The sequence below is a fragment of the Rhinolophus ferrumequinum genome, chromosome 10, assembly GCF_004115265.2.
Source record: "Rhinolophus ferrumequinum isolate MPI-CBG mRhiFer1 chromosome 10, mRhiFer1_v1.p, whole genome shotgun sequence".
Taxonomy (NCBI): Eukaryota; Metazoa; Chordata; class Mammalia; order Chiroptera; family Rhinolophidae; genus Rhinolophus; species Rhinolophus ferrumequinum.
The window spans coordinates 50,703,933-50,774,979 of record NC_046293.1 but is presented as its reverse complement, the minus strand read 5'-3'; the positions used below and the strand labels follow the sequence as shown (position 1 = coordinate 50,774,979).

The following is a 71,047-nucleotide window of genomic DNA, read 5'->3' as shown; positions in this document are numbered from 1 at the left end:
AAGCTCTGAGGACAGGAACTGTATTGAATTCACCTTTGTAGTCCCAACACTTAACATGTGATTGACCTGGAGTAGATGCTCAAAAAAAATGTTTGTAGAATGAACTGTTTGCCCAAGTTGCTAAGAAGTAACAAAGCCATAATTCAAACTCAGATCTTCCTGGATCCCAGCCCAGCACCACACCCTTCACCTTCCTCCAGGAAGCCTTCTCTGACTTACTCAGATTCCTGGGTGTTTGGGTGTGTTCCTATCCCCCACCCTCTCCCCGCCATTCTCCCTGAAGGCAGGTCCTGGGACAGTGTCTCAGCCTGACTGTGATTCCCCCTGATCCCCCCAGCTCTGTTCGCAGAACCCAGGAGGAGTTCTGTGAATGTGAGATGCCCAGGAAGGGGAGGCCTCAACCAAACCAATAGTGTCTTCCTCCCTGTGGGCCCAGCCATGGCCTTATGACTCCTGCTCATCCAATAACAATTCAGCGTGGGGCTGGGCCTGCCAGCTTCTCACGAGAGCCGAGAGCCGGCCGAGGCCTTGGTATTCTCCGGGGTGGGTCCAGGTGGGGCACCTGATCCTCTGCTCATTTTGCTGCAATTCAATATCAGCTTCCAATTTGCACGCTCTGCTGCCATCCTCTCCTCCTCCTTCCTCCAGCCTCTGCTGGGGGAAGGGAGAAGCGAGCTTCTGAGGGCGCCAGGGAATCCCTTGGGCTGACTGCACATCCAGGCCTTGGGATGGAGGGACTGCTGTGCCTACCAAGGGAACAAGGCCTGGACATCCCGCAGGCTAGGGGTAGACTCCCATGCCACCCCTCATGCTGCCTGGCTATGGAATCCAAAGCCACTCAGGCTCTTCAAGCTTCAGGGTGAACAAACACACGAGGAAAAGGACATGCACATGGCGAGTGTTCAAAAATATGAGTGAAGGCTTCTCCAAGGGCTGAGGGCCCTAGGTCTGGGAAATCCTTGTCTTATCTAAACACCCAACTTCTGGCTACAATGGTGGCCCATTCTCTCTGGTTCTAGCTGTTGTTTCCTTGGGATTTTAGGGCACTTGAAACAGTTCATTGTATTTATTTATTCATGCAACAAATAGTTATTGAGTACCAGCTGTGTGCCAAACACTGTTCCAGGTTTTTAGATATATCAGGGATCCCTGGCAGGGTGGGGCTGACAGTATGGGGAGGTTTATTCAGTCTGTGAGGCAGTTTATTAGAGGACCCTTCTCAGCCGGTTCTCCTCCGCTGTAAACAACATGAGTGAAAAGAGATGAAAATAAATTTTAAATTTTAGAAAATAATATTTACTCTCAGATGTCAGCTTTACCCCTGTCTTATCACACCACAGCTTGAATTTAAGTTATTTATGTCAAATGAGTGCAATGAAAAATGTGTGCTGTTCCTCAAAAAGGTAAACACAGGGTTACCGCATAACCCTGCAATTCCACTCCTAGGTATATATCGAAAAGGATTGAAATCAGGTGTTCAAACAAAAACTTGTACACACATATTCATAGCAGCACTACTCACAATAGACAAAAGGTGGAGACAACCCAAGTGTCCATCAACAGATGACTGGATAAACAAAACGCGCTATGTCCATACAATGGAATATGATTCAAACATAAAAAGAATGAAGTACCCATACATGCTACAACATGGATGAACCTTGAAAACATGCTGAGTGAAAGAAGCCAGTCACAAAAGGTGACAAATTGTGTGATGCCATTTATATGAAATGTCCGAAATAGGCAAATCCATAGAGGCAGAAAGTAGATGAGTGGTTGCCAGGGGCTGGGGAAAGAGAGGAATGGGGAGTAACTACTTAATGGGTACAGAGTTTCCTTTTGGGATGACGAAATGTTCTGGAACCATATAGTGGTAGTGGTTGCACAACATTGTGAGTTTACTAAACACCACTGAGTTACCTGCTTTGAGGTGGTTGAATTAGTGAATTTTATGTTATTTTACAATTTAAAAAAAGTGTGTGCTATGCTGTCCTTACCTGCACTTGACTTCTTGTCCTGTATATTGCCTCTGCTGCCCCCAGGGCCTTTGCACATGCTGGTCCTTCTAGCTGGGATGCTCGTCTCTTCTCTTAACACATCTTCATCCTTTGGATCCCAGCTGAACCATCAGGGAGTGGATCATTTGGCTGCTCAGTGAGGACCAAGCCCCCCTATTACATACTCAAGCACCATGTACCACTGCAGTGGAGCACTTGTCTTGGTCATAACCATGTTTATATTTGTATGACAAATGTCTCCCCCATTGAACTGTGAGCTCGGGAGAGAAAGGGGAACCTGTGTATTTTGTGGTCCCTGGAGTATCCTCAGTGCCTGACACATTGTAGCATTCAGTAAATATTTATTGAGTATATAAATTAATAAATGTCCCTACAGGAATTCTAATAGAGTCACTCCCCCCACCAACCCCTCCGATGGTTTCCCTGTCACTTCATCAAGGCTTCATAGCTACCACGACTTTTCATTGTAATTGCCACCAACAGGTCAGGATGAAGGCAACAGAAGCCAGAGATGGCCAAGAGGAGGAGCAGCCAAACTCCCAGGCAGCTTAGGTGGCGGGACAGAGTTGGACAAGAAGGGTGAATTTCAGGTCAATTATTGGTATTGGGATGAGAGAAGTCACGTGCCAGGTGGGGCAACAGTCTGAGTTGAAATTGTGAACGTGAGTCGAGTCGCGGCTGCACAGGACGGGCTTTCCAAGGAATGCTTGTTGAATGAACACCCAAGAGAATAACTTGCCAAGAACTTGCAGGGTACGTGCCTGGCACATAACAAACCTAATGATAGATTCTCGGGGTATTACAGAGAAGCCTTCAGGACACTTGGTGGGTGGTGGGATGGAGGGAGGGGGGAGCACAGAAGGACTCTGGTGTGTCATTGGGCCCTGCTGCACTTTACTGAGGTGGGGAGCCCTGGAGGAAGAGCAGGTTGGGGGAGAAATGAGGAGATGATGTTGAAGTGCTTCTGGGATGCGTAAGACCAGGTTCTGGGGATTTGCAGAAACCAGGGAGTGAATGGGAGGTGAGGCAGAAGGGGAGGCCAGACGGGGTTTTAATGATTCTGGGAGGAACTGGGGAAGAATAAGTTGGAGAGAGGGGCAGGAGTGGGGAGAAGAGATGCTGTTCCATGTCCAAGGAGGGGGGAGGAGCGGGGGTCCAGACCCCAGGCGGCCCCAGCCAAGAGGAGGGCAGGCCATGTTTCAGAAGGAAGAAAAGTGGGGTATGGATGATGTCGCCATGTGGCTGGAACTTGAGGGAATTACCAGCGTAGGGCTCCTGCCTTCTTTGTGAATGAGGAGGAATGTGAGATACTCAGACAGCCTGGGAGAGGTGGGGGCCCGAGGGCACTCAAGAGGGTTTGAAAGAGCTGCAGTGAAGAACAGAGAGAGGGCCGGCAGGAGCGGTAGAAAGGGCCTGCGAAGGGAAGAGGCCAGGATCTGTGATGTGGCTTGTTGCTCTCTACGGGGCACAGCAGCCCAGGGTGGAAACCGGCTCCATTGGCCCAGGGGTGCTGGATGGGTGCAATGGGCAACTGGGCAGGGGGTGGCAGGCAGGGAAGGGCATGAAGGCCAGAGGGTGTTGGGGTGTGGGGAGAAGGTAGAGGTGTGGGAGGAGCTGGAGGTCTCGGTGAGTAAGAGTCTGGGACAGGCAAACGGGAATGAGGGAGTCAGAATCAGAAGCCGAGAGAGATGAGTCCCACGAGTAGAATGTTTCATGTAAGCTTTGAGAAGAGCGGGTATTTTAGGAAAGACAAGCCCCAGGGTGTGGCTATGGAAGGGAGACTGAAATGGAGATGGCGGGGGCGGGCGGGGTGGGGGGGCCTTTGCACTTGAGAAGGTTAATGAACAGAACAGATGTGAACCATCACCACTCAGGAGGAGAGCTGGGCTTCCAGGGCAGCGAAGAGGTGGAGAGGAGGTTTCAGAGGATGCTGAGGAAATAGGAAGGCTGTCGGAGGACGCTGGAAAGACTGAGAAGGGAGAGAGGGAAGAGGAAGCAGAGGACAAAGAATGGGGAAAAGCTGGATGGCTGCAGGGACTCACAGCTTGGATGGTGAAAGCTGGACACAAGTTTTCCCAGACTATGCCCCCTGCAGGCCCCTGTGGGGTGGGGCTGGCCGGCCTCTCAGGAGGGACCAGCCATACTGGGGTTGTGTTTCTGAGGAATCCAGCCCTGTGAAGCTTCATTTAGGCGTGCAGCATCTCTTGCTGCAATTCCTGGAGCAGCCACTGATGCTCTCTCCCTTACCCCACGGACCTCTCTCTCTAGGACCACCTGTTCCCCAGAACCTTCCCCTGCCTCCCCACTGCTCATCAGATGGACTTTGACCCCCTGGTCTCTCCAGCCTCCTCTCTCAGCACACTTGGGATTACTTGTACTTCCCTGAACTGTCTTGTTCTCTCTCTCTCTCTCTCTCTCTCTCTCTCTCTCTCTCTCTCTCTCTCTCTCTCGCCCTCGCCTCCAGGCTGTGCACAGGTGGCTTCTTCCTCAAAGGTCTTCACCCTTGTGGCTGGCTCCTGTCCCAGGCCTGTTCTTCCCCCAGGAAGCCTTCCCTGATGACCCAAAACTGCCCTTCCTGGGCGTTCCTAGAGTACTCTGGACTTTCCTTATGACAGAGCTGTCACAGCATTATCGTTCCTCGGCTCTGGCCTTCCTTCTTTGCTATGATGGTGCAAGAGCTGGGTCTTGGGTCTCCAACGCCTGGCCCAGAGCCTGACCCACTGTGGAAACTCATTCAAAATGAGGTCAATGAATGGGCTAGTTGGTTTAATTGAGCTGGGCTGAGTTTCCAGTGGTCTAATTTGTTCAGAGGAACAGTGTCTTGTGACCTTTCTGGGCAGTTGTTCTGGGGAAGAAAGACGAAGTGTCCGGGATCACTCAGAATTACCTTGAGGGCTTTTCATAATGCAACCACCCACCTCCCTGGAGGCCATATTGTCTGAGTTATGCAGGGATGAGGACGGGGAAGGGTGGCACATATACTCTGAGAAAGCTCCCTGGGGAATGCTGACCCTCCCTATCCTCCAGCCCCCAGAAACCACTGTTGAAGGCTGAGTTCTGGGCCACCTAGAAGGGCATAACGACAATCCCTGGGGCTAAAACCAAGGTCTACTAGACTCTGAAACCGCTGCACTTGACCTCCACACGGTGCTGCCCTCTCATGACCACCACTGCCACCCCCACCTGCATGATCTGAAGCACTACTCACTACCACCTCAGGTGTTCACCACGTTTCGCTCCTCACCAGGTCTCACCCCATAGCCACCTCGGCCACACCCTCGGCACAGCTCAGTTTCAGGGAAGCAGCTCCTGCTGCAGCACATCTCCCCTCCACGACAGGTCTGGCCGTTCTCCGGCGTGCTTTTGCAAGCACTACCCACGAGCAGGCTGTGTCCTGACTGGAGTCGTTGTCCTTGAGATTCATCTTTGTCCCAGAGCTCAATGTCTTTGATCACTGCCATGCCCTAAGGGATTCCCACTCTAAGGTCCATGATGTGTCTGTGTGTGTGTGTGTGTGTGTGTGAGAGAGAGAGAGAGTTTCTGAGAGAGGGTCCATAGCTTTCATCAAATTCTCACAGGATGTTTGAGCCTCTGCTTATGTGCCCAATTCACCCCTTGGAGAACTGTTCATCTGTCAAAATGCAATTCAGACACTGTTGACTCTAGACAATTCCCCCCACCCCCACCCCATCACAGCCTTTCTCAAGCTCTATATCTTTACTAGGTGTGTTTTCCGTGATCTGCCTTCTCCATTACATTGTCAGCTCCCTGAGGACAGGGGTCACAATTCTTCACCCTTATTTTCTAGAGCTGCACCAGCCATAGCACACGGTCATGCGATGTTTCGTATAACCAGAATGTCTGTCTCCTCTGTTACGCTGGTCCACAAATTAATTCTTTCAAGATGCCTACCCAAGTGGACTAAAAGACACGCACTTTCTTACCCCAAGGTGACACCTCAGGCCTCACCCCTCAGATAACCTAGGCACTCCACTGTACAAAGGCCCAGCATCTTGCCTTGATGACAGTAGGGATGGGTCATCTCCTGGACTGATGGGTCGTGCTCCTTTGGCCATCCAGCTGTCTGCTCCAGGCATGCCCAAATGTCCAACCAAGGCTTCTAGATGTCTTCATATCGAGTTCCACGTTTTCAGTGGACTCACTGCCCACCGCCCTTCACCCCACCTAACTCCCTCTCCCCTCCCCAATCCATCACCCTAGAGAATTTCCAGGTACTTTATTCCTCTAGAGTGGGTGCCTTGCTCTCCCTCATACTACCCGGAATACCACATGGGTACTGTCCCAACTGCAACGCCCCCGTCCCAGAACACCTCGTTCCATGTAGCTCTGCCTACCCTCCTTCCAAGTTCATGCATGAGTCCCCTTTGCCAAGAAGCTCTCTTTAACCAAATTCATCCCTACCACGCCCAGGTTCCCTCTCTCCCTGCCCCCAGCTTTAAACCGATTCTGGCTTATTCTGGATGTGGGCCTGCTCCCCATCAGCGAACACAATTCCGTCCTCAGGCAGATTTCATCTCATCCTTGGGTCATGGACAGAAATGGGGCTGGGGCTGGACAGTAGAGAGCTCATGGGGGTGCACAGAGGGGAGTGAGGTCCCAGAGTCTGAGCTCTGGCAGCCAGCCCTGCAGGAGGGTGCGGGCCACCTTCCAGAAGAGAACACTGAAGCTCTCTCCCGGAATGGTGGGGCTGCCTGGAGCCACAGACGGCAATTATCACAGTGCTCCGGGAGTTCAAGTGCCATCAGCAGTTTCCAAATAGTCCCCTGGGGCAACAGAACACAGCCCTGGGCCCCCAGGACTTGTCTAGCAGTAGGCCAAGCAGTTCCCCCCACCCACCCCCATAAAGGGCACAGAGTGGGGTTGGGGGCTGAGGTCAGGTTGAACATGGAGGGGTCCATATTCCACAACTCTGCAGTCAATTTCAGGGGGAGCGGGGCAATCCCCAGGCTCTTGGCGTATCAGAGCTAGAAGGAAAGTTAGTGATTGCCTGTCTCCTTGTGGTTCCTGGCCCGGGGCTGCACAAAGGCTGGGGTGGGGGTTCTCAAGCTATTCGTTATAATTCATCTGGTGCAACAGGCTCTGAACGTTTCCCTGACATGAGGCTGCAGTCAAGTAACTCGGCCATAAAGAGCCTCTGCTTTTTCCTGGGATTTTATCAACTGGGGTGGCACTGCTCGCTATCTACTGCAGATCCGGGTCTGCTCCATACATCTTCTGTTAACAAGAAATGGGGAAACAAATTAATCATTACTTACATGCAGTCTGCTCAGTCGGCAACATTTTTCAAAGCATGACCTCCATGGCAGTGGTGGGGATGGGGATAGATAACAGAAGGTGTCTTTGGTGGTGAAAAGGTAGGAAACTATTAACCGCTCTAAGCCTGCAGAGGATTCATCTGAGGTCCAGAGAGGGAAAGAGATTTTTCTAAGCTTGCACAGCAAACTGGACGGATATCAAATTTGAATGCCAAGTGTCCGACTCCTAGACCAGAGCCCTTTGCACCAGGCCACCTGCCCTCCTCACCTTCCCAGGGACCACAAAGACTCTCATATACACGATTTATTCCTTTGACATTTGTGAGCCCTATTCCTCATGAGAGCCAGTATTTCAAACACTCTCTTGCTTCCCCTCTTCAGAGCCTTTGACCAGCCTATGAGTATTTGTTCAAGAGTAAGTGCCAAGAGAGTCCATACTGTATGATTCCATTTATATAAAGTACAAAACCAGATAAAAGAGATATATGCTGTCACCAGCCAGTGATTACCCTTGGGGGAGGTGTGACTGGGGAGGGGATGAAAAGAGTTCTAGGGTGCTGGTCACGCTCTGTCTCTTGATCCGGGTTCCGGTTGCCTAAGTGTGTTTAGTTGGTGAAAATGTCTCAGACTGTGTATACTAATGACACATGCATTTCAATGTATGTTTGTAATAGGCCAATTAAAAAATGTTAAAGGTATGTGATCAATAAGTACTTGTCATTGATTGATGGAAGGGAGCACATTGGGGATGTTCCTAAGCAATGCTTTAAATATTGAACAAAGCTACTCCCTGGTCAGTGGTCCGCAGTTCTGTGGACGCCCTTCCTGCCCCCACCTTTTAGCTGGTTAGCCAAAGGCCTCAGCAGGGGCAGGAGCTTCATCAGGACCAATAACCCCTGGCCCAGTTCATGCCCAGCTTCCTGGGATTAGTGCCTGTTTGTAGTGAGCGAGGACCCTGAGGGGAAGGCCCAGCCTGGCGACAAAGAGAGGGCCTGCCTGCATCGATGGGAAGGAAGGCAGGGGATGGTAGACATTAAATGTCCTCTTGAGAAAAGGTCAGTTGGAACTCAGAGGCTGCTAGGACTTTGAGCTGTGAGCTGACTCAGGTGGACACAATGACGTCACCTTACAGATAGCTTCCAACCGGCCCAGTTCTTGAGAGAAGGATGCATCTGAGCCTATGAGAATCTGGGGGTTTCTTGGTGCAAGTGTGTGTCTGGAAACAGGCCTTTGCTCTAGCCAGTCCATCTGCCTGGAACACCTTGCCCACCTGCTTGAAACCTGCCAGTCTTTGTTTCTACCTGGCAACATCCTAGGCAGGCTTCCAGGCTCAGTTCAAAGTTCTCATGTGGCCTGATACCTCCCTGCCTGCCAGGCGGAATTACTCCTGCCCTCCTGCTCTGGGCCCACTGCATGACTCTACACTTGGCCCGAGAGTCAGAAGAGTGATGTGTGTGCTATCTCCATGGACTGAGGGCAGGAACTCAAACCCTAACTCTCCCTGGATTGTTTAAGGGACAAATATGTGCTTGGAGCTCTGGGATTAGGGTTAATCCCTTTAATCAATGAAAATCATTAGCAGATTAATTAAGAGCCCTGTTTGGAGTGCTAATTCAAAGGCTAATAAGCTTTTAGTTTAAGCAAGATCTGATGCTTTGATAAGACCTGCCAGTCATTGTTTATACTATTGATTGAAGCTGAGCTCTGGCTGAGGAATGCCTGAGCATGCAATTCACATATAATTCCTCCAAGTAATTTAGGCACACTTTTCTTGTATTGACAAGCATTATAATGACTATAATAAACTAAGGAAACCTCAGGTGAAACAACACATGACTACACTTGTCAATAGAGGTATAGCCATGAATTTCATGAATGCATTTCCTAAGCCCTTTTTTGTTAAGGATTTTTGTCCAGGTTCTGATCAGAATATGAACTATATGAGCGACTCAGTAGCATTCATTTATTGATCCACTCATTCATGCATTTATTCAGCCCTACCATAGTCCTAGGCTTCATGCCAAAAGCCATGGGGAATACTTTTAAGTAAATAAGATGTGATTCCTGCCCTCAAAGAGCTCATCTCCCAGTGACATTGGTGATCCCAACAACCCCATGAGAATACAAAAATACTATAAGAGAAGTACTAATAAGACATCCAGAGGAAGCTAGATCCTGCATGGAGAGACTGGGAAAAGTTCCCTGGAGGAGGTAGCATTTAGATTGGAATGAGTTGAATATGTAGGATTTTGTTCATAGCAGTATATTCTTTTCCTTCTACAAAAGTAATTCATGCTTCAGAATGGCCAAAACAAATCTTGAAAAAGAAAAAAAAAGTTGGAAGAGTCACACTTCCTGGTTTACACTTACTGCAAAGCTGCAGTGGCACTCTGTATCAGGTATCAAGACTCTGTGTGATAGCATAAGAATAGATATAATAGATCAATGGGATAGAATTTATAGTCCAGAAATAAATCCATATATTTATGGATAACTGATTTTCAGCACAGGTGCCAGGACAATTCAATGAGTAAATAATAATCTTTCAACAAGTGATGCTGGGATAACTGGATATCCACATACAACAGAATGAATTTGGACCCCTATACTAAAATTAAGTCAAAATGATCAAAGAACTAAATGTAAGAACCACAAAGAACCACAAAACTCTCAGACGAAAACGTAGGAGTCTTTTTGACCTTGGATTAAGTGATGGTTTCTTAGATATGACATCTAAAGCACAAGCAGCCAAAAAAAAAAAATCGGAAGGTATCAAAATTAAAAATTTTTGTGCTTCAAAGGACACCATCCAGAAAACAAAAAAACAGAAGAGTTCTAAGATGGCGGAGTAGATAAACACTGTGCTTACCTCTTTCTGTGAATACATTAAAATTACAACTGAATTATAGACAATCAACCTGGAGAACCATCTGAAGTCTGGCTGAACAGAAGTTTTATAACTGAGGATATAAAGAAGAAGTCACGTCAAGACTGGCAGGAGGGGAGGGGGCATGGGACAGGTGGCCCCAAACCTCCGTGTGATGGTTGAGAACCAGGAGGGATATCTCAGCCACAGAGGCTCCCCGCGGAGGAGCGGGGGACCCCAGCCACACACCAACTGCTCCAGCCCACAGTACTGGTGCTGGGAAGGGGAGCCCCCACAACATCTGTCTGTGAAAAACAGTGGGAATTCCAACCATCTGACCATCTGGGTAGGATGAAAGGCTGTGGGAAACTCAGATGTCCTCTTAAAGGGCCTACACAGAGACTCACCCATTCACAGGCACTCACCTTGGGCTCCAGCAGTGGGACAGTGACTCAGGAGGCATTGGAAACATACAGGGAAAAACTGAGTTGTATGGTTTTGAGACGAGGATTGGAGGGACGGTTGCCATTTTCCCTGTGTGGGTCCTTCCCCTGTGTAGCCAGCAGGCGGGCTCCATCTTTCCTGTATAGAGACCATGGCCAAATCTGAATCTGAATTGATCTGGTAAGCTCTGCTTGCTCCACCAAGGTGACTCCTTGAGACTCTGCCTCATCCAACTCGCATACCACACAAGGTTCTATCAGCAGCTGAAACTTGTGGGAGCCGGCAGGTAGCAGCAGGCCTTGGGGTGTCCTGGATTTTTGCACACTGAATCTGAATTGATCTGGTAAGCTCTGCTTGCTCCACCAAGGTGACTCCTTGAGACTCTGCCTCATCCAACTCGCATACCACACAAGGTTCTATCAGCAGCTGAAACTTGTGGGAGCCGGCAGGTAGCAGCAGGCCTTGGGGTGTCCTGGATTTTTGCACAGTTACCCCAGGTCTGGTACTGGTGACAGCCATTCTCGGTTCACAGCGTGGTCTCTGCCACTCACCTCCAGGGTTAGCACTGGCAGCAACCAACCATGCATTGCTTTGTAGCTCCTACCAGGTAATCCCAGTCACAGGGAGAGGCTGACCTGGACCTACACAGGAGCCCCTCCCAAGAGGCCCCAGAACCAGTATATCGAGAGGTCAGCTTCAGACCACAGCAGAGCACCACCTAATTAACCCCACAAGTGGCACAATCAAAAGGCGATCTCAGCCAGCACCAGAGTCCACTGGGGCAAATCCTGCTCAGTAGGGTAAGCCTATGGCACAGTAGCATGTAAGCTGTGGACATGGGCAAACCCCACAGCCAGTCAGCCTAAGGGTCAATTCTACCTAATGATGTGTCAGTAGCAATTAAGGCTCAACTCTAACAGGGGGACACACACAACCTACACAAGGGACACTCCTGAAGCACCTGGCACAGGTGACTAGGGAGACTGTGCCACTGGGCCCCACAAGGCACCTTCTACATAAGGCCAACCGGCCAAGACTGGGAGATGTAGCAGATCTACCAAATACATAGAAACAAACACAGAGAGGCAGCCAAAATGAGAAACAAAGAAATACATCCCAAATGAAAGAACAGGAGAAAACTCCAGAAAAAGAACTAAACCAAATGGAGGCAAGCAACCTACCTGATATAGAGTTCAAAACAATTGTTATAAGGATGCTCAAGGAACTTTGTGAGAACTTCAACACAGAAATAAAAAAGGACATAGAAACCATAAAAAGAACCGGTCAGAAGAGAACAATACCATAACTGAAATGAAGAATGCACTAGAAGGAATTACCAGCAGGCTAGATGAAGCAGAAAATTGAATCAGCAATTTGGAAGACAAGGTAATAGAAAACACCCAATCAGAACAGCAAAAAGAAGAAAGATTTTTTTTTTTTAAATGACAGTTTAAAAGACGTCTGGGACAACATCAAGCATAACAACATTCGCATCATAGGGGAAGGAGAAGAGAGAAAGCAAGGGATTGAGAACCTATTTGAAGAAATAATGATTGAAAACTTTCTTAACCTGGTGAAGGAAATAGACATACAAGTCCAGGAAGCACAGAGAGTCCCAAACAAGATGAATCCAAACAGGCCCACACTAAGACACAATATAATTCAAATGGTAAAGGTTAAAGACAAAGAGAGTATCCTAAAAGCAGCAAGAGAAAGGCAACTAGTTACTTATAAAGGAGCCCCCATAAGATTGTCAGCTGATTTCTCAACAGAAACTTTGCAGGCCAGAGGGATTGGCACAAAATATTCAAAGTGATGAAAAGCAAAGATGTACAACCAAGACTACTCTACCCAGCAAGGCTATCATTTAAAATAAAAGGATAGATAAAGAATTTCCCAGACAAGAAAAAGCTAAAGGAGTTTATCACCACCAAACTAACATTACATGGAATGTTAGAGGGACTTCTTTAAGCCAAAAAAAAAAAAAAAAAAAAAAGAAAAAAATGGCAATAAGTACATATCTATCAACAATTACTTTCAAAGCAAAGTAAATGGATTAAATTCTCCAATCAGAAAATAGGAGGCTAAATGGATAAGAAAATAAGCCCTTTACATATGCTGCCTACAAGGCTCACTTCATATTGAAAGACACACACAGACTGAAAGTCAAAGGATGGAAAAAGTTATTTCATGAAAATTGAAACAAATAAACAAAAATGCTGGGGTAGTAAAACTTATACCAGACAAAATAGATTTTAAAAACAAAGGCTATGAAGTCTGAAAATTAAGTTCGCTAACTTGTTGCAACAATGTTGCTAACCTTTTTTGATATCAGAGGGGATTATTCCTCATGAATTTGTACCAACTGGACAAACACTTAACCAAGTTTACTATTTGGAAGTGCTGAAAAGGCTGCGTGAAAAAGTTAGACGAAAACGACCTGAACTTTTCACCAACAATTCATGGCTCTTGCATCACTACAGTGCACCAGCTCACATGGCATATCTATGAGGGAGTTTTTAGCCAGTAAACAAATAACTGTGTTGGAACACCCTCCCTCCTCACCGGATCTGGTCCCCAATGACTTCTTTCTTCACCCAAAGATAAAGGAAATATTGAAAGGAAGACATTTTGATAATGTTCAGGACATCAAGGGTAATATGATGACAGTTTTGATGGCCATTCCAAAAAAAAAAGAGTTCCAAAATTGCTTTGAAGGGTGGACTAGGCACTGGTGTCACTGCATAGCTTTCCAAGGGGAGTACTTCCCAGGTGACTGTAGTGATATTCAGCAATGAGGTATGTAGCACTTTTCCTAGGATGAGTTCACAAACTTAATTGTCCAACCTCGTATATACAAATGGCCAACAAGCACTTGAAAATATGCTTAACATCATTTGTCATTAGGAAAATGCAACTCAAAACCACAATGGGATACCGCTTCATACCTACTAGGTTGACTATAATCGGAAACACAGACAAAAACAAGAGTTGATAAGGATGTGAAGAAATCAGAACCCTCATACATTGCTGGTTACAATGTAAAATGGTGCAGCTGCTGCACCATACTGTAGAAAACAAAAAGTAAACATAGAATTACCGTATAATCCAACAATCCCACTCCTATTCCATTCCATACCCAAAAGAATTGAAAATGTGGACTCAAACAGATAATTGTTTGCTACCATTCATAGCAGCATTATTCACATAGTCAAAAGGTGGAAACAACCCAAGTGTCAATCAACAGGTGAGTGGATAAACGTAGTGTGACCCATCCATACAAGGAAATATTACTTAGTCTCAAAAAGGAAGGAATTTCTGACACATGCTAACAACATGGATGAACCTTGAAGACATTATGCAAAGTGAAATAAGCCAATCATGAAAGGACATATTTTATTATTCCATTGATGTGAAATATCCTGAATAGGCAAATCCACAGAGATAATAAGTAGACTGGTGGTTGCCACGGGCCAGTGAGAGGGGGAATGGCGGGAGACTGCTAATGGGTGTGGGGTTTCTTTTTGAGGTGATGAAAATGTTCTGGAATTAGGTACTGGTGATGGTAGCACAAACGGTACTAAAACCCATTGAATTGTTTAGTTTAACAGGGTGAATTTTATGTTATGTGAATTATATCTCAATAAAAATGGTAATTCATACTTATCATAGTAACTTTGGAAACAAACGAAAAAGAAGCATTGCCACATTCTTACCTGGAGGATGTCTCAGGTGAGAGGACCCACCAGCAAAGAAGACAAAGGAAGGAGTGGGTGTAACCAGTGTCGGGTGCCTGGCTGGCTCCAGTGAGGGGGTCATGTGAGAACGTAGGCAAGAAGTAGTCTCCTGTAATGATCACCATCCCACTGAGTACTGAACATGTGTTCTATTGATTTGTTGGAAACCAGTACATGTTCACAATATGTATGAACAGCAAACAGCAAGTGAGGAGAGCTGCGTTATTTACAATGGAGAGAAAATGGAAACACACAAAAGAATAGGGTCCCTGCAGCTGTGTCAGAGAATGTCATGTGGAAAGATGTCCAAGATACAAGTGACAAAAAGCCTCCTCAATAAGAACTTGATTTTGCAAAACAAAATAAAACAAACAAAAAACCCCATCTTTACATATGAGTGGAAACAGATATGCTACAATGTTACTGATGGGTCTCTGCTTGTGTATTTAGCTTGATTTTCTTTGTCTTGTGTTTTCTGTTTAAAAATTATTTTTCTATAACGAACGTGTATTACTTATGTAATTAAAAGAATAAAGATAAATGTTAATTTAGATTAAATGGTAGAGAGAAAATCCTATTTTGCCAATTTTCTGGTAATTCATGGGAGAATCCTGTGAATCTAGGGATGGTGGGAGGCAATATCAACGGATCAACTAATAATTTGAAAGCAACTTGCTTTTTACCTTCAGCAACAGGGCAGAGCCGGGAGCTCAGAGGATGAAGGCAAGAACACGATTCTCAATATTTGATACCTGATGAAGCCGGCAGAAGGTAAAACATTTTAATTGACCATAAGAAAGGCCTCTTATCCATGTATGCGTTCATTCATTCATTCATTCACTCACCTGTTTGGTGGGCACCTGCTCTGTGTCAGGCATGGAGCTTGGTTCTAGTGTTCACTTGTATGTGAGACATAGTCCTTGCCCTCGGCAAGCCAGAAGTTGATTTATAATCAAGCTATCTGCCCCATAATGAAATCACGTGCCTAGTTAATATTCATCAGTGTTTTCTATGTGCCATGTACTAAGTGCTTTACATAGATCATGCTATTCACTCCTCTAGACAACCCTACGAGGTACTTACTAGTGTTATTGCTCCCTTTTAAAGATGATGAAACAGAGTCCTTATCCAGGTTTCTTAGTTTGGAAGGTCCACCTTCCACCCTAGGACAAAAGCCCTCTGGGCTCACATTACTGAGCTGCCTGCCTCCACAGGGCAACAACAGCCTTTGTTAACACAGCCAGGAGACCTGTGCTCACCTCCATGACATTCACAAGCTCTGACTTTGGGCCAAGCGCCTGCTGGGAGCTGGGGACATGATGACTAAGGCAGGGTCCACCCTCAAGCGGCGTACAATACCAAGGTGGGAAGTATAGATGGACGCTGTCTGTCCTCATTCCACAGAAGAAAAACCTGAAGGTCTGAGAGGCATTTCTGAGTTTCACAAGCGACAAAGCTCGGGAAGGGTATAGACAGTACCTGACACATAGTGAAGCTCAAGAAACATTAGCTGTTATTATTTCTAAGGTCACACAGCTAGTCTGCAGCAAGGCTAGGGCTCAAATCTGGGTCCTCTAGCTCAAAATCCAACGTTTCTTAGAGAGAAGTACCTGGGTAGAGAAGTGTGTCACTGTGCAGAGGTGGGTGCAGGTTGTGTGGTATGAACTTTATACAATTTGGGAGGAGCTCTTTAAGAAAAAGAATAAAACTTACAAAATATATGGCCATGTGAACACATGGTCTCTTTCAAGGTCCTAGAAGGTCCTAGAAGGGCCCATGCAGGTAAGGGGCCCACATGTGGAAGATTTGCTACCTGAGTGGTGGGCTGGGCTGGCTGGTCGCCAAGTCCCTTCTAAAACTAAGATTTTGTGATTCTGTGTTCTACGGTCTATGCAGCAGAACTGCTCTTAGACCCAGGAGGGTCCTGCTCTGGCCCCGTGCTTTAGAGGGCCCAGCATTTCACATATACTCACAAAATAGATTTATTAAGAATCACACGGGCACCTCCTATACTCAGGATACAGCATGGCCGGGAACCTCAGCATCCACTCCCATGACTAATGCCCGTCAGGCCCTAGCAAAATGCTTCTCCACATCACTCACTTTGTGCCCTTGAAGCAAAAAGCTACCGAATCCTAATGCTGGGAAGAGGTGTGAGAGACAGACTGTTTTTGGAAAGGAGAGAAGGAAGAATTTGAGAGCAAAAGTGCTTACAAAAAGGTGAATAAACTCACCCAATCCTTCCTCTCTGGTAACAGGAATGTAACAGACTCCTACCTAACAGTCTCGCTTCCCAGAAATGCCAAGTGTCTCTTTTCTTGCTTCTCTTCATGTTCCAATTAGTGGTCCCAGATGTACGAATGAATTAGAGCAGTTGTCACAAGGTGCATGTGGCAGTTGAGGGATGTTTTGTATAATTCTTGTATTTGTGTATTTATAGGTCTAGACATAACATGTAGGAAGCATGATACCAATTCTTTACACTCCTCTATAGCACTGGTTCTCAAAGTACTGTAGTCTGAGGATTCCTGGACACCCCAGAACCTGTCCAGAGGGTCCGTGAGGTCAAAACTATTTTCATAATACTACTAACACGTTATTTGCCCTTTCACACTAATTCTCTCATGAATGTACAGTGTTTTCCAGAGGCTGTTTGGTGTTTGATGTCATCATTGCTCTGACATCTAATGAAATGTGTGCTTGTGTTTTAAAAGTTACCAGTTTTAATTTCTAATATGGTAAATATTAATAGTTATAATTTACATAAACAAAAGCTCTTCGGGGTTCTCAACAATTTTTAAGGAGTTCTGACATAATAGTATTTGAACACTTCTATTCTATAGATCCAGATACTGCTTTAAGAAATTTTCACAGTATAAGGGATACCAGTTTATATGATGAAATAAAAACATTTTGTAATCTTTTGTGACAGCGATCATGTATCATATGCCATCCCATTATTTTGTTAGTACATGATACATAAAATTTGTGGTTTAATTCTGAATCCAAGTATTGCTTTGAGAATTATATTGTTAATTTCCAACCTCAGCAGAGTGAATTTTCTCCAAATTAAAGTTTATAAAAAACTAAGAACTATAATGACTGAAGGAAATGAATCCAATTTAGCATGGCCGTTAACAGAACACAAATTATGTGAAAATTTTAATTATAACCATAAAACTGGTGACTCTTCTATGATAAAGGCAAGAAAAATAAATTTTATTGAATAAACATAATCATTTATGAATTATGCATATATTTACTGCTCAACCAAACATTACCAGCCCATCAACAGTACACCCAGACAAGTGCAAAAAGATGAATAAATTAATTTAATTTAGTCTTTTGATGTTTTGTCACTTTCAGCTATATAATAACCATAGCTTTACACATTTAAAAATTTGGTTGTTATGACAGTACATTGTCAAGGTAGGCTGATAGTACATATTTTATTTAACACATTGACCCTTTGTTAGCTTGATTGATAACTTCAAATTTAGACACATGGAACGAGAACCTTGTCTGGGTCCTCCAAAAGTTAAGGGTGATGGTGGTACAGTGGTACCTCAGTTTTCGAACATAATCCATTCCGGAAGACCGTTCGAGTTCTGAAATGTTCGAAAACAGCTAGGTTTCAGGATCTTACACTCAGCGGAAGCTGCGTGAAGTGTTTGACTTCCAAGGCGTGTTCAAAAACCGAAGCATTTACTTCCAGTTTTACGGTGTTCGTAAACTGAAATGTTCGTCAATGGGACGTTCGAAAACCGAGGTACTACTGTACTATGGACTAGGTCATCATTTCTCACAGAAGTGGGCAAGAGTTCCCAGAATGTTCAGATCTCACATCAGCCACTTTCTGCTCAAGCTGGTGGTTTTTCTACCAAGGGAGAGAGGAAAGTGTGGAATCCACACTTCAGCTTGAATCACGGTGCTCACTGTCTTTTTCATGGCCCTGGAATTGCCTGAGCAGTGTGAAGAGTCACCATCCACACACAGGGAAGCCCTTGGAGAATGCTGTGTAAGGCAAACACTTCACGTATGCAGAGACCAGGACAGCGAGACCAAAGGGGACAAATCATCTTGTCCCCCAGCACTCCCATGAGGGCTGCAACCATGAACTTGAGTCCTGGGTGAGAATGAAGGGCAAAGCATCTCCCTTGGGCTAGATCATCCTCACAGGAAGCTGGGTCTCAGGCTGTGACTGGCTCAGGGCAGCTCCAGGCCCAAGGTTCCCTGTGGCTTGGCACTTACCACTAATAAGCAGCCCCATTTGGGTGCTGCATAGTGTTCAAAAGGTGATGCCATGGGGCGGCCAGTTAGCTCAGTTGGTCAGAGCGCGGTGCTCTTAACAACAAGGTCGCTGGTTCGATCCCCACATGGGCCACTGTGAGCTGCGCCCTCCACAACTAGATTGAAAACAACTACTTGACTTGGAGCTGATGGATCTTGGAAAAACACACTTAAATAAAAGTTTAAAACTAACAAACAAAAAAACAAACCCTCCCTAAAAAAAAAAAAAAAAAAAGGTGATGCCATTTCCTTACCCTCAGACATCTCAGGGTCAGGAGACTTGGAGGACAGATATGCCAGTCTCCACCCAGGGTGAAACTCAAAAAGACATGGGAGCTGACTGGACCAGGCGAGAGGGCTGAGGTGGAAGGGTGAGGATAAAAGCAGCGTGGATTTGGGAAGCCGACTGATCACCCTGGGCCTGAGAGTCCTGAGTGATGAAGGGCTTTCAGTATGGCAGATTGAGGCCAAAGGCTGAGGCCATGCTCTGTCACTAATTCAGTTCTTATGGGCACATACTACCTGCCAGACCTTATTCCATGCAAAAGCGGTCCATTTTGCCACAGTGCTTACAAAGTTGAGCACTTACCACATTGTGGGAACATTGTCCCAGAGAGCAGTTTCCAGTCTCTTGGCCTCACATGGAAAGGTGCTGGCTGGGTTATTAGATGGCCATCAGCTGAAACCAGTTAGCCATCAGCCACTGATATAACTGCCGTGCCTACACAGGGGGTTGGTGGATTGGGTTTGGTGGATTGGCTCGAGGCCAGCAGATTGCAGATTGGGTTGATCCTACTTCCGGTGTACCATGTACCGCCCGGCCGCCAGCCAGATGGGGGTGCAGGAAGACCCCTCGTTGGGGTATGGCGGATGTTTGCTTTTGTGTCTCAACGAGCCACCATTGAGAATATAACGGTATGACTCCCCTTTCTAGGACTCCGTTGTTGTTCCTTTTTGACCTCACTACATCCTGTGTTCTTGTGCGGGGAGCGGGGCGCGGGAGCCTAGTCCCTGCATGACAAACATACTGGCTCAGAGGTGGCCACCAGGATCTCAAAGATAAATACCATTCTACGGAGCTTACAGTAGATTGTGAGAGGGGTAGGTACTAATTAACAGATGATTGGAGTAAGTCACTTAACCGCTAGAGGACTTGAGTTTTTTCATTTATAAAATAAGGGCGTTGACTGTCTATCACTTACATCCCACCAGCTTCCAAAAGATTTTGAGATAGCTTCCAATTAAACACACATTTTGCAATAATTTTGTTAAGCTAGAATTATAAAATTAAAAAGCAAGTGGAAGGAGACAAACCAATTGAAGAGGAGAGGGAAAAACAGAGCTAAAATGAGGCCAGATTAAGTTAAGAAGTCAGATGTCAACCATCCTCATTATATTGTTGCTGTAATGGACCATTAAAGATGGCTCTGAGTTTGCTGGTAGTCAAACCAAAAAGAGAAGCAGAATGGGTCATATAATTATCATCACCTGATAAAAGAAAACGTATCAGGTCTTCAGAAGAGATAAAGTTTTCCCTCGTAGTAAATACTAAAGATAATTTGCTGTGTGGGTTCTTCCTTATATAAGTAATGTTGATTACCATAGTAGATAATGCCTTCAGTGGTATTTTTTTCCAGGACAAAAACAATGCAGTGTTTTGCATGTGGTCATTTCTTCTGCCAAAAATCAACAGATGCCAAGAGTGTAACATTGAATGGAACTGGCCTGAAGCCATTTTTGCACGGGGCAGCTAAGCTAATGTGGCTCACGTGTATAGTTTCCTGGTGATATGAACTGATACGTAGATAGAAGTAAGAATATGTACAGGAACCATTTTTGAATAAGTTGTTTCCCCCACAATCACCAGCTTGGGTATTGATGAATGTTTTCATTTTTGCCAAATAGGTAAAAAAATGATGTCTACATTCTAGTTTTATTTTGTACTTCTTCAATTATGAGTGACATTGAGCATATTTATTTATATTCAATAAATATATCTATATTTTTATTTATATTCAATAATATATATTATTTTATATTCAATAAATATATCTATATGTTTATTGATATTTCTTTTTCTGTATGCTACCAGTTTATATTCTTTGCTTATTTTTTAAAACTGCTTCCTTGTCCTTCCTCATCTATAAAACAGAGATAATAATAACACTTATCTCATAGAGTTACTCACTGTGAGATTTAAAAGAAATAATCTATGTACTTAAAACAGTGTCTAGCACATAGTAAGTGAACATTAAGTTTAGCTATTATGATGATTAGACTTTTAAAAATTCACTTGTATGAGTTTCCTTGTGAAGAAATATCCTTTTGTCATATGTTTTCTCCATTATTGGAGTAACATTTTTTTATGGTAATTTTCTATATGGAAGTTTTTTTTTGTTTGTTTTTTAAATTGTTATGTGGTCAAATGCATTAGTCTTTTCCTTTATGACTCCTGGGTTTTCTGTCTTGATTAGAAAAGACTTCCCACTCCAAAATTATAAATCAATTCACCCATAGTTTCTTACAGAACTACTATGGTTTTATTTATTACACTTAAATCTTTGATCTAGATGGAAGTAGTTTTGACCCCGTTTTTGTTACCCTTTCTTCCTGCCCAACAATAATCCAGGCACCCCAGGCACCATTTATTGAATACTCTCTTTTCCCCTGTCAATTTGAGTGGAAATGCTTGAGCTTTTCACTGGAGTTCCCAGCCCTTTTTCTAACCTAAGTTTCTTTTTGGTCCCAATACGTCAGGACGGATTACACTACACTGGAAGAGACAGGCATGAAGGGAGTATGGAAAGCGCTGGATCTGGAGGTAGGAGAACTGGGTTCTAAACCTCTGTGCCATTAGCTTGATAAGTGATCTTAACAATTCATTTCTGTTTTCTGGGCCGCTGCTCCTCTTCATAAAATGAAGAGATAACACTAGATGGTTTCTTTCTTTTTTTTTTTTGCAATACACTTATTTCTTAAAAAAATGGTTTTATTAGTTTCAGATGCACAAAACAATGTAATAGTTAAACATTTATCATTTATAACCCTCACACAGTGACAACTCCCCTCCCCCATCTACTACCTCTCTGATATTGCGTATTCCACTGCCTCTATTCCTAATGCTGTACTCTGCTTCTTGTAAATATATATATGTATATGTGTGTATATATATATATATACACACATATACATATATATTTAAAATTGTAGTTGACATTCATTATTGTTTAGCTTCAGCTTCAGGCGTCCAGTGCAGTCAGTGATCAGGCATCTACATCATCCCTGAGGTGGTCTCCCTAATAAGACAAGTGTCCATTGGATACCCTACAAAATCTTTACAACATTATTGATTACATTCCCCAAATTGACTTTCGTATCCCCATGATAATCTTGTGGTTACCGATTATGCTTCCTAATCCCCTTACCTTCCGCCTTAGCTCTACCCCCCTCCCATCTAGCAACCCTCAGTTTTTCCTCTATGCCTCTGAGACTGTTTCTGATTGGTTCGTTTATTTATTCTTTAGATTCCACATATAAGTGAGATCATATGGTATTTCTTTCTCTGTCTGACTTATTTCACTTAGCATAATGTTCTCTAGGTCCATCCATGTTGTTGCAAATGGTAAGATTTCTTTCTTCTTTATGGCTGTGTAATACTCCATTGTATAAATGTACCACAGTTTCTTAATCCAGTCATCTACCGATGGGCATTTCGGTTGTTTCCATGTCTTGGCTATTGTGTATAGTGCTGCAATAAACATAGGAGTGCATAAATTTTTTTGAATTAGAGTTTTGGATTTCTCCAGATAGATTTCTAGGAGCGGAATTGCTGGGTCATAGGTAGTTTCATTTTCAGATTTTTGAGACACCTCCATACTGTTTTCCATAGTGGCTGCACCAGTCTGCAATCCCACCAACAGTGCACAAGCGTTCCCTTTTCTCCACATCCTCGCCAGCACTTTTTGTTTGTTGATTTATTGATGATAGCCATTTTGACTGGAGTGAGGTGGTATCTCATTGTTAGATGGTTTCCAAGGCTCCTTCCAGCTTTAATACTGTTTGAGTCTAGAGATTACAGAGAAAGTGTGCACATGAGCAAGTGAGCCAGAACAGGAGAATGAGCTGTCCAAGATGTCGGTCTGTCCCTTCAGTGCCAGCTTTGTCCCCTCACCATCTACACCCACATTTCTCCTGCCCAAGGCCCAAGGGCCTGGGAACCAACTGCCTGCCCTCCCTAGATACCCTGGCTCTGGCAGGGGAAGGCAAGGCCCAAGAGATGCTGCCGGCTAAGGGTTAGTGGGCAGATGGCACAGGCAGCTGAGAAAGCCAGCCCCAGGCCAGCACCACTGGAGTGTGACCATCTCCAAGGCCCTAGACCCACCCTGAGAGAAGGCCTGTAGAGGCCTGGAAAGTGCTCCGATGCCAGGAAGTGACTGTGAACGTTCAGGAGTACGGCATGTGCGCACGTGCACATGTGTCATCCCACAGTGCGTACACACAAAGGAGGCAAAAGCACTTAGGCTTAAGGTAAGACAGACCCATTCAAATCCCTGCTCCACCACTTAGTCTGTGTGACCTTGGGCAAGACACTTACCTTCCAGAGTCTCCTAGGGAATGAACTTCACAAGATGTTTGTGACAACTCGATGGGTTCTAACACAGTGCCTGGGACACAGTGAGAGGCCACTTCAGGATACGCCATGTCCACTCCTGCTCCCTCTTTCACCATCCTGGATGCTGAGTCTTTGAACAGGTCCTCACTGGGTGCAATGGAAAGAGAGCGGAGATTTGGAGTCTAACCAATCATGTGGCTTTGTTGGCTCACATTCCTAAAGCACCCAGCACGGTATATGGTCCCCAGTGGGTGCACAGTAAGTGTTAATAACATCACCACTCAATACATTCTCAACGATCCTGGGAGCTTACTGAGGGCAGCATCCAGGCAGGTCCTGGGAGAACGGGGTGTCCGGACCTGGAGGAAGAAAGACTGACTGGAAGCCCCAAGAAGGCCTGAGTCTGAGAGATTCACTAAAAAATAAAGGCCTAAGACAATGGCACTGCAACAATCTCACAGCCCCAGCAGGAGTCTTGACACATCCTCACGTTTACTTCAGTTCTAGACAGCCTTTGCAAAGCCATTTCCTGGCTCCACATCCTGACATCCCAGATAGTCAATAAACTGTCATCAGTAAGGTTTCCACATAAACCCAGGATGCACAGTGAAATTTGAATTTCAGAAAAACAACAAATAACTTTTTTGTGTAAATATGTCCTGAAGGGTGGCAGAATATGTCACCCCAAAATATGCCATTTTAACATAAGGATTATTTTGAGCTAAAGGCACTTAAAAAACAACGGATATAAGAAGGGCATTCTAATATTCCCGTTTCTTCCTGAAAAAAGGAAGAAAATCTTTCACATTTCATGTGAAAGATGCCCTCCCTGTGCCAGGAAAAAAGAAACATTTTCCCAAGGTGAGTTAAAGCCAAATACAAACAGACCTCGTCACCTTCCTTTATCCTCCCCACATAGTTTGGGCCTCTGCGTTTTGTTCCTCTTTGTTCGGCTCCATATAAAAGTATGTAGGTTTTGCCACTTTTATGGGTCTTCATTTCCTTATGAGAGCTCCTGTTTCTCATAAAACTTGTATACATTTCTCTGCCTTTCTCCTGTTAATCTGCCTTGTGTTAGTTTAATTGTCAGGCCCAGCCAAAATGCCTTAAGAGGGTGGAGGTAAAAATTTGCCTCCTCTATAGTCCGAAATATTGTGTGGGATATACTTACAACACACAAAAATGTTTTTGTTCTTTGTCTGAAATTCAAATTTAACTGGGTGTCTTGGATTTTTATTTGCTAAAGTTGGCAACCCTAGCCATTGATCAGCAATCACAATAGTGGTAATAACTCATATTTGTAGAACACTTTAGTGACCATTACATCAGCTGTGCAGTGAAGGGCACATTCACTAGCGGTTATGAGCCTGCTTTCAAGATATGACTGGGTGACTCCTCCGTGGGGAGATGGGTAAGGACTGCTAAGGGGAGGGTCGGAGAGAGCTTGGGAGTGGGTGCGGGCTGGCTCTGGGGAGCCCTCAGTCAAGAATTTTATTATTATTATTATTACTCCCATTTAACATGCAAGGAAACTGATGTGCGTTCATTTAAAAATATGTATTGAACCCAGTGCTTTTCAAGGCCTGAAAGGAGAGGTTAACTGATTTGCATAGTTCCCAGCTGGTACATTGGGGCCAGCTGAACTCTGCAGCCCTGGGGGCCACATACCCTCCTTCCTCTCACAATGCCAGCCACCTGAAAATCCCAAACAGCACGCTGTACATGTGTTAGAATTTTCTGTGTACGTGTTTGTCTCCTTCCCTATCCAACTCCACACAACCCATCCCACCCCCAGCTTGGGCCCCTAGAGGGCAGGGACAGTCTCATTCACCTTGGGGGTCCCAGCCAGAAGCTCAGATGGGGTGCTCAATAATTTAGATTCCAGGGACAGTCACTCATGGAGGGCTTCTCTTTCCTGGATGCTGCATCCTAAGCCATTGCTTCTCTGGGACAATGAGGAACGTCATGGTCACCTCCTCTCCAGTGGCTCTGCTGTCCTTCCTCCAGGCTATGAAGACTGGGGCCCCTGGAAGGAGTCAGGAAGGGGAGGGTGGATACCTGAGTGGAACAGAGGAATAGTAGAGGTTGAAGATGCTTAGTATTAGGGAGGTAAAATACAAAATGCACACCTATACATTTTGGCTAAACATGGTTTTGGCATTAGCAGTTCTGGCATTTACTGTGATGGTGTGGGGGGGTGTCCTTAAAATTAATATTTAGTGGGGGAGGGGTTAGGGCAGGGATGGCTTCAGGGTCAAGATTCTTAGGCAGTACTGACTACATCTTAGCCTGCTGGAGCCAATCCACGGCTAAACCCTCCTCCCCCTCCCGCCTCAGCTCCAGTCACAGCGGCCACCTTGTGTGCCCGCATCCACGACAGGGCCTTTGCTGCACCTGGTGGCTGCTCAGAACACCTTCCTTCCCCAGGTGTCCCCTCAGCCGCTCCCTCGCCTCCTTCCTGTGAGGCCGGCCCCTGCCCACACTATGGAGTGCTCTAACTTCTCCCCAAACTGGCACTCCTCCTCACCTTGCGGGTGCTGCTTTCCCCTTTCCTAGAACTTATTCACCTCATTGTTTTGTTCACAGATATGTCCCAAACCTCCAGAATAGTGCCTGGCGTAGTGGGTACTCAATAAACAAACATGTGTTGTATTGAACTTGTTGGACTGGATTTGGAAGGCACTTTCATCATGTAGTTGTTTCTAATCAGGTGTACTTTCAGAGTTTCCTGCGGAGCTTGTTAAAATACCCTAGGCAGAGTCTGTTCCCTGGACCTCCTGAGTCAGTCTGAGAAGCTCCCCAAGGCGCCTGATATTATAATACCCCTTCTCTGACGCAGCCCCCTCACTTAGCAGCATTTACGAGGCTCCCAGAAAGGCCTGCCTTGCTCAAGGTCCCTGTGTGGCTAGGGCCTGAGCCAGCAATCCCACAGTTCTCTCCCTAGGGGGCCCTTTTTGCTCTTCAGACAGATCTGGGGCACTTCCCAGGACAGCGTAGGGGACCCTCAGTTCAGAATGGTAGTTACCAGAGTGCCTGGTGCTATTGTTCTCTGTCTAGTTTTCTCCTAAACCAGTTAACTTAGCACATAGTCGGAGCTCAGTGAACTATAGTCTTATTACTTACTGTTATATTCTTGGTCAGCAGAGATGCCTAGGACCTAAGCCCAGTTTATCTTCTTCTTCTTCTTTTTTTTTAAATTTTCAATTATAGTTGACGTACAATATTAGTTTCAGGTGTACAACATAGTGATCAGGCATTTACACATAGTAGGCCCAATTTATCTTCATCTCACACTCCCCAACAAGGCTGAACAGGGAGCAGGGCTGCAGAAATCAGGAGCTGAAGGAGGCCTCTGCCTGCCCCTTTTTTCATTAGGCCCTGAGTTATGGAGCAATGTCCTATGGTGGCGAGAGCCCTGGCCTTGAGGCCTGAGCACGTCTCACAACCATTCGGAGTCTGTTCGTTAATCTGTAGAATGAGCTGGCTCCCAGGATTGACCTGAGGCTTCTACCTGATCATGTACCTCTGGAAGCTCTTTGTAAAACACAAATCATCATGTAACCCCAAGTTTATCACTGTCATCAACCCTCTTGCTTAACGCTTCCCATGGCCTCCCCGCACCCCCACCAAGGACATAGTTCCAGCTCCTTGGCCTGGAACCCAGGGTTCTTCTCCCTTGGCCTCAGCACTACCCCCCTCCTCCCCATCTGCTGCCACTCCTCCCTACACACCCTTCACTCTGGCCGCAGAGTTAGTCACCACCCTGAATAGAACATACCCTTTTACGCCTCTGTACCTTTGCACAAACTCTTCCTTCTGCCGGAAGTACCCTCCTCCCTTTGCTCCCGTGAAATTTCAGCATCCGAAATTTCAGCATTACCTGCCTCCGAAGTACCCTGACTCTTGTCTCTCTGTACCCGATATGGAGTCAGGCAGCCTGGCCCTGCCATCTGCTGGCTGAGTCACCTCAGGCTAAGTTGCTTCATGACCCTTAGCCTCAGCTTGCTCATCTGCAAAATGGAGACTATAACAAGACCCACCTCTTTGGGGCATTGTGAGGATGAACTGAGATAACACAGAGCCTGGCCCCTGCCTGGAACATAGCAGGTGTTCAGGAAATGATCGCTCTCATTGCTGCTCTTAGTGTTAGCCATACCTCCCCTGTCCCAGCTGCACCCAGGATCTCTGACTTCCATACCAGCCAGCTAGGTCGTGGCCTGTCCTCTAAGACTACCCAAGGGCTATCTTGGCCCATTGACTTTGGGGAAGCAGAGGGAACTTTCTTGCCCTTACTGATTAACGAAGCAAGTAGGAGGTCTGAGTCTCAGCAGGTGAGGGGGAGCCTGGGGAAGGAGAGACCCCAGCTGCAATAGGAGTTTCTCTCCCTCACTCACCATGAGCCAGACCTGACTGTGCTCCATGTCTGTGGGGATCTGCCAAGACCAAGGACAGCCTGGCTCACCCTGTGGGCCCTGCCCTGATCTTCCCACCTGCCAGGGCCTGCCCTTTCCCTGGGTAGATTTTAGCCCCATTCCTTGCTCCCACGGTGGTTACTTCTACAACCACTGATACTTCTCACTAAGTATGCACCAACTACAGGCCATCACTGTGAAAACAGGGTATCGGCTAAGAGTGTGGGCTTTGGAGTCAGGCCAAGTACCTGGTGTGGTGCCTGGCATGCAGGAGGCATACGATGAATGGTCATCACCATCTCACATCTTCACAATAACTGCTAGACAACAGCGAGCTTTGGAGCCAGAATGCCCTGGGTTCAAGTCTCTGCTCCACCGCTTTCTGTGTACCCTAGACAAATTGCTCCAGCACTCTACCCTTCAGTTTCCTCCTCATCTCTAACATGGGGATGATAATAATAGCTCCCATCTCACTGAGCTGATATGAGGACTACATATCATCATGTCATTAAAGTCCTTAGCACAATACTTGGAAGGTGGTAAGCACTCAATAAATGTTGCTTATTACTAACCATTTCCCTGTTTGACGGATGAGGAAATAGCAGGAGAGAGAAGTTAGGTAATTTGACCAAGGTTACTGGGCTTATAAGTGGTAGAGCCAGGATTCCACCCTTCGGCTGTTTGACTCCACAGGCAGAGTTCTCTCGGCTTTCTCATGTTGCCCCTTGTTCCCTAAATTAAAGCCAGAGATATAATTTTTTAAAATATCCTAATTATAGGGGCGGCCCGTTAGCTCAGTTGGTTAGAGCGTGGTGCTGATAACACCAAGGTTGCCAGGTTCTATCCCCACATGGGCCACTGTGAGCTGTGTCCTCCTTAAAAAATACATAAATATATCCTAAGTATAATGGCAGTGAGTTGTGAAATATATTTAAATCCATGAGTTCATAATTAAAAAAAAAAATCATTGATTACTTCTGGAGATGCTAAGGAAGTATTAGGTTGGTGCAAAAGTAATTGTGGTTTAAGAGGTTAAAATTAGGGTGGCCGGTTGGCTCAGTTGGTTAGAGCACAGTGCTCATAACACCAAGGTTGCCAGTTCGATTCCTACACGGGCCAGTGAGCTGCGCCCTCCACAACTAGATTGAAAACAGCTTGACTTGGAGCTGAGCTGTGCCCACCCACAACTAGATTGAAGAAAAACAATGACTTGACTTGGAACTGATGGGTCCTGGAAAAACACACTGTTCCCCAATATTTAAAAAAAAATTTTTTTTAAAGGTTAAAAATAATTACAAAAATTGCAATTACTTTTGCACCAACCTAATAACTCATTATTTTCAAAACTGTAAATAAAGGGGAAAGAATTGAGCACTGATCTGCTTTTCCTGAATAGTTTATAAAAGGTAACTCAGGTTAACCAAATAGTTGAGAGAGGGAAGTTTCTCTTAGTAAATGCATGCCAAATTTTAAATGCAGAAGGAATGATAGAATGTCGCTATTTTCCAAACACTGATGAAATAATGGACCCAGAGAGTTGACAATTCATAGCTGTTTACATTGTGTATCTCCTGATGGAAGAACACACCAGCCCCTGGGAGTAATCTTCCCAAATGGAATCTGAATCGCATCAAGCTTCTAGACATAGGGACACAACAAAACTCCAGACTGTGAGAAACTCTACAGGGCAATTTTTCAACAGATAAATTACAAGGAGGGGGGAGAGAAAAAGGGGTGCCTATGTTTAAAAAAACTTGAGAGACAGACATCAATCATTTGCAGTACATAGGGTTTACTTGAATCCTGATTGGAACAAGTATTTTAGAAAAGAGACAATTGGAGAATTTGAACAATGATTGGATATTTGACGGTATTAACACACACTATTGTTAACTTTTTAGGTACACTAATGGTAGTGTGGCTATTTTTAAAGTCCTTTTCTCTTAGAGATACACTGTAAAATATTTACAGATGAAATGATATAATATCTGAGATTTGTTACAAAAGAACCCAGGGGTATGGCAGGGCTATAGATGATACTCTTGAGTTTGCCCTAAGTTGATAGTCATTGAAGTGGGGTAATGAGTACATGGGAGTTCTTTATGTTATTCTCTCCACTTTTGCATGTGTGCAATTTTCCATAATGAAAACTAAAAGGAGAAACTGAATGGTATAAAACCAATTTATCTTTAAAACCCATTTCCCCAGCTGTAAATGAGGGAACTAGACTATTTCTAACATTGAGTGTTCACCACGTGCTGGGCACAATTCGAAGTCCCTGATTTGTTTTGTCATTGAAGCTCTGCACCACCCTATGGGCAGAGAAGCTGTATTATGCCCATTTTAGAGATGAAGAAGCTAAGATCTAAAGAGGTTAGTAACTTGCCCAAGGTCCAGCCTCAGAGCTCTCCTGGTGCTTAAATTCTACAATAGGCTGCTTCCCATCTGAGTTCCTCTGGGATCCTTTCTGTATTCACAGGTCCTCCTTGATCCTGCTGTATCCCTCCCTACCTTGCCTGCTACTGGGCAAAGAGGCTCCCTGAGGGTGGGGACTGTGGGAACTTGCCAGTGGACCCCACCTCGAGAGTTGAGGTGTGTGAGAAGGGTGCTCTTGAGAGTTGCTGACCCATGAATTGGGCAAGGGTGGGGCCTGGCTTGAAGTAGGGTCAGAGCTGTGCCAGGCAGGAGTAGCTGAACGTTTCCTCCCTCCCAGGGCTGCATTGGCAGCCTTTACCATCCTGGCCTGAGTGTGGGGAGACCTGCTGAACTCTTGCCCAGGTATATTTGTGGGATACTGGGTTAAATAAAATATAGTAAAATTACTTGTACTTGTTCCCTTCCTTTTTTTCGTGTGAGTATTAAAACAATTTAAATGATGTACTATGTGATGTGTGTGTGTGTGTGTGTGTGTGCCTATGAGGAAGGACCAGGCCAGAGAGAGCAGGCTGACTGTAGGAGCAGGAAGAATCTGTTTCATTGAAGGGGGCAAAGAAGCAGGAAGTTGGATACAACGACCTCAGGATGTTTTCACCGCCTGTTCCCTGTTTCCTACCTACTACCTCCAGCTTATATGAGTTTGGTCTAGCTGCTCTCTGGAGATTATAACCTAAAGGATTTAAGGAGTAAAATCTCTAAGTTTACCCAAAATATTGTCACTTCAACATGTAACCAATATAGAAATTATGGATATTTTACCTTCATTTTTCATACTGTCTTGGAAATCCAGTATGTATTTAACATTTACAGTACATCTTAATTTGGACTACCCAGATATTAAGCACTCAGCAGCCACTTGTGGCTACCATACCGATCTAAATGATCAATCTTGGGATTTCATCTGCTTTACTTAGTTTTGAAGCTGGAAACTCAACTCCATTACCCAGGAAACCGGCTCAATCTCCTTAAGAGACTTGACCAGGAAGAAGAGTGGCTGCAACTTATGTCCCTGCCCAGAACCCTACCCAGAACCCAGCCCAGGTGCCAGGCAGGAAAATGGGCTGAGGCAGGGCCGACGGTACGGCCCATTAACCAATTAGAGAGCTGAGGGGCTAGCGACTCAGGGAACTCAAGGGCCCAGGTACCCCAATGTGGGCACATAAAGAGCCCAGAGAAACCATGCCCTCACTTTGCCATCTCCTCCTTGCTGCATGCCTTTCACTCCTCCCTCCAATCAAATGTGCCAATATTTTACCTTCAAAATACTTAAGCTACAAAATTAAGTGAAAAAAGAAAGCAGTACAACATAAAAAAGAGACCGGAAGAAAGCACACCTACATTTTTAACCATGGTTTTCTCTGGGTTTTAGAACTAGGTAACTATTTTCTTCTTTCTATACTTTCTTTAAAATTTTTCCTCTTTCTATACTATGTTTAAAAATTTTTTAAAGTTATGACTTGTGTTAATTACTTATGTAATTGGAAAAAGCAAACAGTATTAATCTGTGTTTTTAAAAATCCTGCTGGTCCTCAAACATCAGTTAAAAATGCCAACTCCCCTGAGGACTTTCCAGGCCTCCCTCTGTATCATGTTCCTCTGCTATGTTTATAAATACAGCGTGGCATGTATTGAGTTTAACCATGGGCCTCTGTTCTCTCCACTCCAGCATCATGAAGGTGGCGTCTGCATCTTGGCAGCACCCTAGGGCCTGCCACAGTGCCTGCCACCTCCTAGGGGCTCTCTATACATTGTGGAATGGATGGCTGAGGCAAATTAGAACCCCAAGGCTCCCACTGAGCTGGATAACTCAGGGTTTGCCAGAGTCCTGCTCTTCCTTCTTTTTGGTGACCCCCTCCCTGACTTCCAGCTCTCAATATCTAAAAATCACAAAGTCCTCAAGCCAGAGGACACATCTGGAGAGGTCATACTGTCCAGTCCTGTCATATTCCTCCTGTCACCTCCTTCTTCTTGCCTCTAGATAGGTTATATGCTTCATCCACCTGAGTCCCACCTGGCTAAGGCTGTAATCATGTCAGAATTCAAAGCGCCCCAGTGTCAATAAATTAGATGGCCTAGAAGAAATGGATAAATTTCTAGAAACATACAACCTACCAATTATAGAAAATCTGAATCATGAAGATAGAAAATCTGAACAGACCTACTATAACTAATAAGGAGATTGAAACAGTAATAAAAAACCTCTGGACAAAGAAAAGCCCAGAACCAGATGGCTTCACTGGTGAATGTTACCAAACTTTTAAAGAAAAATTAATGTCAGTCTTTCTCAAACTCTTCCCAAAAGTTGAAGAGGAGGGAGCACTTCTAAATTCATTTTACAAGGTCAGTATTACCCTGATACCAAAGCCAGACAAAGACACTATAAGAAAACTACAAGTCAATATCCCTGATGAACATAGATGCAAAAATTCTCAACAAAATACTAGCAAACCAATTTCAACAGTGCATTAAAAGGATTACACACCATGACCAAATGAGATTCATTCCTGGGATGCAAGAATGGATAAACATGCAAATATCAATGAATATGATACGCTACAGTAACAGAACAAAGGACAAAAATCATGATCATCTCAATCAATGCATAAAAAACATTTGACAAAGTTCAACATCCCTTTGTGATAAAAACTCTTAGAAAAGTAGGGATAGAAGGATAACATACAAAAATCAGTTGCTTTCCTATATGTTAACAACAAACTATCTGAAAAGGGAATTAAGAAAACAGTCTCATTTACAATAATAATAAAAAAATACTTAGGAATAAACTTAGCTATGGAAGCAAAAGACTTGTATCCTAAAAACTATATAACATTGATAAAAGAAATTAAAGAAGACACAAATAACTGAAAAGACATCTCATGTTGATGGATTGGAAGGCTTAATATCGTTAAAATGTTCATACTACCCCAAATGATCTACAGATTCAAGACCATCCTTATCAAAATCCCAAAGTCACTTTTTGCAGATAAAAAAAATTCTAAAATTCACAAAGGACCCTTAACAGCCAAAACAATCTTGAGAAAGAAGAACAAAACTGGAGCATCATACTTCCTGATTTCAAAATATATTACAAAGCTATAGTAATTAAAACAGTATGGTGCTGATATAAAGACAGACATATGGACTAATGGAACACAATAGAGAGCCTAGAAATAAACCCACACATATATGGCCAACTGATCTTCAAAAGCATTATGATGAATACACAATGGTGTAAAGATAGTCTCTTCAACAGATGGTACTAAGAAAATTGGATATCTACATACAAAAGAATGAAATTGGACCATTATCTTACACCATACACACAACAATCAACTCAAAATGGACTAAAGACTTAAATGTAAGACCTGAAAGTGTATAATACTCCTCGAAGAAAAAATGGGGGAAAGCTTCATGATGTTGGTCTTAGCAATGATTTCTTGGATATGACATTAAAAGTACAGGAAACAAAATTAAAAATAGACAAGTGAGACTACATCAAACTAAAAAGCTTCTACATAGCAAAGAAAACAACAGAGTAAAAAGGCAGCCTATGAAATGGGAGAAAATATTTGCAAACCATATATCTGATAGTTAATATCCAAAATATATAATGCACTTCTATAACTCAGTGACAACAACAAAAAATACTGAAATAACCTGATCTAAAAATAGGCAAAGGACTTTAATAGGAATTTCTCCAAAGAAGACAAGTGGCCAACAGGTACGTGAAAACAGGCTCAATGTCACCAATCACCAGGGAAATGTAAATCAAAACTGCAGTGATATATCACATCATACCTATGATGATGGCTATTACAAAAACAAAAAACGAAAACCAATAACAAATGTAGGTTTAGATGTCGAGAAAAGGGAATCCTTGTACACTATTGGTAGGAATGTAAAATGGTGTTAGCCACTATGGAAAACAGTATGGCAGTTCTTCAAAAATTAAAACGAGATCTACCATATGGTTGAGCAATTCCATTTCTAGGTATTTATCCAAAAGAACTGAAATCAGTATCTCAAAGAGATATTTAGACTTCCATGTTTATTGCAGCATTATTCATAATAGCCAAGATGTGGAAACAACCTATATGTCCATTGACAGATGAATAGATAAAGAAAGTGATCATATAATTAATATTTCATTACAAGTGTGTGTGTGTGTGTGTATAAATATATATATACATGATTAAATATTATTCAGCCTTAAAAAAGAAGGAAATCCTGCCATATATGACAACATGATTGAACGTTGAGGACATTTTGTTAGGTGAAATAAGCCAATACAAAAGGAAAAATGCTGTACGATTCTACTTTTATGAGGTATCTAAAACAGTCAAACTCAGAGAAGCAGAGTCAAATGATGGTTGCCAGGATTGGGGGGAAGGGGAAATGGAGAGTTGCTATTTAATAGTTATAAAGTAACTGAAGTTACGCAAGATGAATAAATTCTAGAGATCTGCTATAGACGTTGCACCTATAGTTAATAATACTGTACTGTGCATTTAAATTTAAGAGGGTGGATCTCATGGTAAATGTTCTTACCACAATAAAACATTTTTTTTTAATTCAAAGTTCCCAGAGGCAACAACCCAGGTAAACTTGCCCTCAACTCTAGTTTCAGCCTCTGCTGTACAAGTATAGCCTGTTTCCCTTGTTTTGTTTTTCTGGGCTCCCTGCCGCCCTTCTGGGACCCTTGGTGTGACAGAGCCCTTGGCACCGTCCGCAGGTTGGGTGGAGGAGCCATGGATGGCTGTTGGGCCTTGGCCACGGCCGTGTTTGAGAAATGGGACCCTGGCCTGGCTCATGCTCTGGTCTCCATCCAGAAAAATTCTGCAGATCTGTCTCACACCCGTGACTATAACTGTTCCAGGAAAAGGTCTTTTTGTAAAAAATGAGGCTGATCAGATACTTGCAACTGGCCCCCAGACGTCACTGTCACCAAGTGCTACGGAGAACAGGCTTCATAGCCTCTGCCACACAGACACCACTGAAATATTTACGAGGCTTCTGGCTTGTGAAAGGAGCTTTCCGCTCAGGAGAGAGGAGGGACGCAGTATGTGTGAAGTACCTACAACATGTCACACCACTCGAGGAGTTTAACTTTCATCCCCGAAGCCTCGCAGCAGCTCGGTGAAGGAGCTGCCATTCACCTCAGTTGGGAAACTGAGTATCTGAAGCAGGACGGTGTGGTGGTTGAGAGCTGGGCTCTGGCGTCTGGCTGGGCTGCCAGCTGTGGGAGACCTTGGGCAAGTCACTTAGCCTCTCTAAGTCTGTTTCCTCATCTGTAAAATGGAGATGATGAGAGGGCCTACCTCTGTCAGGACTAAGTGAAACAATCCATGCGGCACACTTAGCTCGCTGCCTAGCAATAAGTGCTCAGTAAACATTAGTGATTATCACTGCCCCACTCACATCACCCTGCTCTCCACTGCTACCAGGTCTCTTTCCCCACCACTCACTCCGTCCTTGGCCGAGAACAATCCTTCCATGTTACTCCTCTGGGGATCATTTGCCCCCTGCCAAGGATCTCCTGGAGGCTGAATGTTTTCCCAAGGAAATAAATTTCTAATGGTGAAATGTTGAGCCTGATGTAGCCTTGGCCAAGGGTAGAGAGCTGAGAAAGGGGTCCTTCAAACCCGACATCTTGGGCAGTTGTTTCCTGTGCCTGTGAATACAGCTGCCGTGCCTGGATCAGCCTCCAACCTCACCCTGACTAGGCCATTTTGGGATTAAGCACGACATTGGTGTCTCATGTTTTCTTTTCTCCATGCCATTATTTGTATATCATTTTGGTCCCCTGAAGGGCCTCCCTTCCTATCTGTGCCCCACTCTCTATCTGTTGAATCCACTCTTCCTGGTGAGTTCAAAAGCCATCTCCCCCAATCCTTTCTGATCTCCCAATCAGATATGACCATTCCTCTTTTTCTTTTCTTTTCCTTTTTTCATTTTAAACAAGAAGCTTATTTAAACAACAAGATGCTTGACTTGAAGGGAAAACTATCTAGAATTCATTTCTTTTAGAGTAATGTATCCCTACTTAAAGACAAATTGCCCTACATGTAACAGCTACGTACAAAAAAGTTATAAAATAGTCCTTGGTTTTACAATGATAAATGAAAACCATTAAAATTCTCCAATCGAACAAGGTATGCAAGGATTTGTATGTTGTTCTTTTTTTGTGTTAAACAGTGAGAGCAAAATAACTTACTGGAATGTAAGGAGAAGAGCTGAGTGAGCATGCTACTAATGGAGAAAGGGGATATTTTCACAGAACCGGTATTTTTCCCCATTGCCCCATCCAATCTCCATTTTATGTTGTTCAAAACATACCTAACTGGCCATTTAGTTTAAAAAAATGCAAATGCTTGTGCACATATATCAGTTACTTTATGTACAATAAAGGAATAGGGAAGGGGAAATGAAAGAACAGAGAAAACTATACTTTAGCCGTCAGGATGTGGTGGAACCAAATTACAGTTTTCTAATTGAGAATGTCTTCTTGGTTTGGAGGAACAGAATCCTGGAGTAAAACAGCAGGTTCCCTTTTTCGTAGACACCTCCTGTCTGCTGCTGGAACGTATCAATTGTGTCTTCAGCCTCCATTTCCAACTGTGCAGGTGTGTGTGTGTGTTTCATTGGCTGCCTGTCAAATCAGAGCCTGATCTGCCTCATTGACAAGCGCTGTTGTCACAATCGGCTTTCATTAGTTTACTAAGCGGTGTGTACCTCTTAATCTTAAACTGCATCACAGAGCCTTCCTGCCCTGCCCCCTTCAAATTAATATAATCATTATTCTCAGTCTTGATGCCTTCCTTAGGCTTTTCATAGGCCATGGCAAGCGCCAGAGTCTCCTCAGCTGTTGCTTCCCAAAAAAGGGACCAGGTCCGCACCCAGCGAGCATACAAGCAGCACCAGGAGTGGCAGAAGGAGGTGGCAGCGGTGGAGTAGGGAGACACCACTCCTTTTTCTGAACCTCCCAAAAGCACAGTGTTGATAACCATCAATCATGTATGGCTTTGTCTGAAGGGTACACGAAGAACTGTCTTTGCTACACCTGCTGTTCTAGAATTTTATGATTCTTTGTAGCGTACAAAGTTAGTGCTGGTTATAAGCTTCTGAACAATGATGAAGATGGTGCCCTTCAACACACAGTAGGTGCATTAGACTGTGAGTTCCTTGTGGGTGGAATGTTCTGCATCTGTCTCTCGAGTGCCTAGCATAGTGCTGGCACGTAGTAGGTTCTCAATAAATGGTTCTGAATGGGTGTTCACAACAACAGCTCTCATTTGTCAGGCCCACAATGTCATGCACTGTGCTAAGCCTTGTCCACTGTGAGCTCGAGGCCTCACAATCACCCTCTGAGATGGGCACTAATATTCCCCACTAAAAAGTAAGCTCCGCAGGGCAGGGGTTTGCATCTTTTGTGTTCGCTAGTGTATACACATCAGTGCTTGAGATGTAGTAGTCCCTCACTAAACATTGGTTGAATGAGTGAATTCATGAATATTCATTTTAGAGATGAGGAAACTGTGCTCCGAAAGGTTGAATGACTTGTCTAAGGTCACTCCTCTAGTAAGTGATCAGGTCATCTCTTCGCACCTCAATGGACCTGATTTCCAAACCTTTATTCTTCACCATTGAACTCTACCAGGTGGGAGAGAGGGGGTAGGGACTAAAAGGATCAAGATACATAGTCCCCCTTTAAGGAACTTGCCATCTGGTGGAGAAGGGGAAATGCACATTCACATAGCACAACTTGTGATCGTAACAGAACCCCTGGCCATCCCAGGCCCAGGGAGGGCAGGCACCAACACCAAGACCTAGGGGAAGGGAATGACTTCTCAAGGGCCTGGACACTGCACAGGGCCGCAGAGCAGGTGGGGCTGGGTGTGAGGAGCCTGGAAATCGACACTCCTGTCCCAGCTCCCAGCAGTGCGGGGGGGGGAGAGGGGCGGGCGAGAAGGAGAAGGACAGGAATGCGGTTCCACACCTTAAGCAATCCTGCAGCTGGGAAGAAGGATGATATTCAGGGTGTGGATGCTTGCCAGAGGCTTTGTGTCCCTGTGCTTTGGAGACTATATCTGGGCAGGTAGTGCGGCACGGAGTGCAGGGGGAGGGGAGGCCGGAATGGAAACCTCAGCATCGAGGGGTTGCACAACCAGGCTATGGCTGGCTGGCACAGGATGTTGGCTTCTTTGCTATAGGGCTGCTGGTGGCAAGGGGGAGGTTGGAAGGGCCTATATGGATAGCAGTGAGAGGGGTAGGGCCAGCGACATGCAGGGCAATGACAGGCTTTGAAATTTGTGTGGGGCAGCCATGGCTGAGGCCCACGTACACCCAGGATGGTGCGTTAGGACACCTGAGTTCACCTGGGCCACCACATCTTGCAGAAACCTGCCTACCGAGAGCAACCTGGGCTCTAGCACTCCTCCCCCAACACTGGCCTCAAATGTACAGGTTCTCTCTTCACCCTTGGGGGGTAGGGGCTGGTGCAGGTTGGGTGTGCAGGTCTGTGTGTAGGGGGGTGGGTATGGGTGAGGATCAGGGGAGAGGTGTCTGGATCGCTCTGATTCTGCCCCCTTAGGGAGAATGAGAACCTCCCAGTTCCTCCTCCATGCCCAGCCTAAGTATTGTCACTAACACACTCTTGGGTTGATGACCCTTGAGCTGGGGTCACATCCATTCTTCTCACCTTGGCTTGGCCCCCAATGTATCACATAACTTTGGGTAAGTCACTCACTATCTTTGTTTGGCTTTTTGCTTTTATGACTGTAAAATAAGCATCGCCCCTGTCTACACCTTCAGCCCCCTCCTCTACCCAGCACTCACCCCAAACAGCTGGCTGGCAACCAGAGCAGAACGTGGAGAGGGAAGGGCTGCCACAGTGTAGGCCTGAAAGGAAGAGAGAGGAAATAGCTGGGGCCAACAACTTCCTCCACCCTGGGGTGCAGCCCTGAAAACACTGATGCCTGGTCTTTGAATCTCTCCACTCTCACCACAGCCCAGTCAAGATGTTGAAGGAAAACTCTGGAGGGAGGAAAGAACTTCCTTCTTTCTCCCCCATCCCCAGGTGCTGCCCGGGGCTCGCGGTCCTTGCTCTTCTCTTCTTAGCCTCCCTCTCCAGGGGACGTCCTCACTCACTCAAGGTTCAGCCACTGACCAAATCCAGCCCAGTGTCCGGCAGCCACACTGCACAATTCCATGAGGCCAGCAGTGTGGGAAGGGAAGAGGCATCCCCTTGAAACACAGTGCACGGTGCCCCAGAGCTGTGTAAGGCCCTGCCAGGACCTCTCTCCTGGACACCAGGAGCCCTTAGTGGATTGCCCACAGGACATCTCGGCCTGGATTTCCCACAGACACTGCAAGCTCAGCCTGACCTCACCCAAAACAGGCAGCTCCTTCCTTCCTTTTAATAATAGCACCATTCTCCTAGGGACTCAGGCTCAAACCTCCGTCCCTTCTGACTGCTCTTCTCCCTTTGTCTCACTTCCAGCCTCTTCCCATGTCCTGTCAATTATGCCCCAAGCTGTCTGCCTCTCTCCATCTTTTCTTCTCCTGGATCATTTGTCTTATTTTTAAACTATCAAACACATAAAGAACACTTGTTATATGCCTGGCTCTGTTCTAAGTGCTTTACCAATACGAACTCACAACCTTCATTTTACAGATGAAGAAACTGAGGCATAGGGAAGTGAAGCATCTCACCCTGAGCCAGGATGTGAGCCTGTCACAAGAACTATCACAAAATCTCCACACTCATCCCTGCACCTTCAATCAAGCCCTCATTCAATCCTTCCCACACGTTGTTCCCAGGCTGGTCTTTCTTCCCTTCATGTTTAAGAAAACACTTTATTAATGACAGAAAGTACTACAGCGGTTTGGTCTTTTTGAAGCATGACTTGGAACATGTTATTCCCTGCTCACAAAAGAAATTCCCCCCACTGCCCCATCTCATGCAAACAGAATAAAGCCCATCCTCCCAGGCTAGGAATTCAAGGGTGTGACACCAACAAACTTTTCTGGGAAACCCCTCATACACCCTTCCTCTCGCTGTCCTGCCTCACCCGCTCTGCATGGGGTAAACTCTGAATGGACCTCTCCTTCTTGAAGAAAGGTTGCACGTCCGATTCCTCTTTGAACCACCAGAGCCATCGATCGCAGTGTGTCACACAGAGTTAGGCACAACACATGTGATGAATACATAACAGGGGAACTAAGCTGCTTATGAGGGTGGAAATTAGTTATTTCACTAAACATTTGTGGAACCCTGACGGCTAATACTAATAGTTAACGCAGGGCACTATGTGAAACACTGTACACATATTATCATTTAATCCACTCTATAATCTTATGAAGTCAGTACTCTCACTATCCCTCATTTTCCACATGAGGAAACTGAGGCTCTGAGAAGAGAACTAACTTGTCCCGAGTCATGGAGCTTTCAAGTAGATAGGCTGGGATCAGAACCAAGGCTGCCCGGCTCTGAAGTCCATGCTCTGGATCACCACACCTTACTGCCGGAGGAGGGCTAGACAAACGTTCCAATGTCTGAGTAACGTCCAACGATCACGTAATGGGGACATGTAAGTGATGTTGAGGTAATTGAGTCCGACATCTGAGCTACATCATAGCACTGACATGTCAACATGTCTGAGGCATATAAGGACTTTGTATAATGTTGCACTTTAGTCATCCAAACATTTATCAAACACCTACTACATCCGTGCCAGGCACTATTTTAGCTCCTGGGTGTGGAGCAATGACAACCCCCACGCCAAAACACCTCCTCTCATGTAGCTGATATTCTAGTGGGGGGGAGAGGAAAAGAGGGGGGGGGAACAAAACAAAAAATATATGTCAGAGGTGACCATTGCCATGGAAAAATATTAAGCTGGGTAGGAAAAAGGTACTGTCCAGTGAGCCGATGGGGGCCTGGTGGTGACATGTCTACTTGTACAGGATCAGGAAGCCCTCCCCAGTAATGTCTGAGCAGAGGCAGGAAGTAAGTGAGGGAGTGAGCCATGCAGCGATCTGTAGAGAACAATCTAGGCAGAGAACATAGCAAGTGCAAAGGCCCTGAGCTAAGAGCATGCTTGGCTCAGTCAAGGAAGAGCCAAGAGGCCTGAGCGGCGGGAGCAGAACACAAACACATGAAAAAGCTGAGGCTTACATAAAGGCAGGCTCTGGGTAACATCACATGTCTGGGTAATAGGAATAGCTAGATTTATTGAGTGCATTCCGCATGCCTAGTACTCAGTACTGCCGACACTAAACCTGCTACTGACAGGCTCCCTTAGAGTCTAATGGGGAGACAAAGAAACTCCAAAGTACTGTGACAGGTGCTATGTCAGGGTGCCAGGAAACTACAGAAGAGAAGCATCTAATCCGGACTAGGGGCCAAGGAGGCTTCCTGGAGGAGATGGCCCTTGAGCTGTCAAACAGGAGAAGGAAAACACTCCAGAACACAGATGCGGAGAGGGAAAGGCAGGCCAGAACCTTGAATGGCCAGGCAGAGCTCAAGGAGCAGTACCTAGGGATAGAGGGGGGTGTGAGGGGTTTGGGGAAAAGCCTGTGGAAAGAAGTCTAGGAGCAGGGTTGGGAGAAGGAGAGAAGGGACAGGGAGTGGCTCAAGTTTGTAAGGGCTGAGAAAGCCTGTGGACAGGGAGGCCCCGGCTTAAGTGTGTGTATGGGAAGTTGGTGGTCATGTAGTGAGGGACAAAGGGTGAGTAGAGGTGGAATAAAGCCTTTGATAATTTACCTGCCCACCCAGAACCCTTTCTCACTGGCCATTAGGTGGGTCTAGCTGGTTGTTGACAGGAAAGCAGAAGGTAAGAGGCCACTCCCATCTGCACCAGGTCTTGGCTTCTCATCCCATCCTATGAGATTCAAATCTTTATTTTAGGCAGCTCTCTGAGTCCTGACCCTGGGGCAGCACAGGACACTCTGGTAGGAGGCTTCTCAGTTATAACAACTCGCATACTCGCAGCACCTCATGGTCTTCGATGGGCCTCCGCTGCTATAACCTGTGTGTCTTACAGTCAGTCTAGTATGGACAGAGCTCCACTGTCATCGTCCTGTCCTTAGGAGATACTGCAGCTCAGAGGTTAAAGCCTTGTGAAAGTCACACGGCCAGTGGGTGACTAAATTGGGACTTGAGCCCAGCTCTTGAGATTGCAAGCCCCACAGTAACACTGCAGCAGCTGTGGAAAACAGGGCCTGGTGATGGCTGAGTCCCAAGGACAAGCCTGGGGAAAGGGACGCAGCAGTATCCACAATGGGGGAAAGATGTAGATGGGGTGATTGAGGCTGGGAGTGGAGGCAGAAAGGGAGCAGTGCAGGGGGTTAGAGGGGCTTTGAGACAGAACTAGAGGTGTCTCCAGAAAGACCTGATAAAAGCTCCTGGCAGGGTTATGAAAGCTGCATGTTCCCACACCACATCTCTATGAAGGCAGTGAGGGACCTCTTGCTCCCATTTCACAGGTGAGAAGACCAAAGCAAGGAGCCGTGCCCACCTGGCTTGCCCAGAGGCCCATAGGAATTTAGGGCCCAGGGGCCCTGTTAGAAGGCAGGTAGAGTAAACAAGAAAAGTCAGAGGCTTTTCCCAATTTACCGTGGATGACGACATAGAGATGATCAGAGGGGAGGTGGAGATGGAGGCGGAAATCAGGGCTGCGTCCAAAGACGGAGGGGAAAAGAGGCAGAGAGAGGCACGGCTGGAGCCTGTCAGCAGCAGAGATATTGGGGAGAAGAGGTCCTGACACCCAGCTTCAGTTCTGGGCAGGCAGCATCAGCTGACTGGGGTGTCACGGAGTCCCTGAGCCCCCTCCTGCCCGCGCGGACCCATCCGCTTGCGGTGTGCTGCTCCGCAGGACAGGCTCCCTAGTCCCCGGGGTAAGGGTACCAAGGAAGAGGTGACAGGAGTAGGGGGGCAGGGGCGTGCAACGCCTCCTCCCCGCGGCTCGCGAATCCGCAGAGGCTCCCCTGTAGCCTTCTGGCCCGCCCCCGTTCGCTCCTCCCTCTGTGACTGGATGGTACGTTCCTGTCCGCCTGGCCCGGCTGCAGTGGATGTTGCTAGAATCCACACCGCGGAGGAAGAAGGAGACGCGAGCAGGCTGCAGTAATCCAAGCGGCCACCCCTGCCTCAGGGACCCCTTCCCCGAGAGACGGGCACCATGACCCAGGGAAAGGTATCGGCATGTCCCCCGCCTGCACCATCTTCCATCCTCCATCCTCTGGCTTCCCTGCTCCCCGACATCCTAAGCAAGCTCTCTGGACCTCCACAAGCATCCTCCCCTGGATCTTTTGCGAAGGTCCTCTGTAGTCCTTGCTGAAGTTGGAGGACCAAAAGGCCCATTTCAAGGAATGGGTGGGGTCCTCTTCCTGCCCACCAAGCTCACCTCTCCTCCCCTGTCTCCGTCCTACCCCTTGTTTTCATATCATAGGACCCAGCACAGACGCCCAGCACCCCTTAAGGAATCAGCCTGGGTATCCGTGTTGCGTATGTGTGTGTGTGTGTGTGTGTGTGTGTGTGTGTGTGTGTGTGTGTTTTCACCAGAGTGAATCCTGGGGGGCAGTTCCTATCCCTCTGGTCCAGTCCCAACCCCAACCACATTAGCTCATCTTTCACAGAAACACCCTTCACTCAATTCCCTTCATTATTCTACATCTACATACATCCTCTGCAGTTGGAGGTTACTATGGCAACCTTGCATCAGGATGCTCTAATTTTTGTTTTGGTTTTGGCAGGGCATGGAACTGGATGGGACCAGAAAAAACATCTCTTTTTTTCCAGTTCTAGGCCTGAAATGTAGAGGAGGGGCTGGGCAGAGACTTGGCTGGCCTCGTAGGATTATATAACATCAACAGCCTGTGGAATTATACAACCAGCAGGGCTTGGGGCAAAGGGGGAGGGTCCTCTGGCCTTCTGTTTAGATGTGCTAAGGATTGGGCCAAGAAAACAGAAGCAGGACCTCCCCTACACTCTCCCTCTTTCCTCTAAGACGCGGCTCAGAGCCAATGGCAACCTCCCCTGGGCTCTCAGACCCTCCTCTCCCTGTTTTTAAGCTCATCAGTTCTCAAAATGATGTCATTAGGTGATACCACCTCCTGCTGTTGGGCAGACCTCACTTGGGAATGTCACGTGTGTGTATGGGGAGCAAGACCCAGGAGGCGCTGGAGGCTTGAGTGGCAGGGTGGGGTGTGCTGAGGAGGACCATCTCGGGGCTGAATTCAGAGGTGATCATCCTTTTCCCAGGCACCAGCCCTGGGTCTGGGCTCAGAGGTCCTGGTTCTAGGGGGCTGAAATGGATTTTCCTGGGCACGGCCCTCCTGGTTGGGGTGATGATGGAGGTAGAGGAGTGGGCGGGAAGCAGATGAGCCAGGGCCCCCTTTCTTACAGGCCTGGGCTCCTGGGCCCTTCCCAGGAAACCTGCAGTGTGTCAGCTCCTCCATTTCTTGATCCTCTCTCTCCACTCCCCACCCCCACCTCCACCAGTCACTTTGCTCATGCTGCTTCCTGTCCTGGGGTGACTATATTATCCCTGCTTCCTCTGCCCCTTTGCCCCCAGTTTACTCACAGGCTTTCTGATGATTGGAAAGACCCCCAGTTCAGTGGTGTTCAGGGCTGGATCTTGCTCAACTCAGGGTTGCCTCAGCTAGACGTACCCTGCAAAGAAGGGACATGGAGGCCTTTCTCAGCAGCCCTGCAGGTTTAACAGTCTTTTTGGAACCAGACCTAAATCCCATTTTCTGAGGTTTGGACCTTTTGTTTTTGTTTCAGTTTTCATACCACCACCCCCCAACCTTCCCTTCTCTGGCAGCATAGTTCAGGCCCTGCCAGCTCATATCCTCTCACCAAAGCTAAATGTGTATATTGTGGGGCAGGGGGCACATCTGAATGTAAATGAACTTGAGTTTTCAACCTGCCACAGGTACATTTCCCTCTGGGCCTCAGTTTCCTCGTCTGTAAAGTGAGGAAAGGGGCTGAATTAGATGCCTCCTGCGATCCCTTCCACCAGTGATGCTCTGGGATTCTGTTCTGATTTGGAAGAGAGGCTGAGATTCCAATAGGACAAGGCCAGAATAGGACCCTCAGCCGGGGCCTTGCCCTTGCTCTGCCCTTCAAGCCCCGTTCCTTTTCCAGTTTTCCCCCTCTCTCCCCACTTCCTGTTTCCCTGCTCTCCCACCCCAACTCTCCTTGTGTTACCTCCAGCCGAGCAGGAGACCAGTCCCAGTGGATGGTGCCTGGGCTTTGCAGCCCAGTGGGCTATGTGTGGCTTTGTGGCCTTGGATAAGTCACTCTTCTCTATGATCCTCAGTTTCTTCATTTTCAAACAGAGGTCAAAATAAAACTAGCAAGGTAGCAGAGAGATTAAATGAGAGAACTTTTCATTCAATAATACTCTTGAGGCCCTACTATGTGCCAGGCCCCTCCTTGGATCCCAGGAAAACAGTGGAACCATACTGACCCAGTCTCTCCCTTGGGGCTGTCACCACCAATGAAGAGCTGTCTTAAAATTTTTCTCCTTCCTCAGTTCTTATCCCAGTTTCAGTGTGTGCCCCCGGCCAGCCCTGACCCTCCTGGAGCTCAGTTCTCTCGTCTATAAAACAGGGAGATTTTTCCCCAGCTTTGCTGGGGTATGAGTGACAAATAGAAATTGTATACAAGGTCTGACAATTAAGTTCACGAACTCATCCTAGAAAAAGGGGTACATACCTACCTCATTGCTGAATATCACTGCGGTCACCTTTGAAGTGCTCCCCTTGGGAAACTATACACTGACACCAGCATCTAGTTCACCCTTCAAAGCAATTTTGGAACTCTTTTTCTGGAATGGCCTTCAGAGCTGTCATCATATTACACTTGATGCCCTGAATTTCATCCACATATCTTCTTTTCAATATTTCCTTTATCTTCGGGTAAAGAAAGAAGTCATTGGGGGCCAGATCAGGTGAGTAGGGAGGGTATTCCAATACAGTTATTGTTTACTGGCTAAAAACTCCCTCACAGACAGTGCCGTGTGAGCTGGTGCATTGTCATGATGCAAGAGCCATGAATTGTTGGCAAAAAGTTCAGGCCGTCTAACTTTTTCACACAGCCTTTTCATCACTTCCAAATGGTAAATTTGGTTAAGTGTTTGTCCAGTTGGTACAAATTCATAATGAATAATCCCTCTGATATCAAAAGGTTAGCAACATCATTGCAACAAGTTCACGAACTTAATTGTCAGACCGCGTGCGTGCGGAATGTATTTATTTATCTTGCATAACTGAAACTTTGTACCCTTTGACCAACATCTTCCCATTTCCCCCACCTCCCAACCCTTGGCAAGCCCCATTCAACTCTGTGCTTTTATGAGTTTGACTATTTTAGATTCCACATGTAAGTGAGATCATGTAATTTTTTTGTGTGTTTCTGTGTCTGGCTTATTTCACTTAGCAGAATATACCCCAGGTTCATCCATGTTGCCATAAATGGAAAGATTTCCTTTGTTTAAGGCTGGATAATATTTCATTGTATACATATGCATATACCACAAAAATAGGGAGATTCTGGTCTATACCCGCGCCCTTCCTAGTGCAGGTGAGACAGTACCCATGGAACTTCCAAAATTGAAGGGCTGGTTGAGGAGGGCTTGGAAGGTGCCCTCTCCTTGGTGACCATCTCTCTCTGCCTCTACTCCACAGCTCTCCGTGGCTAACAAGGCCCCCGGGTCTGGGTCTGAGGGGCAGCAGCAAGTGAATGGTGAGAAGGAGTCTCCAGCAGTGCCCTCAGCCCCGCCCTCCTACGAAGAGGCCACGTCTGGGGAAGGGCTGAAGGCAGGGGCCTTCCCTGCAGCCCCCTCAGGTGTGCCTCTCCACCCTGTCTGGGCCTATGTGGACCCTAGTAAGTCTCTCAGCTCCTGGAGACTGGAGTATCAGGGGCGTGAAGTGCTCACATGGGAAACGTGGGCAGGAAGAAGTTGCCTGGAAATACTAGCTGCACTGTGTGGTTGTTGTATGGGGCTGTTGTCAAAGGCTTGGGATTTGAGGGTAGGGCAAGGACCCTGTGAAAAGGGAGATGGACAACGCCTACAGTCAGAGTGTTCTTGGATGGGGATAAGTCACCAAACAGATGCAGGGAGAAAAACCAAGGGCTAGTCTAGAAAGGCTCCCTTAGAAGAAAGGGATGCAGAGAAGGGGTGGGGAAAGGACAGAATGGAGGCAGGAAGGGACAGTATGGTACTGCATCTAGCCATGGCCTTAGCTGGGGCTGGCTCCCTGTGAGTGGCCGTATAGCATGTGTTTATGTTAGCTGATATGAAACCTTAGTGAGGACATGTCCCCATGGAAGCCCCAGGATGTTGGAGGCCAGAGGCCTGAGGATCCACTTCACCCATCACTCTCTTGTCTCTGCCCTTCCCCAGGCCATTGTTTGGGGACATGATGTGGGAAGGTGAGTGGATGTCCCTCACGACCGGGAATAATTCATAGGCAGACTCACCCAGGCTGATGGCAGTTCCTTGCAAACTAAGAATTGTAGGTGGTGGGAGCCCCTCAGTTGGGTTGAGCAGCCTGTGGGAGCTTTGCCTCAGGGCCGAGAACTTACAGCTTCCCACAAGCTGTCAGGAAGGGGCCTCTCTCAAATCTTCCTCTGCCCCGATAGCCCCTCAACACCTCTCTCCCACCTTATCACCCCCACCCCACCCCCACCCCCAACAGAATTCTAGAAGAGACCCTGGGGACAATGCCCCAGACGGAGCCTCTACTCAGAGTGGCCATCATGGTCCACACCACTCACCACAGGACCCTCCCTCCCCGACCCAAGCACTCCTACCCTGCCGTGACCTACTGGAAGGCCAATCAAGGTCTGATGCTTGTGGCAGCCCTTCTCACTGCCCCAGACACCCACAAGACCACGTCTTCTCTTGTTTTCTCCCCTTTCATAGTCTGACCGTGAGTTACCCTGGTAAACAGGCAGGGAAATGAGTGTTCAAATTGAAAGCATGGAATGTGCAGAGACCCAATGGCAAGAAGACACATGGCTGAAAAAATACAGTCGGGCTGGAGAAAAGCAGGAGGGAATAAAGTGCAGTGAGGCTGGAGGGCTCATGGATGCTGTGGAGGTTTTGTTAAGGAGATTGAACTTGAGGAAAAGGCAGGGGGGATCCATTGAAGAGCTTGAAGCAGGGCAGTGCGGTGGTCAGCTTTGAAAGACCAAGACTGAGTCTATTACCATGGAGGGGGAAATCATATAGAACTGGCAGGGACAGTGGAGAAAAACAGAGTAAACATGTGAGAAATGGCCCAGATAGGTGCAAGGGAGAGGGCAGCAAAGTCTCCATCAGGCACAGAGCCAGAGGCTATCATTTTTATCTTATTTTGTCCCATGAAGTGGGTATCATTAACCTATATCATAGAAGAGACTCAGAGAAAGCTGGTGATTTCCTCAAGGTCACACAGCTAATCAGTCTTAGAGCAGGAGCCGCATATGGGTCTGTTGGACTGTGGAGCACTTGCCTTGCTCTTCTGAAAACCTGAGTTCTGGAACCAACCCCCAAATTTCACCCACACCCCACTTCTTGCCTTGTTGTGCCTTTATTTCCCCTCCAGTCTTCCCTCAGCTCTGGTTCCTAGCTGGAGCACCAGCAGGTCCACCCATCAAACTAAGTTCCCAGATCCCACCCCAAGGGCCTCAGAGCAAGCTGGGGTTAGGACCTTTGACCCTGAGATGCCCTAGGTCGCCCTGGGAGTGTGTTTGTCCCTCTCTGATGCTTAGCCACAAGGGAGCCAGTGTCCAGGGTGGGGTTGGGGGACACGAGAGGGAAGGGTCACATTTGTATGCCAGAGTGTGGACCCCAGGGAGTCCCAGCCAGGGTGAAGGGAAAGAAAAGGAAAGGACCATCATTCTCAGGGCTCAGAACAGAAAAGGGGAAAAGCAACTGGGGAGAGAGATGTGAGGATGGAGTGGGAGATTTGAGAATGGGGCTGGAGAGAATGGGGCTGGGATGGTCCAGAGAGCCAGTCTGACAAAAGGCAGCTCTATGCAGGTGACCGTTAGGGTCAGCATTATATGTACTCCTTCTGCCCACCCAGGCAGCAGCTCCAGCTATGACAGTAGTTTCCCCACTGGAGACCATGAGCTCTTCACCACTTTCAGTTGGGATGACCAGAAAGTTCGCCGAGTTTTCATCAGAAAGGTAAATTGCCTCTCCTCAGCTCTCCGGGACTGGGGAGCTGGTTAGGGGAAGCCCCTCGAAAAGGTCCACCTTGCGACCTGCAGAGACCACCATCTCCCCTTCTCTTGTGATGCCAGCTGACAGTAGCTGCTGGGAAATGCTTCCTTCGGTTTCACCCTACTGCCATCTGCTATTCCTAAACACACGAGTATTGTCTCTTCTCTCCAGAGACTGTGGGGCCCCTTTGCCCGTGGGTATGGGCTCTGAAACGTCTTTATCCCCTTTTACCTTGGCCTGGATCTGTTCCCCTGACCCTCAAGAAGAAGGGTGGAGGGCACAGGATGCGGGTCTGGAAAGTCCATTGAGTTACAGGGAAGCTGAGGCCTCCCTGGCCTCCAACAGGGCTCCCCAAGCTGAGCGGAACCCCCTCCCACCTCCAGGTCTATACCATCCTGCTGATCCAGCTGCTGGCGACCTTGGCTGTCGTCGCTATCTTTACCTTCTGGTGAGTGGCAATGTAGACTGGCACCTTCCAGGGATATCTGTGGCCAGGCCTGGGCGGCGGGGGTTGGGGGGTGGACCAGACCAGACTTCTCTAGGGATGTTTGTATGAAGAGATTTGTGGGGGGGCAGTAAACCTCCTCGTGCCAGAGGAGAACCTTAGAGAGTGCACACGGAGGAGTCCTCCACCCAGGATGGGGTAGACCGGTGCCTTCTGGGCCCGAGTCGTTTCTCTCAGATCCTCCAGCCTCACACCTAGACCCCTCCGAGTCCCAGCCTGGGACTATGGCTGGGGCTCCCTAAGCCACCAGGGGTACCTGCCTTCTTTCTTCCTCTCAAGTCCTGTGAACTGTGGGGGGCAGGTGCAAATGTTGAACCAGAAACGGAGACAGAGGGTAAATCGTTATTCTTTCTTCCTCCCTTCTCTGCAGTGACCCCGTTAAGGACTATGTCCAGGCCAACCCAGGCTGGTACTGGGCATCCTAGTGAGTATACCCCAAGCCGCTTCCCAGAACCCTCAGCAGCACATGGTGGGAAATAACAGATTGCAAGCTCATGGCCTCTCCCCACTCCATAGGAACTGTTCTCACAAGGGCATGGCCAGAAGGGCCTTTCTGGGGTATTTAGATCCTAGGGGGAGGGGAGGAGATAGGTGTAGGTTCTGGTCCCTGCACAAGGAGGGCAGGTGGGGCTGGAGCTGCGGCTAGAGAGACCGGGACCTTGGCCCTGGAGGGAAGGGGGAGTGGGACAGCTTGTCCTACACTAATTATAATGTTGCTACTCTTATTAACGTTGCTGTTATTCGTGCTTACAAATGGAATTGTTAATTATAATAGCTACCACTTGCAGAGTACCTAATAAGGGCTGGGCATTGTTCTGTGTGCTTGATGTATGGTATTGCATTTGTTCCTCAAATCTACTGGGTGTGATTTCCTCAGAAAATTAAGGCTCAGAAAAGTTGACTAATTTGCCCAAGGTCACACAGCTGGTTAGTGGTGGAGCTGGGATTCAAACCCAGGATTCAGGTTGAAACTTATACTCTTACTCCCTCTGCTTGGCAGACTCCCTCTCTCGCCACTCCGCTCCTGGTCATTCTGTACTCTTTAAGGAACATGGCAGGTAACTCGAGAGAAGAGGGTTGGTGGCGTAGGTGATTCTGACCCTCCTCTCTGGGCTATTAAGTAGTCATTTTGGGTAATTCCAGGCCAGAACCCCCCTGGGCTCAGAGCAGAACTGCTCTCACCAGAGTATCCTTCATCACCCCTGTTAGCCCAGCTCTGTCCTGGGGCTGCTGGAGAGGAGGGGACGGTAGTGGGCAGCACATGGAAGAGGGGTTCAGAGGAGGGGAGGGGGCAGCCTCGCACACAGAGCCCTCAGTCTATATCGGCGGTGCGCCTAAAGGGATGGAGCCGGGAGGAGCTTAATCCAAAGCCTGGCAGTGGGCCTGCACATGGTACATTTGGTAAGTTAGGGACGGGACTGGGCTGTCAGGGTACTGGAAGGCTCTGTGTAGGGGAACCTGGGACATCACAGAGAGCAGTGGCGCCCTATGGGGCAGAGGCTCTGAATGCCTGGCCAAGAAGTTTACACACGAGGGCTATCCCAGGCCTGTTCCTGAAAAGGGATCTGGTGGGGATGTGGGCTCAGCCCAAAGCCCGCTGGACCACCCCGCGCCCAGAAGAGTCCCAGAGTGGGCCTAGAGTTTATACACGCCAGCCAAAGGCTGATGGGAAGGAGACGTCTCAGGGCCTCTGGGGCTCCTTGGAGGAACAGAGGAGTGCAGGGGCAGCTCGAGCAAGTTGTGGGTCCCAGGGGAGGCGCCCTTCACACCCAGAGCCTTCTTTAGGGCACAGGACCAGGCAGGAGGCATGTGTTCTGAGGGAACTGAGAGGCACTGTGTGGTAAAGCTAATGAGGCCCCAGGGACTGGCCGCCGGGCCAGCTCATGCAGCAGGTTGGCATGGCGCCCAGCACGTCAACACCACCTGGTAGCCTCGGGCACACTGAGAACTCAAAAAAGAAGTCCCCAGGCCCCTCTCCAGGCCTTCTGTGGGAAGGCCTGCAGGACACCGTGCCCTAAGCAGATGGGGGACAGCCCAGAAATAAGCAGGCTTGGAAGTGGGGGCAGAGTCCACCCCACTGAGGGTGGCCATGAGAATCTGGCCTCTGAATGGTGAGCTTTACCAACACCCCTCCTCAGCTTCTCCAGGCAGAAAACTGGGGTGCTCTCCCTGGCTCGGGTGCGAGGGATGGAGAGGAATCAGAAATGAGCGTGGACCATGTACTTTTTATGAGGTGTTCCAAGCTTTCCACATGCTTGGGGGTTCTGCCACCAAGATGCTGCCCTCTGCTCCAGAAAAGCAGCCTGTGACTCTGCACTGCGCCCTGTCCACCCCTCAACTCTGTCCATTCTGCCCCCTGAATCTGCCTCCGGGTCTGAGACCTAGTGGTCTCACCTCCAACACACTAAGCCCTTAATAACAGTAAGAATAAAACAGCTCTTTTTTTTTCCTTACGTGTGAGGTGCTATGCTGAATGCTTTACAATATTTTTCATTTGATTCTTGCAACAACCCGACCAGGCAGACACTATTATTATCCGCATTTTACAGATGAGGAAATTGAGGCTCCGAGAGAAGTTATTCCTTCCAAAGTAGCATAGCCAGGATCTAAGCCCCCAATCTTTCTGATTGCAAAGCTCATGCACTTCCCCTCGGTGCACTGCTGCCTCCCCCGTGACCCAGGACTGGTCCTAGAGCAGGACACTTCGGGGGAGGGCACTGGGTTTTGACCTCCCTCCTCTGTCCTGGCACTCTGAACAGACCATGCTCCCCTCCAGGGCCCCAAGCTCTGACGTGCAAGTCAGTCTTTCACTTCTGCTATGACTCATTCTCTGCCCCCTGGGATGGCAGCCTTCCAGACCTCCCCTCCCCACTCCTCACGGCTTTCTTGAGGCCCCAGTCATCTCCTTCAGTGGGCTCTTGCCTTATTGTCTGATTTTTCCCTCTGAGCCCCGGCAGTGGGAACTGCTGGCCTCCCGAAAGTGGGATGGAGTAAAGACTATGCGTTGGGGGTGGGTGAACCTGGCAGAGCAGGCAAAGTGCCAGACCAGAGCTGGGAAGAGGAGGGTCAGAGCCTCTCCAGGAAGCTGTCAGTCTTATGATGATAACAACTGCCCTCCTCAAGTCCTTACCCCATACCAGGCCCTGTGCTAAATGCTTGATGTGCATTCCTTCATTCAATCCTCACCACAGCCCAGTGAGTTGGTACCAATATTCCTGTTTTCCAGAGGTGGAAACTGGGGCTTTGCAATTAAGTAACTTGTTCAAGGTCACATGATAGTAATGGCAGAGCAGGGATATAAATGCGTGTGTCAGCTTCCTAGGTCGTGACTCCCTCGAGCCCTTCCTCCAGGCTGCTTGTCGTGTGGGTTGGGGATCAGAGAGAAGGAGGCTGGGCCCTCGCCCCCAGGAGGCTTCCAGTCTAGCCAAGGGAGAGCAGGATCCACACCCAGGGCACACATAGATGAGGTATTATTATTCTTGTTGTTGTTGTTGAAGCAACTGACTAATGACTCAAACGAGACCAAAAGAGACAGATGCTAGAGTGTGTCTCAGCCGGGACAGGAGATCCTACTGCCCCTCACTGCGGTGTGCAGCAGCCCGGGCCCTGCGCTAAGAACCCCTCAGGCCCTGTGACAACGTTCCATGTCATTCGAGAACCACTGAAGGATAGGAAAGGGTGACGATGGAAGGCTCCTGTTCACCAAATCCAATAGGCTTGTCTCAACCCTTCATTTCCTGTCCTTTTGCATTTCATCCAGAAAAATTTAAAGATCACCTCACCCAGGCCCTGGGTTAGGAGGTAGGAATACAAAATAAGTAGGTCGCAGACTGGTCCCCCAGATGTTACTCCTGGGGGTCAGAGGAGCGGGCCATGGGGGTGTGAGGATGCAGGCTTCAGCTGGCCCATGGTACACGGAGGAAGTCCCTGTAACCCTGGCATCCTCGCTCATTGGTCCTTCCAGCAGGAATGGCGTCAGGGTGCCACAGGTGATGAGAGAGGACAGTGGAGGGGTGGAGTGTGGTGAGGGATGGGCTGGAGAGGTAGGCAGGGGTGAATCGTGCAGGGCATTGCCAGGTCTTTGGGCATTTTTAAACAGGGGAGTCCCACGATTGGATCTACCAGAGAGAGAGATGTGGCCTCACCTAAACGGGTGGTAATGGGTATGGAGAGAAGCGAGTAGATTTGAGAGCTTCCTGGGTAGGAGGACCGGCAGGTCCAGGTGATTAATTGGGCATGGCAGTGTGAGGGTCCAGGAGGAGGCTGAGGCCCCTAGTTGGGTGACGTGGAGGGTACGTGATGTCCTCTGAAATAGGGATGCAGGAGAAGAGCAGGGAAGAGGGTGAGTTTGGGTCTAACCTGTTGAGTTTAGCGCGTTTCTGAACAGCCATATCTGCCCAGGAAGCAGTTTGAAATCCAGGTGTCTGGTTAAGAAGGAAAATTTAGATCAGAAATACGAGTGTGAGTCATGAGCCTTTTCCTGATAAAGGGAGTCCCAGAGAGAGCATGAAGGGAGACTTGCCGCACAGGACACTATGCAGGGAAGGAAGGAGGCATATTTAGAGATACTCTGAAGGAGACTGAGGAGGAGTGGCCAGGGAGGTAGGACGGTACCCAAGAGTATATCATTGTGGAATCAGGGGAACAGCGAAGAGATCAGCTGATGTTGAGAAGTCAGGTACGATATGAACTGACAAGTGTCATTTGGACTCAACAGGGTCACAGGGAGGTGGCAAAGTCAGCTCTCATTAAATGAATCCGAGGTTGGGTGTGTTGGGTTGGGGAGTAATTGAGAGAGAGAGAAGAAGACAGTGAGTGAGATATCTTTTTCAAGAAGCTTGGCTGTGAGTTGGTAAGGTGGCAATAGCTAGAACCAGGGTAGATGTTGGTTAAAGATGGAAAATAGCTGAGGAGGTTTGTGTGGAAGGAGAGATAGCAGTAGAAAGGTTTAGGCAATAGAGATGGCGGGGCAGTTGAGGTGGGACCCAGAGCCCAGGCTGGGGGGACTGGTGTAGGAGGAAAAGAGGGACAGGAGGAAGGGCACAGAGATGCATGCTGTGAAGGTTGCAGGTGGTAGGCAGGGACCGAAGGGAGCCCCACCTCATCTCAAACCTTTCTGGGACATATAAGGCCAGACCATGCAGGAGAGGGAGGCAGCCTGGGAGGTTTGGGGATGGGGAGGATAGTTGGAATTGTTGCTGTGGTGGATGTGTGAGAGAACCAAGGAGGGAGATGGGGAAGCATGGCAGGTGCCATGTACAGAGCCTGCTGGGGGCTGGAGACCATGCACTGGTGGTGGCACCAATCTAGGTAGGTATGATCATGCCCTACCCTGGGGTCGTCAGCCCTTGTCTCCCACCTTCTAGACTGGCCTCCATCTCCACTGCTCTCCGGAAAACCCCCAGTCTTCAATCCCTATCTTGAGGTTACACCTGAGCTCCCTGCCAGTCTCCCACTGGACACAGCCACCTGATCCAGAAATTTATGCCGCAGGTACTTCCTGCTTGTGCCAGGTGCTGGCAGGATAGCAAGGGCCCTACCTACTGAGCTTTCAGTCTAATAGAGTAGACCAACAATAGGGTAACTAACAGGATTGTTACAGGTAGTGCCAGGGCTGGGGATAGCCTGAAGAACGCAGCGTGGGGCTAGGACTCTGGAGCCAGAGGGCCTGGATTCTAATCCTGCCTCTGCCACGTGGAAGCCAAATGACCTTGGACAAGTAACCTAACCTCACTGTACCTCAGCTGCAAAGTGAAGAGCATGCTTCATAGAAAAGATATGAGGATTACATTAGTTAATATTCATAAAGCACTTAGCACTCTGCCTGGTACATAGAAAACACTGTATGTGAGGTTTTTCTTTGAAGTAATAAGGTAGTGTCCAGGGAAGCCATTTTACATTGGGTGGTCAGCTGTCCCATGGCACTTCTAAGAAGTGCCAAGCATTTCTAGAAGCAGGCTCATCATATTCATCGCCCTCTCTTTTAGAATTGGACCACCAACCTGCCCATTGCTAAGTTCTAGGATGACTGTAGCCTTACCCCAGCCCCCATCACCCTGCCTGGCTCCCTGTGGGGGTAGAGAGTGGGATAAACAGGGGACTGGATGGAGAGGCCTCAGGGTGGACTGGCTGACTCACCACCCGTCTTTCACAGCGCTGTATTCTTTGCGACCTACCTGACCCTGGCCTGCTGTCCTGGATCTAGGTATGATGATGCTTGAGGAGCCCCTTGTGGGAGCATGAGCAGGATCTTGGGCAGTCCGACCCCAGCCCTGCCTCCCCACAGTGTGCACCCTTGAGAGAGCCCCATCAGTCTCTGGACTCCATCAAGCAAACCTACCCCTCCCTCCTTTACTTGACACCTCTGAGGTGGGAGGAGGGTGGACAGACTAATTGGGGCACATGGAAATGTGGCTGAAGAAACAGCCTCCAAGAAGTGGGGATGGGGTTGGGCAAGGACCCCCTCCCTGCCGCGGTGACCCAGCCTACGGCTGCTGGCGCCCCCCACACTCCTCTGAACTTGGTGGCTTCCCTTGCAGGCGGTATTTCCCGTGGAACCTGATTCTCCTGACCATCTTTGTAAGTGATCTGAGGGTGGCTGTGGAGAGATGCCAAGTGAGGATGGAGGGAGGAGGGCGGGAGGATAGGCTTTGAGTGCCAGGAAGTCCAGGCTGGGGATGTCTAATGTGAGGTCACCGGGGGAGATGGGTATTTTCACCCCACTTCTTCCAAAAAGATGTTCCACCCTCACTTTCCAAATGGGCTTAGTCTCCCCGCTACGCCATCCATTGTCTCTTTTCATTGTGATATTTTTTTAGGAGGTTTGTATGGGGCATCCTAAGCTAGGGATAATTAAAAGTGTGTGTGTGGGGGGGTCTTAGAAAAGGGAGCAGAGCAGGGCTGCAAAAGGAAGAAAGGCACAGCTGGCACAAGACCTGTTAAGAGGCTCCTTCGCCAGGCACGAGTCCTGGAAGTAAATGTGGGTGTGAGTGAAGCAGGCATAGAGTTAAGGGGTATAAGCAAGAGGTGGAGGCCTGGGCTGATCCTTGAAGGTGTCTGGGCCCCAAAGTCTGAGTTCTGGAGCGTTCCTGCTTTTCTTTGCAGACCCTGTCCATGGCCTACCTCACTGGGATGCTATCCAGGTAAAGGGACAGGTGGTGGGGGAGGGGGCCTTAGGCCAGGCTTGGAGCCAGGGACTGGACACACGGTGTGGGGGGGGAACTGCCCCCAAACACCATCCTTCCTGGGAGCATTTGAATGGGAGAGGGGACTCAGGCAGGCAGGAAACCTTGGCCTACAGCCACCTCCCCATACACGCTACTGGACTGTGCCTCTAGGTCCGTGGGTGGGGTGGGGGATGGAGGAGACCAAGGTGACTCCTGTCAGGCTGCAGCTTAAAAGACCCGAGATCTATGAGCATGAAGTTCCCACCTCCAGGCACCAGCACAAACCCCTCCCACTCCCACTCCCACCTCCCCAAGAGTCTAACGTGTTGGGAAGGGAGGACCTTGGGAAAAGGGAGCGAGTGGGGGCCAGAGGTCATGGGATCAGGTCCCTGCAGAAGAGCGTAGGCCTAGAAGGAGGGCCGTAGGAGAGCGGAAGCCCTGCTGAGGCTGAGCCCCGGCCTGTGGTCCTGCAGTTACTACAACACCACGTCCGTGCTGCTGTGCCTGGGCATCACAGCGCTGGTCTGCCTCTCGGTCACCGTCTTCAGCTTCCAGACCAAGGTCAGTTCTGGGACCTGTGGGCAGGGCTGGGTGAGCTGGTGAGAGGTAAAGGGCGTGAGTTGGGTCTGGGGCAGCCACGTTGAGGGGGGGAGGGGACACTCGGTGCTGGGGGTCAGCACTAGGGGGTGGCCCGTTGTACAGCCCAGCAGCTGATACCTGTCCTGTCCTTGCAGTTTGACTTCACCTCCTGCCAGGGCGTGCTCTTTGTGCTGCTCATGACTCTGCTCTTCAGTGGACTCATCCTGGCCATCCTCCTGCCCTTCCAATATGTGAGTCTCAGGGGCTCCCAGCGGGCCACACGGGGAGGAAGGGGGCCACGGGCCAAAGGGTACTGTTTCCTCCCACACCCTCTAGGGAAGGCCCAGAGCCAAAGGCTCACAGCCTCCCATCCTGTCCGACCCCTCCTGCACCTGCCCTGGGCTGGTTGGCAGCGTAAGCAAACCAACAAGGAGGCCTTTCTTGGCAGGCCTGGGCACCTGCCTGCTTCGTGAGCCACATCCGGCTTCACCTTTCCTATCCTCCCCTCTCAGTGGAAGGTGAGGCTGGGGGAAGGGGTGTCACGGAGCGTTTAAACCCCTGGCCAGGGAGGGAGCTCTGGAGCTCCAAGGGACCACCAGGCCCAGACGGGCCCTGACGAAGGGCCTCCTGGGAGTCTTGGGGGATCAGCCACATCCAGAGGGGCAGACTCTGGCCAGCCAGGCAGGTGGGGGTTGGAGAAGTGGGCCCTGAGCCTACCCCCACCCGACTGGAGCATCCATGAGGCCAGCCAAAGCTCAGCTCTTTTGCAAGAGTCCAACATGCCCTGGGAAAGCCAGCTAGAACTGCTCAGGCTCAGTGACCCACTCCAGGTGCCCACGCTGCTGCAGATGGAGAAGGGGGCTGTGGAGGGCGTCACGGGAGGGCCTTGAGGTTCAGATCCTGGGAACCCAACAAATAAAGCTATTGGACCCCTGCTGAGGGCTCAGTGCTTATACCCGCCCCCTGCTCCTCTTGGTACATGGTCCCTCATGGCCCCTTTTCTGCCAGGTCCTCACCCCACCTTCCCCCATCCAGTCCTTCGAACCCCAGCACCCAGGGCATTGGCTCCCAGTCCAGGACAGTGGGATTGGTTCTGGTACTTCCTTGGCTCTTCCCAGAATCCTGTTGACGAAGGGAGGGGCCGGAGCTGGCCTGGGGCCCTCTGTGTATCTAGGAAAGGGGGTACAGGAAGCAGCCCCAGAGCTTCAAAGAAACCTTTATTGACCCAGGTCAGGCTGCTGGGATGCCTGTGATTTCAGAAATATTCTGGGGAAAGTCCCTACAGAGGGCACAGCTGTTGTGGTACCTCTTATAGGGTTTCCACACTGAGCTGGGTGCCCCTGAGACCTGGGGGAACCTGAGATTGGGAAGAGGTGCTGCTCCAGCCCCTGCAGGCAGTCCCGTTATACACAGCTGGCAGGGATTCCAGATCGCCACCCACCACACCCCTGAGTTCAAGTCTTTGTCCCCTTCCACCTGAGCCCCTTACCTGCATAGGCAGAGCCCGGGAACTGCCCACAGAGAGACAGACAGACCCTGCACAGGACAGGCAGGAGGGAGCAGCCTCAGGCCAGACCCAGGCTGGGAAAATGACGGAGCCCAACAGGATGAGTCACTCTTGTGCTGCCTGAGCCTGGGGCTGTGTGTGGAGGAAACAAGTGCCAGGCAGGATGGGCACTCCCCTGCTAAGCCCTCCATGGTTATCCTGGGGTTATCCTGGGGTTCCCCCACCCACTCTGAGCACACAGAAAATCAAGGAACCCTCTTGGTCCTGGGGCTTCTTAGGGACTGCTGGGGAGGGTTGGGGGCGGTAAGAGGGCCCCACTGGGGAGGTCTGTCCCACATCCGCCATTCTCTGGCCTGAGCCCTCCTCCCTGCCCCACCGCCCCCTCTAACCGTCCCTAAGCTCATTTTGCCTCTGCCCCACAGGTACCCTGGCTCCACGCAGTGTATGCCGTGCTGGGAGCCGGCGTGTTTACATTGGTGAGTGTAGCTCCCTGGGGCCCTGCCTTCCCAGTCTCTGATCATCTCCCCAGGCCCCTCCATCATTCCTGCCTTCCTCATAGCCCTCCTCCCTGAACCCTTGTGAAGCACCTATGGGCAGGGTGGGCTCAGGGCTAAGGTGAGGGAATTCTCTCTGGTCTCCAAGACAGACCAGCTGGTCTGGGCAGAGGAGGGGAAGAAGGTTGCAACAGGATTGAAACGTTAGAAAGCTGCAAAGAAGTACCCATCACTCCTGGGGAGAGCTAATGCTGCTTGTGGGGGTGGGAGCATGAGGGTGTCCTGATCATGTGGACTAAGGTAGTCGTCGCTGTCCTAGGGATAAGCTGGGAAGGCTTCCTGGAGCACGGATTCCAAGTACTGTGAGGGAGAGAGACACTTAGATTGACTTTGTTCTTGGCCGTTCCCACCAAACTGGAAGTGTTGATGACAATGGTTGTGATTCTGATAACAATTATAGCGAATATTGATGGAGCACTTGCTCTCCCCTCCCCTGCAAGCTCTCCATACACACTTCATCCTCACCGTAACTCTACAAAGTAGGTTCTATTGTTATCAAATTAAGATGAGGAATGTGAAGCTCAGAGACGTTAAATAACTTGTCCAAGGTCATCCAGCATCCTAGGAAGTGGTAGGGCCAGATTGGCCACTGGATGGTCTGGTTCTAGAGCCCCACTCGGGGAGGGAAACGGGGTGACTAGAAGCAGATGCCCAGGGGACAGAAGGTGACCAGACGCAGACATCTGCCTGAAGCAGCCCAACACAGACCCCTTGCTCAGGTGGGCTCCAAATATGAATGTGATAGTGCTCCAGGATCCAGCCAGGGGGATAAGCTCAGATTGGTGACATCTCCTCGGGAGGGCATCCAAGGTAAATGTCCACTGCCAACAGGAGCACTGACCAGACTATCCTCTCCCTCATTGGAATATTCAGCTGAGTTCAGTCTGGCCAGAGTTCTAGGCTCAGTCACAGCTTCCAAAGGCTTGCGGGTGACAGATTGGGGAAGCAGAGAAGGGGGAAATGGGGCATCAGATCTATGAGCAGAAGTTATGGAGGTTTTGGATTGAGATCAAGCCAGGAATGGGGTGTGGTAAATTCATTCATTCATTCCCACAGGTCTTTATTGAGCACCTATTATGTGTGATATGCTGTGCTGTGTTCCCAGGGTACCACTGTCAACAGGAAGAACACAGAGCATGGCACATAGCAGCACTCAGTAAATATTTGCGGAATGAGTAAATGATTTCCCGGCTCAGAACTTGAGGGTTAGAAGGGACTAAGAAGAGATCTAGTAAAACTCTAAGCCCTGCCTTTCACAGATGAGAAAACTGAACCCTAAAGAAGTTCAGTGATGGGGCAGCCAGTTAGCTCAGTGGGTTAGAGAGCAGGGCTCTTAACAACAAAGTTGCTGGTTCAATCCCCTCATGGGTCACTGTGAGCTGCATCCCCCACAACTAGATTGAAAACAACTACTTGACTTGGAGCTGATGGGTCTTGGAAAAACACACTTAAATAAATAAAAGTTAAAAAAAAAAAGAAAGAAGTTAAGTGATTTGTCCCAGGTTTCCTGGCAAGATGATGGCATATCAACTAAGCGTGGCCTTGATCAAGACTAGGGTGACCAACTTATCCCAGTTTACCCAGAACTTTCCCAATTTTAGCATTAAAAGTCCCACTTCTTGAGGGACCCCCTAAATCTTGGAAAAACCAAGATGGTTGGTCACCCTACGACACTAACTTTGCTCTTTTTTCCAGGCAGTATGTGCCAAAGACAAGTTTAGACTAGAAGGATGGGGTGGGAAGTTGGCCAGGAGGAAAGAAAGATGGAGGGTCACACTGGAGTGAGGGAGCCTGTGGGGACCTCAGAGGGTGGCCTGAGGGCCAGGGTCACATGGAAGCAGAGGGGGCAATGCAGGGCAGAGTGGGGAGGAGGGCAAGCTTGATGAATGGAGGGTCACGTGGCTTCATGCAGATCAGGTCACCACAAGTATGACAGCTATGTGGGGAGGCTGTCTGTACAAGTAGTGTTGGATGAACAGTAATCCATTAAATTCGTTTAATAATCCTTTGTGTTATCAGAATAATAAAAATAATCTCAACCATCTGTTCCACCGTTTACATTTTACAAAGCACTTTCACACCTATTACCTCACTGGATTTCCAGAGAGGGGGGCAGCACTGATGTCATAAGACCTACTTGCCACATATGAAGCCCTGGGTGTGAAGGGGCTGACACAGAGTCCCACTGCCAGTAAGGGGCAGATTTAGGATAGGGTCCAGGTGTCCTGTGCACAGCCTGGTGCCATTTCCAGTGCCACATGGTCGTCCTCAAAGAGGGCATCACCTATCGACTTGGAGTTGGGGGAAGCTGGGGAGGTCTCTCCAGTAATTTCTCTCTCTCTCTCCCATTATCAGTATTACCGTCTACTGGATTATTCCCATCAGCATAGAAACAGGCTATAACACACACACACACACACACACATACACACACACTCACACACACACATACTCACACACATCCCTCCCTACTCCTCACCCTGCTTTATTTCTCTCCATAGCATTTCTCATCCTCTGAAATACTAGATATTGGTATGATTTCTTTGTTTCGTGTTTGTCTCCCTCGAGCAGAATTTAAGTTCCTCGAGTCAGGGATTTTTTGCTCTGACTTGTTTATTGCTGCATCCCCTGTGCCTAGAACAGGGCCTGGCACACAGCAGGCATACCTTGATGTCATGGAATGAATGGATGCCTGAGAGGTATGGCCGAGGTGCTGTCAGAGCCAGCAAAGAAAGTGGCTGCGCAGTTGACTTAAGGGCCGCTGTGTAGGTCTTCTGTGAGTCACAGGGGAGGAGGAACCACAGTGCCTAATTGCCCATTAATGTCTCATTAAGAGATCACACCCGGAAAGGCCCTGGTTGGGCTCATCCTTCGGGTTATGTAAACAACAGTCAGGAGCACAGGTATGAATCCTCCAGTTCCATGACCTGCCCACCCTCGTTTTCTTGCGTCAAAGGAGGGAGGACCTGCAGCAGGTGCCCTGGGTCCCGTGAGGTAGGAGAGAGTGGAGGAGGGGACACTAGACTCAGTCCCCTTCCTCCCATCAGTTTCAGGTGGACAGAGGCTCTCAGAGGCCCTGCCCCACAAGAGCTAAGGTCCCTGGGCCTTTCTGTTAACTCCAACTCAGAAGGTCGTTGACCTCAACCTGACCCTGCTTCCAGCATCAGTTCTGCCCTGCGCCTGTGGTTGTCTAGCTCCGACCCATCCCCAGAACCAGTTCTCAGCACCCTTGGTCTCTCCAGCTGCCTATCCTGACCTTTGGGGAATTCTCGGCATCAGGAGGGGCCCTCCTCGCACGGCAGCGAGAAGAATTACAAGATAGCATGCAGTGTATCCCTGCCCTGCTCACTGCCTCAAGGAGGATGTGTGAGAAAGAGGTGAAGAGAAGGGTCAGAAGAGCTCCAGACCCCCAATGAGAACCACCCCTGAACTCGCACCAGCCTGGGCCTTGGAAGGGCTGTGAGAATCAAATGATTTTCTCTGCCATCTTTGAGGGGAGAGACACCTAGCTGGACAAGGCGAAGCTTGGAGGGTGGGGAGCCCAGGCTTCTTAGGGCTGTGGTCCAGCCTTGAGGGACACATCCCTCCTGGGCCTCACCCCATCTAGCCCTAGTACATTCTCAAGGGGTTTTCTGCCTCACCCTACCCCATACCCACGAGGTGCCAGACCCAAATGCCAGGAGAAGTGGGTGAGTCAGCCGGAAGGTACTGGCCCCATCCTCCTCTCCCCTCTACTGCCCTCTCCCCGGGTGCTTTTTGTAGACGCTCATAGAAAGTCAGGCAGGGGAGCCTGAGGGCTGGGCTGGGGTGGGAAGAGAGAGAACAGGTGGGACCACGGGCTTGGTCAGCAGGGTTCCGCTGCAGCTGAGACTCCATGCCCACCCCACTTTAGGCAGGTTGCTCTTCCTCGGAGTTAGTTCTCCTTTGGGGACTCCCAAAATCTATTTAGGGTCTCCCAGCCACCTAAATAAGGAAGCCAAGCCTGGAGGCCTAGGGAAGAAATGAGGCACAGGACTTTAGAAAGTAGGTGAGAGGCCCAATGGGAACAAAACTCTGCTCCCTGCCCAGCCTGGCCAGTTTGGGGACCTGGGGAAACATCACAGTCTCTGTGCTTTAAGTACGATTATTGAGAAGCTGTATGGATAGGACAGAGGCTGGGAGACCAGTTTGAAGGCCACTGCTGTGTCCCAAACTCAGGGACAGGGTGGCAGAGAGAACATGTGTAGTCAGTACTAGATGCTTCAGGGCCAATGGTATTGGGATGAATGAAGCTTGGATAGAAAGATGATTTGTTTGTAGAAATGCTGGGCCTCCAATACTGGGTGTTGACCCCAACCACTGGGGGACATGCACAGCCACCTGTGCTCAGTCCGTGGAAGTAAAGGAAAGCCAGGACTGAGCCGAGCCCTCAGAGCTGGGAAGGACCTCCCTGCTCTGAGGCCTGGAGAGAGCACGGCCAGACACACACACACACACACACACACACACACACACACACACACGCAGTGTTAACTTTATGCAAGCCCCATTTCCCTGATTCAGCCCAGCATTCTTTCCACTCTTGGCTGTCCATTTCATACAGAGCCCCAGAGAAGCCATCCAGGTCAACTCCCCCACAGCAGGAGGACCCAGAGGCCTTTTCATCTGCCAGCCTGAGGCAGGGCTTTTAGCAGCTATTTCCAGCCCAACAGGGACTCTGTCCTCCAGACATGACAGCATCTGAGGGATTCAAGAAGGAAACTTCAGTCTGCCCCATACCACCTGCTTTTCGGGCGGGGGCCATGATATATGGCCTACCTTCTTCATACTTAGAGAAACACTTTGAAAAGTAAAAATGGCTGCACAAACCCAAGGCAGAGATACGGTTTTATTTTAGACTTATCTATTTCATTCAGCATTTAGAGGCCCTTTTGCTTCAGTGGTTTACACGAGCCTGAAAAATCCAGTGAGAACCTTCTCTGTTCTGTCACCCACCCTTTGCCACTAAAACAGTCCTGACACTTCCCCTGAGGCCTCACCTGACCCTCTGGAAGTTGAGTGGATTCCTTCAGAGCGGGAGGGAGGGCGGATTGCCCGGTAACTGCTCCTGTGGTGCAGAGTGCACTAAAAGGTGTCGCTCTCCCAGGCCTCACCTCAGTCTCGGTTCCTGAGGTGCTAATCCTCAGGTACCAATGCCCTGCTCAAACCAAGCCCTAACAACACCCAGACCCAGGGAAGGTGAAGGAAGCCCCCACCCCAACCCTGGAGGTAGGAAACTGAGGGAGAGGGTGATTCAGAGGCCCTGAAGGGAGCAAGGCAGAGGAGAATGTACACTGGCAGGGGCAGGGCAGGGAGGGAAGGAGTCACTGCTCTCATACTCGGGGTGAGGGTTCTCCGGAGCAGAGCCAGGAAGAAGGACTATCAGAGGGGCAGGGGAGCATGCAGAGTGAGAGGGAGCTCAGGAGACGGCCGCATACACCCCACCCAAACCACATTCAAGGCCTAGCTCATCCTTTTACCACTGTGACCTTAGGCAAATTATTGACTTCTCTGTGCCTCAGTTGCCTCATCTTTAAAACGGGGCTGATATTAACTCTCACAAGGCTGTGGCAATGATTACATAAGATAATATACAAAAAGAAAAAGAAGACAGCCTAGCACCCAAACTTGGTAGTTTTTCAACTATCATGGTAGCTTATACCCTCACTGTAAATGTTAACCTTGTAATTCAGAGCACTGGATTTTGGAGCCAGGTTACCTGGGTTCACATCCATTCTCAACCACATTATAGCTGTGTGGACTGGTCCAATCATGTAACCTCTCTGTGCTTCCAATTTTTTTTATCTGTCAAATGCAGATAATAATAGTACCCACCTCACAGGTCGTTGTGACTTCAAGTGAGTTAATATATACAAAGCACATCATCAGTGATCAGTAAGTATTACCTGTTAGTCGTAGTCAGTTGCCTAAGGTCAGAGGCAAGATTTGAACCCAAGTCTGCGTGACTCCCCCGTCTGTGTTCCTGAGCACTGTATTACATGCATGCCCTGCCTCATAGTTCCACCCACGGGCTCTCTCACATACTTTCGTACACTGCTCCCCTTTTATCCTGGACCAAGCTTTCTGGCTCCCATGCCTGCCAGACCCTGTTCCTTCAGTGGCCCGTCTGGAGGTGGACCCTGGGATCCAGGGTTACCTGCAGTCGTTATTTGTGTCATTTAAATTTTTGACACCCAGGTCAGTGGAGACGAGAGACGTGTGTTACATTGACCACGGACAACTAATGGACTCTTGGTCTCCGCTCAGCACCTCTCTTCCCTCACCCTATCCTGCATCTCCACCTAGGGCACAGAGCTTAAGGCTGGTTGTCTTTTTCTAAAGACTCCTCAAAGGCCCTACTCACCCTCTAGTCCAGTAAGTGATGGCAGGACCAGGGGGGCCCAGGGCTTCCTGCATCCCCCAGGAAGCTTGCAGTGCTCTTGGCCGTGAGCTCTGTTTGTGCTTCTCTTTCTACCTCTTCCATCCTGCTACACACACACACACACACACACACACACACCTTCACACCATGCCCCAAAGCAGTGTCACATCATGGAAAGAAAGTGGGATTCGGGGTTCAGAAGATGTGAACTGTCCCCTTGGCCATGTGACATGGCAAATCACTTACACTCTCTGTGCTCCAGTCTCCTCAGCTGCATGATGGAGACGATAATGCAACACCTGTCACAGAGGCTTATGGTGAGAGTTCAGAAACTCTTCCTTTGTGTAACTTTAACCCTTCTTTTCAAAATTTCTAATTACATAGTATTGGAATGTATTTATTCATACATTTCAGTTTTTTAAATCTTAAATAATACAGGAAAAGCAGACGCTGTTTGGACCATGTCCCTCATCGCCTTCCCCAGTGGTAACCACTGTTGTTCATCTTCTTCCAGACCTTTCTATATCCATTTTATAGATATTTGCTATATAGGCTCCTATGACATATAGTTTTGTAAGGTTTGTCTGTTAACATAAAGCGGATCATCTGATATGGATTTTCCTGCAACTTGCTTTTTTCTCATAGTAGCATGTATCAGAGATGTTTCTGCCTCAGTACGCTGCCCACAGTTTATTTAAACATCCCCTAGTAGATAGAGTTTGGGGTTGTTTTCAGTGTTTCGCTGTTAGAACCAAAGCTGCAGTGGATGGCCTTGGGTGTGCTGCTTTGCATACTCGTGCTGGCATTTCTGGAGGATGGACACGGTCCATGGGTTATTTTTCATGCTGATTCAACACATTGCAACCCCAGCTTTTTGTATTCAGTGCCTGTTTGTTGGTGGCTCTTAGCTGACCTTTCCATGACATGGCTCCCCTAGAGCTTCACAACCTCATCTTTGGGAGGACAACAGACATAAGCCTAGGTCCTAGACATGGCAGGGTCAAGCCAAGTGTGTAAGCAGGGGGCGGGCCCTGGCCAATAGGATGAACCAGGAAAGTTTACTTTGGCTCCTCTGCCCTCTGTGCGTGCCCCCTCCCTCCCTGCAAGCCCACTCTACCCCTATCTCTATCAGAATAAGACAGGTGATCTGGTTCCAGCACTAGAAAAATAACCATCAGCAAGTCGCTCACCTGCTCTGAGACTCCTTTCCTCATATGTAACATAGTGATAATAATGCCTACCTTGTAGGGCAAATTGGGCTAGTGAGATGAGGTAAAGCCTCAGTGGGTGAGAGGACCATTCAGTCAGCAGTTAATGGCATCCTCGTCCCACTGTTGCCTCTCGTCCCAATCCCACATGCTCCTTCTGCAGGGTCTTGTATTCAGCTGGCTACTAACTCAAGTGCCTGCTGTCCTTTTAGGTATTAGTGGTTAACCCATTTTTAGCTGTCTACTGAGATCTTAGCTGCCAATAAGATGTTCGCTGTAACCAAGGTATTTACTCTCAACCAAGACGTTCGTGAACGCCAGGGGGTTATCAGTAGGTAACTTTCCCCTGTAATGAATGCTTGCTCATGATGTAATCTCTGATAATGTCTTTTGCTCACATTAGACTGTCTGTTCTCTGAAGGCAAGTTCCCTAGAACATAGTAGATGCTCAACAAATATTGTTGGGTATAGTGAATGAAAAGCCTTCAGCTGACTCACAGACATGAAGTCCCAGGGATGGGCGGTACAGGGCAGTGGGTTTGAGTATGGGGCAGGCTACCCCACAGAGCACCGCGTAGGTAGACATCCATGGCCATAGGCCAAGGGCCGGAGCAGAAATAATTTCATTCCTCTTTTCGCCACGAGAAGAGCCAGCTGGCTGCTGTCGGAGGCCTCCTGGGTGAATGGTCTTTTGAGGGGCCACCCCCAAACCTGATCAGGTCCAAGCCTTCTAGGTTGAGAGATTCATTTTCATTAGCTCACCCAGGGGTGACCAGGCTCTGGGAAATCAACCAAGCAAGCTACTGATTGATAAGCCAGATCAGCAATTTATTAACTTCTGCTGGCAGCTGTGACTGCCAAGCAGCCTGTAGCACTGGAGTTGGCCCCTCTCCTTGCTTGTTCTCTCTATAGAAGGAAATTTATTTGGGAATCCAAATCAAATTCAGAAGGCACATAGAAGGGAGTGAAATAATACTAACGCATAATCATAGTTGATGCCATCTGGACTGTCCTATATTTACCCTCAAAACCACACTATAGTGTGGTCATTTTGAGACTACTGTCCCATTTTGTAGATGACAACACTGAGGGCAAGTGATGGCTGCTGAGGGGTGGAACCCGCACTCGAAGCCAGGTGTTCGAGCTTCTGTCCTGTGTTCTCAGATGCCCTTCCTTGAGAGCTACTGAGCTCAGAGAGGCTGACATACCCTGCACAGAGCTCTCTCATCCCTGGCGATGGCTCCTCATTTTCCTTCTGTTAAGGCCACACAGCTTCCCCTAGTAACATCTCTGCCTCCTCGATGAGGCACAGGAGACACTAGAGGCTCCGCATCAGTGTACATAGGTTCTCACAAGGGCACCTCTCCTTCTGCAGATAATAACAATAAAACCACATGAAGAGCTACCATTCATTAAGTGCTCACCGTATGTCAGGCGCTATGCCAGGTGCTTTGCACATATTGTCTCCCTGTCACAACTCAGGAGGAAGGTACTCATCTCCCTGTTATGGATGTGGACTCAGGCTCAGAGAGACTAAATATCTTGCTCCAGGCCCCACCACTACTGAGTAGCGAGGGTGAGACTGGAATCCAGTTGGTCTGACTTTCAAGCCCACACTTAACCATCACCCCCGACCTCCCCACCTTTGAGGGTGATGTGCCTTGATGTCTCACTTTCTGGTGTTGCTACCTGTTGGAGCATCTGCCCCCTGTGTACCGGGGGCATTGGCGCCAAGGCAAGGATCCTCGCAGGCTTCCATGGCGCTGCACCTAGAATAACTCCAAAGAGCCTAGGTCCTGAGCCTAGGTCCCCAGGAAGCGGTGTCTGGGGTGAAGGAAAAAGAAAGCTGGGCCCCCGCCTCCAGAGTGAAGTACAAGCTTCATGGGCAGGCTCCAGCCCCCTCTCTCTGTTCCCCCTGCTCCTGCCACACTGAATTCCTCACTCATCACACCATGACCCTCACCTCCAGGGCTCCCCTGGGCCTTCTCAGTTTAACAAACTCTTACTCATCCTTCAAAGCCCAAGTAAAGTGCCGTCTCTCCTGGGACACCTTCCTCCTGCCCAATCAGTCCCAATTCTGGCATGTACTGGGTTTCACTGTAATTATGTCAGTGTTCCCCACTAAGTGGTAAGCCCCCAAAGTCAGGAATTTGTGTTCCTGGTTGTCTGCAGCTCTCAGCAAGTCGCTGGCACCAGCTCTTGCCCCGTGCACATTTATGGTATAATGAATGTTTCAGAGGACCCAAGGAACACAGGTCCATGAATAAGTGACGGAATTGCCGGGCACAGCCCAGTTAACAAGAATGTGAATCAATTTAAAGAATTCCAATCCCATGTGGATCAGTGGTTCATAACCTCTGAGACACTGGTGGAACTTTTTGGTTTCTTTCTCCCAGAAAAGTGCACCATGCCTGTCAAATGTAACATGCTACTTCTAGGGGGGTTCTGCTCTGCAAGCTGGGACCACAGAGAAAAGCTATGTGGGAGGAGCAGGCATCAGTGTGGATGGTGGAAGGGCCTGGTCGGGGGCAGCAGGGTGGCAGAGAGGAGCCCTCTCTAAGGGAGTAACTGTTCATAGTCCAGTAGGCCAACAAGGAGCCCTGGGGAGAGACTCTTTCTGGAGCGGAGGCACATTAACCCCAGGTGCTCCCTGTAAGCAGCAGGGCAGGTTGGTTACACATGGGGGCTCTGGAGCGGGGCTGCTTGGGTTCAAATCCTGGCATTGCCGTTTTCCATCTGTGTAACCTTAGGCAAGTACTTAACATCTCTGGGCTGTGGTTTCCTCTGGGAATACTAGAATCCCTACTCAGTAGAAATAAGTGGGCTAATGTCTGTAGAGCACCTAATAAGTGCCTGTTCCCTGCTCGCTGTTACGTGAAACATTCATTTATCTTCTAAGAGCAGGGCCCTGAGGGAATGGCAAGAAGACTAGGACCTCAGCTTGAAGATCCCCTCCTCCAGGAAGCCTTCCCTAACTCCCTGTCACACTCACATAGAGTCAGGTTCCTTATGATCAGTATCCCATGTTTTGGTTATACTCATCGGACTAACAATTACTTCCCACTAGACTTCAAGGTCTATGAGGTAAGGGATCTTGTCTGTCTGTTTTGTTCTTTGCTGTATCCCTGTGCCTGACACATAGTAGGTGCTCAGTTAATAGGTGTTACATTAGGGACAGAAGATGTTGGGAAAGTTCCAGATACCAGGCTGTCACAGGAGGGTCACTGCGCAGCCAGGCAGCAGGTGATGGTAACAAAATCTGGGGTGGGCCTGGGTGGGGACAGTGGGACTCTTTGGTCAGTGTCACCATGACTGAACCTTCTGACTTCTCTCTCTTCCCCTTCCCTCAGTTCCTGGCCTTTGACACCCAGTTGCTTATGGGTAACCGACGCCACACGCTGAGCCCCGAGGAGTATATTTTTGGAGCCCTCAACATTTACCTAGACATCATCTACATCTTCACCTTCTTCCTGCAGCTTTTTGGCACCAGCCGAGAATGAGGAGCCCTTCCCAGCCCTCCTTCCTTCAGAGAATGTTCCTTGCTGACCCCCTTACCCTCCCTGTGCTCCTGCAAGCCCAGATATAAACTAGCTGCCCTCCCGGCCTGTGGCCAGCCTGCTCACTCCCTCAACCCAACCCTTCTCCTTACCCTCTGCAGCTTGTACGAGTGCCCTCGGGGGCCCTGCAGAACCAAGGTCACACCATCCCCTGTGCTGCCCGTCCCCCTAATTACATCTCCCAAAGTGGGACCGTCGAGGCTGGAGGCTCCTCTGAGTTTGAGGACCCAAGAGACAAGTGAGAGGAGATGAGCGGGATT

General features: G+C 48.3%; 2 protein-coding genes across 3 annotated transcripts; one reads left to right on the top strand and one right to left on the bottom strand.

Annotated features, from left to right (window-relative positions):
- Positions 1-36,568: 36,568 nt before the first annotated feature.
- Positions 36,569-36,930, bottom strand: LOC117028804 (small ubiquitin-related modifier 2-like). The gene is made up of 2 exons (XM_033117670.1): positions 36,778-36,930; positions 36,569-36,706 (listed from the first exon to the last, which is right to left on the bottom strand). Exons 1-2 carry the CDS (start codon positions 36,928-36,930, stop codon positions 36,569-36,571), a joined length of 291 nt encoding a protein of 96 aa, XP_032973561.1.
- Positions 36,931-42,973: 6,043 nt separating this feature from the next.
- Positions 42,974-70,830, top strand: FAIM2 (Fas apoptotic inhibitory molecule 2). 2 transcript variants are annotated; one of them, XM_033116557.1, is made up of 12 exons: positions 42,974-43,284; positions 46,784-46,982; positions 49,172-49,275; positions 49,695-49,759; positions 50,187-50,240; positions 55,971-56,021; positions 56,356-56,395; positions 56,921-56,958; positions 57,456-57,543; positions 57,717-57,812; positions 59,491-59,544; positions 70,581-70,830. In XM_033116557.1, exons 1-12 carry the CDS (start codon positions 43,270-43,272, stop codon positions 70,728-70,730), a joined length of 954 nt encoding a protein of 317 aa, XP_032972448.1. In that variant the 5' UTR covers positions 42,974-43,269; the 3' UTR covers positions 70,731-70,830. The 2 variants fall into 2 exon arrangements, with proteins under 2 accessions (XP_032972448.1, XP_032972449.1); XM_033116558.1 differs by having other exon boundaries at positions 42,988-43,284; positions 46,784-46,943.
- Positions 70,831-71,047: the final 217 nt, after the last annotated feature.

Coding starts and splice junctions, on each gene's coding strand:
- FAIM2 (XM_033116557.1), top strand. Junction 56,022..56,355: donor GCCTGCTGTCCTGGATCTAG/GTATGATGATGC, acceptor CTTCCCTTGCAG/GCGGTATTTCCCGTGGAACC. Junction 59,545..70,580: donor GAGCCGGCGTGTTTACATTG/GTGAGTGTAGCT, acceptor CCCTTCCCTCAG/TTCCTGGCCTTTGACACCCA.
- LOC117028804 (XM_033117670.1), bottom strand. CDS start 36,930: ATGGCCTATGAAAAGCCTAAGGAAGGCATCAAGACTGAGAATAATGAT. Junction 36,707..36,777: donor AAGCCGATTGTGACAACAGC/GCTTGTCAATGA, acceptor ACACCTGCACAG/TTGGAAATGGAGGCTGAAGA.